We start from the raw sequence: 72,089 nt of genomic DNA, 5'->3' as shown, positions 1-72,089 counted from the left end.
GTCTTCTATAACCCTTGGAGCGGGTATTAAAAAAACCTTGTTGTAGGGATTGTGAAGAACACATCTAGTTGTCAGGGTCATAAACAATATCTGACACGGCTTTGTTAGATATTGATTGTCCAGGCCGAGTCTGTGTGGAAGCCCTGTGTGATATGATGGATGGCCCAGGGACCTTAGGATCAAATCAGTGCAATCTGGCAATTTTGCCAAACGAGCATATCTTCCTGTGTATGACCAGTTTGTTCAAGCAACAGAGGTTATCAAGAGAAAGAGCCAAACTGCCGCAGTTTTGATGAAGACAGAATATAAAGCTCTCAGACCAGAAGTAATGAAAATTCAGAGAATAAATGTTTGGGTACCCAATTTTATTTCAGAGCTACTGTCAGGGTCCTGTTGCTGCCTCCCTGGCCTTTTGGACTTCTGGCACCCTGGCCTTCAGGAGATCCACCATGAAGGAAATGTAAAATATTGGTATATTTAGGGGATTATTTCAGATTTTTTTCAATTGAAAAAGTCTGACCAAACTAGAATCCACGATTTACCCTTGTTTATCAATAAAAAAAACGTGAAAATAAGAAGATCAGGAAAAACTGCAAATTTTTCGTATTATCACACAGAAAACTTGAGAAATTCAAGTTTTCTCGGAAAAACCAGCGTCAAAGCCTGAAAACTCTGAACATTTTGTGAGGGTTAAACATCTTCAAATGGTTAAAGGGACATCTGCCATTGACTTTTATATAAATTCAGCAGGTTTTAAATGGAGTATTTTCAGATTTGGACTTGGAACAGATTTGGGTCAAAATAAATAGCGAAAAAAATCGTGTCCTTTTTTTACTGCGACTTTTTTTTAGTTTTTCAGCGTCAAAACGGACGCCACAATACAAACTCATGCCTTAATAAATAACCCCCTGAATGTTTAAATATTTTAGTAGACTTAAGGTATGGTTATGCAAATTACACAAAGCCTCCTTCTCTGGAAAAACACATTTTGGATATACATTTGTTAATGTCAGCATAATAAATAGGAATTGTGTTAAAAAACAAATCTAATTTAAATAAAGTCATGTTTTCCTAATTTTTTTCAAAGGTGTTTAGTCAATCCTTTTGTTTTTTCTTTTGTTTGTATTCTAAAATAACATGCTTGTCCTGTATAAGCTGACCAAGTACACCTGGACAAGTTTTAAAACAATGACCACAATATACCCTGATATGTTAAGGCACTGGTTGTCAACTATTTTAGTTCAAGCCTCCTTGAAGGTCCAATCAGAGTTCAGCATAGCATGTCACAGGGGTGCAGATATGTAAAAACATTGATGCATCAGTCATTCAGCCATAGCTACAAGTCTATTAAGGGCAGCAAATCTTCACTCCATGGACCATCTTCTTCTCACGGACCATCAAGCTAGGTTTTCAAGGGTATATAAGAGGCCAAATAGCCATTCTTTTCAATTCTTATCCTTATTGGCGTCTAAGCCCCTTGCCATTGTTCCATGCCTTCCTCAGTGGAGCTAGACTTCACTACTGCCTTGAGGTAACATCAGCTAGTATGGGCATGTTAGCTATCCAATAATTCAAACTACTGAATATGCCATATGTTATCAGTAAAAAAAAACCCACTATTGAATAGTTTATGACAAACATTGTTTTTCACTGTTCTAACTGACCTGGCCGTTATAAGATTTATATGCTTGCTTAGCTCATGTAGCATTATCAGTATAGTATAACCTACTGCTTTCTTATAATTTCCCGTTTTTGGCTGATGCACAAGACAACATGGTTCCTAAAGCCACATGACAGAATGACATAATTATAGGCTTCTATAGAAAGAAAGAAAAAGCCAAATAATATTAATTTTACTTTTAATATAAATAGCAAATGGAGAAAAAAACATAAAACAAGGTTATGGGGCAAATGTATTGAAGGCCAAATAGTTTTTGTTTTTTTGACGACAAAATGGGAAACTTTAACCCGACGTCTGAAAATGTTCAAAACTTTTCTCCCACTTACCCAGTTTTTTTCTCTGAAAATGTTCTCCAGTTCTGAGCAGATGAAATCCATCTTATCATATAGGGAAGAAACTTTCAAGCCTGCTTCACATAAGTTGTCCTTCCAAAAGAAACTACATTACATAAAAATGTGCTTTACAACAAACAAGTTATTAAAGAAATGCAGCCAAGCTAAAATATCAAAGGCAGATATGAAATATAGCCGAGATGCCTGAATAAATCTTCTATACTGGATAAGAGGAAAAGGAATCTGGCATTTTTTTTAAACCTTTCAGTTCTATATTTTATAAATCTAAATCATTTAGTTATGCCAGATTTCCTTTTCATTATCAGAGAACCCAAGCAATCTCTAAGTTGTAAATATTAGGACTAGGCCTGAGTCAACACGTACACAAGTACGCCACTCCCTTGTTACGCTTGTTCACCAAGTTTGCACCTGAGCTGTCATCATTCTCTTTTATGTCTAATCCATTCAGAAAACCACAGTTTCCCTTTAGCTGATCTTGGGTTGAAATACGGGTCATATTTATTAAAGGCGTTAGTGGGTGTGTATTACATAACAATGTCTGTAAGACAAGAGAAAAATCATTTCACTCTAGTTGACACTATACTTTCATGTGTGATATCCCAATAACATTTGCACTTACACAACACATTTTCAAGAATAGCAGCTGACATTTATATAATTATTCCACAATATTTCAAGGCAAAACTTGCATTTTGAGAAATTTGTGAGATTTAATAAGGGTAATTTAGAAAAAAAAAGCTTTGTCGAATTTGAATGGTTTTGGGGAGTTTTAAGACAAGGTATATTTCAAGGGAGCCTTTAAAGACAAACTGGAGAAAAACTGAAAGGAAAGAAATTTGCTGGTAAAAATAGATTGAAATGGACAACTCCTCTTTACTTCCTCAATTGCTAATGTATCCACAGTTGTAATGCACCCAATGGCATTTCTGCCATAAGGCACGATGAAAATGCTGGTGACATGTTGGCACTTTACCAGAGGTGGTAATAACCACCTCTTGTAATTTTAAAGTAGAAGGAAAGTGTAAATAACTGAGGGGTGCCAAATGTTAGCCCCCCAGTGATTGGCAATTTACCTGATACCACAATGCTCCTTTCTTTGTGGGGGAGAGCATGTACAATAGAGTAAAAAGCCAAACTTTAACAAACAATGACATTTTCACTCTACTGCACATGTGTCTACCCTGGGCAGTGAAGAAAAATGAAGGATAAGAGGAGGATTGCTCTATAGTGCTCACTAAGAAAAACCCTGGACTGGTGCAGTTTTCTACCAATGGGAGAACTGGCCTGGGGTATCACGTAAGTGAAATCTGAAATGTGACTAAGGTGGTTATTTATTAAGTCTGATTTTAGCTCAACATTTTCTGCTACAAACTCCGCTCGGGTTTTTTACACTTATTTATATTATATTATTATTCTTTTTATCAAAAATCTGCTTTGCTTTCCGGATTTTTCACCCAAAAACTCAGATTTCCTGGCCACTTCATGTCAGCAATACTACGGGTATTTGCCCTGCCCCCATACCCCGGTTAACTCTGTCCCTCCACCAAAGTAACCGATAAAGGACCCAGCCCCTCCTCACTTACTTGTCTTTTTTGCTTAGGCATTTATTCTGGTTAGCAAAGGACATCTTGGCGGCTGATTTCGTTCAAATCCATCTCTTCAGAAAGGTTGGCAATTTCTGAGGGCTATTCATTCAGTGAAACTGTTGCATCAAATGCCTGTCTTACAGAAATGTGGGGTTTGTTAAAACTCGATACTTATTGTTCTCCTGTATTGCTTATAGCACACCAGGAGGTACTGAAGTGTACTGGTGATCTGACAGCCTCAGTTAAAGCTGCCCTTGTTGCTTGGTATGTCCCTCTTTAGTTCTCTGTCTTTGCTGTATTTTACACCTTTGGTTTTTTGTTCATAATTATTTGATTCATCTTCTTATTGTCTCTGTTTAGCTTGCCATATGGAGTCCATACAGAGGAAAAGGAAGAAGTTTGGCTCTTCTTCTCAAGTTTGTGCAGGGTGCTTTGATGCTCCGCTGCCGGGGAAAAAGTTTTGTAAATCATGCTTTGGCCTTCTACTACAAAGTACACCTGATAGTGAAGTCCCTTCAGGCCAAGGAGCTTCAGTGTCCAGGGAGGATTCTGAGTCCTCCGATTTCTCAGGAGATGAAAGTCTGGAGCCAATGTCGGAGTTGTTTTTTGAGGAGGAAGAAGAAGAAACAGAATCTTCATCCTTTGATTTGGCCTTAATTCCTCCTTTGATTAAAGCAATTAAATTAATCCTGGGAGTAGAGGAGAAAATGGATTCCCAGAAGTCTAAGGTGCTCCCTTCTCCTTCTAAACCGAAACAATTTCTTCCTCTTTTTCCGGAAGTGGCGGAGTTTATTCCTGCAGAATGGGGAACAGCAGCTAAAAAAGTCTCTTTTTCTTCTTTGACTAGGAGATTTTCAGAATTATATCCGTTTAAAGAACAGCATACCAAGAATTCGGATTCAGCTCCAGCGGTAGATTCCCCTGTAATTCATTTGGCGAAGAAGGCAACTTTGCCGATTGCCGATTCATTCATTCAGTAGCTCTAGTTTCAGTGGCAAAAGCAGTCTCCTTGTGGATCGACAGCTTAGACAAAGCTATTGCTGAGGTACAGATACAGCTGACATTAGTGCAGGATTATCGGAATTAAAAATGGCAGTAGCATTTATGTCAGAAGCAGTAGTGGATTTAATACGGTTGGCTTCCAGGTCAATGGCAGTATCGGTGTCAGCAGATGCAGATGCGGGATCTAAGATAAGTCTGTGTAACCTGCCTTATGTTGGAGAAAATCTGTTTGACCCAAAATTAGAAGAGGTCATGGCAAAGGTGACAGGGAGGAAAAGTACTTTCCTGCTGCAAGAAAAGAAGAAATCGAAGACCCAACCCTTTAAAGGTTTTTTTTTTTCGAGGCTCAGGTAGAGCTAGAGGTTATGCCAGTAACTACAGATACTTTGGCAGAGACAGTCCAAGAAAAATCGTCTTGGAGAGGAGGTCACTCCACAGTTATCAGGCGGAGCAAGATTAAACTGTCCCCAACTTCTAAAAAACCCTCCTGACAATCATGGAGTAAAGGAATCTCGAGTCGGGGCAAGACTTTCAAGATTTTACGAGGTCTGGGAGCGGTCAATTTCAGACGAGTGGGTACTGGCAATATTAAAAAGAGGTTACCGCATAGAAGTTTTGTCGGTTCCAACTATAAATATATTTTTGGTTTCCTCTATGCCTCGAGGTCAACAAAAGAAAAAAGCCCTCAAAGAGTATGTCCAAATAATGTTGGACCAGGAGGTAGTGGTTCCAGTGCCTCAGGAGGAAAGGGAAAAAGCCATTTATTCACTACTTTTTCTAGTGAAGAAGGTTTCGGGAGGATGGAGGCCAGTACTAGATTCAAAGAAACTGAACTCCTTTGTGCATCTATAAAAATTCAAATTGGAGTCAATAAACACCATTATTGCGGCAATACAGGCAGGAGACTGGCTCTTGTCAATCGATTTGAAAGATGCATACCTTCACCTTCCGATAGCAGATCAGCATCAGCATTTTCTTTGCTTTGCAGTTGGACACAAGCATTTTCAGTTTCGGGCCCACCCCTTTGGCCTCTCAACATCTCCAAGAACGTTTACCAAGGTCCTCATCACCTTGGTGGCAGAACTGAGGAAACAGGACCTGACAGTCTGGCATTACTTGGACGATATCCTCCTGCTGCAAGGTCTACAGAAGTCCTTTTGTTACACAGAGAGATTGCAATTTCTTTTCTTCAATCACATGGGTGGCTAATCAACTGGGAAAAAAGTAATTTGCAGCCATCTCAATCCCTGATTTACCTGGGGGCTCTATTCAACACGGCAGACAATGTAGTCCAATTGCCACAACAGAAGGTGGAGCGCATGGTGAGCGCATGGTGAAAGAAATTAAAGATTTCTTTTGCCACGGGGAAGTTTCAGCAAGACGATTTATGTCTCTCCTAGGTTTGATGGCGGCCTCTATTCCAATGACCAAATGGGCCCGATTCCATATGAGGGAGGCACAACATTATTTCCTAACTCATTGGAATCAATGGAAAATCAATTGGAATCAATTAATTCCTCTTTCTCCCCTCTTTCAGGTCAACCTTCAGTGGTGGAGCCCTTCAAATATGTCCAGGGGATTTTCCCTTACTCCAGTAAATTGGAAGATAATAACAATGGATGCCTCCTCCCAAATTTGGGGAGCTCTCCTGGGGAGCAGTGTGGCTCAATGAGTCTGGAAGTCTCCATTGAAAGTGCATGCAAATGTGTTAGAGCTAAGAGCAGTGTCTCAAGCACTGAAAACCTTTGATCCAGATTGGATCATATAAGGAAGCAAGGGGGAACAAGGTGTTGGCCACTATGGAAAGCAGTATTCCCAATCCTGAGCTGGGCAGAGCAGAATCTGGAGAATCTGACGGCAGTTCATGTTCCAGGGATTCGCAATCAGAAAGCGGACTTTCTCAGCCGTATGACTTTGTTAAAACACGAGTGGAAACTGCATCCAGACATTTTCTACTGACTAGTGGAGAAGTGAGGTCTTCCTGAAGTGGACCTCATGGCCTCGCCAGACAATGCTCAACTGCCAATATTCTTTGCAAGATTTTTCAGCCCTCTAGCTCAGGGGACAGATGCACTCCTTCAACCCTGGTCGTTCCGTCTAGTCTATGTGTTTCCGCCAATTTCTCTCCTCCTTCAAGTCCTACTGAAGGTTATTCAAGAGGAAGCAGAGTTAATTCTCGTAGCCCCTTATTTGCCTCATCGTCCATGGTTTCCTCTGCTCAGAAGACTGGCAGTAGCAGACCCATGGCCTATTCCTATGAAGGAAAATCTACTGACCCAGGGGCCAGTGTCACATCCAGACCCGTACTCTCTCTCATTGATGGCATGGAGGCTGAACGCAAAAAGGCTTGTAGCCTTGGGGCTCTCTAAAGCAGTGGTGGCTACATTGCTTAAGGCAAGAAAACGCACTACGTCTACCACATATTATAAGATTTGGGAAAGATTTCTCCTATGGCAATTGGAGAGGGCAAATTCCATTTTTCCACCACCTTTACCTAAGGTTTTAGAATTCCTGCAGGAAGGATTGAGCAAAGGATTGCAATATAGAACTCTAAAAGTTCATGTCGCAGCACTTTCAGCTATGACGGAGATAAAATGGGCAGAAGATCCGTTAGTAAAGCGTTTCTTCTCAGCCACATTAAAATTTGTCCTCCAAAAAGGACTTTATCTCCTGCTTGGGATCTAACAATGGTGCTTAAAGCCCTTTGTGAGCCTCCATTTGAGCCTTTGCAAGAGGCAGCATTATGGTTGGTGACCCTAAAAACGTTATTTTTGGTGGCAATAGTTTCAGCAGCGAGAGTCAGTCTCCTGCATGCTCTGTCTGTAGAACAGCAAGACATTTCTTTTTGGCCGGATAAAGTGATTTTAAAGCTTCCAGACTCATTTCTACCCAAGGTGGTTTCCACATTTCACCTTGCACGGGACATAGTAACCCCTATCATACCAGACGATCCCAACCTTTCCTCGAAGCTCCAGAAGCTAGATCCGGTGAGGATGTTGAAACATTATTTGACTATGCCTCAGTCTTTTGTTTATTATACCGGCAGGTCCTCGAAAAGGGGAACAGCCAGTGAAGTTGACAATTGCTAGATGGATTGTGATTTTGAAAAACTTACAATCTTCAAGGCAAGTAGGCACCAGCAGGGCTAAAAGCTCATTCAACAAGGGCTGTAGCTACCTCCTCGGCAGCAGAAGCGGAGGTTTCAGAATCAGCAATTTGTGAGACGGCAGTATTGTCGTCTGCTTGAACTTTCTTTAAGTTCTATCGTTTGAATGTTAAGAAACCTTCTCAACATAATTTTGCTTCCGCAGTTCTGCTGTCTTTTTCTGTTGATTAAAAACAGTTTTATGCCCTCCCTCTTGATTGGTTGTCATTGCTTGGGTATAACCCATAGTATTGCTGACATGAAGTGGCCAGGAAAAATATTTCCTATCATACTTACTGTAAATTTATTTTCCTGGCCACTTATCATGTCAGCAAACCCACCCTCTATTGACTAAATTATGAGACAAGTAAGTGAGGAGGGGCTGGGTCCTTTATCGTTTTCTTTGGGGGAGGGACAGAGCTAACCGGGGTATGGGGGCAGGACAAATACCCATAGTATTGCTGACATGATAAGTGGCCAGGAGAAGAAATTTACAGTAAATATGATAGGAAATTTTAATTTTTCTTATGCTTTTTGCCCGAAAACTTTGAGGTATTGCACGAAACCCAGCGCATATCAAAAAATCATTGGGACATCTCCCATTGACTTGTAGGCAACCTCGACAGGTCTAAGATGCTGGATTTTCTAATTCTGAGTTTTCCATCCTCGGGGGTTTAATAAATTCCGAAAAATTTCTTGATTCCGATTTTATAAAACAAAATAACAAATTTTTCTGGATTTTTGCATTCAAAGTTTAGTAAATAACCCCCTTAGTGTAGAAAGTTCATTACATTCTTGAGATAGTGGTAGTAGGATACAAATAATATCTATGCATATCACTGTCACTTCCCCAAGTGCATGCACCAGATGGAGGTGGCCCCAGTGGCCATGGTTGGTGCTTTATAAATATGTAATAGAATAAAAATATAGTGATTTCAAAGAGCTGTCTTTTAGCCAAAAGACTTTGGTGCAACCCCGCTCCCAGTGCACCTTCTATACTTCATTTAAACACGATCAAAGCTCACAAAATGGTCACTTCTCTGCCAGCTTATACTCTAGCATAGATCATATCCTGACACAACTCTCTTGCCTCATCAGCCTGTCCATCATCCTGCATAGCAGATTCTAAAACCACTTGAAGCCTCATCTCTCCAGGGAAGCCCCCCCAGCTACCCCCAACTGTTTTTGCTCTGCTGGCTGCTATATGATTCTGCCACACTGCCCCTTATCTAACCTTTCCTGCTTTTATTCCCAGCACACCCCACTGCACTTTTGAATACTTTAAATTAAACCAGTTAGGCAGCTGGACATTAATGCACCTAAAAAGCACTTTTCACCTTTCACATAGAATATTCAGTTTGGGCTTCAGCAAGACTTTGGGGGGGATTTCAGTAGATGGTTAAATAAAAATAATTACCTAACTTAATTAATTAACTTTCCTAAAAATGATGCCCTTATGGACATACATAAGATGATTTTTACATGATCCAAGTACTGTTAGTTTCTGTATTTTAAGTCTGAGCTGCTTTTACAACCATTTTCATCTCTAAATTATATTAACTTAAATGATATTAACTTAAAAAAGTTAGTTTCCATTTAATTTCCGTTATTAAAAAGATGATTGTTTTCTTAAACTGTGCTTTATTGGTAATAACTGGCATATATATCTCTTGCCTCAGCTGAGATTTTCGGAATATTCTGCAATGGCAAGAACACGTCATGAAGATTTTATTTTTACTGCTGTTCTGACTCACTCTGGATTTGGTTGTTCAGGATTTTAACTTTGAGAGTCACAGTCACAGATGCAACTTGCCACATACAACAATGCTGTGTTGAAACCGTGTAATCATATACTGTAAATTATATGAATCGTCAGACTGGCGCACCTTATAAAAGTTCCCAACAACTTTATTCCAAACACATTGTACAAAATCCGACGTATTGGTCCTTATAAGCATACCTCCCAACACTCCCGTTCGTCGCGGGACAGTCCCGATTTTGACAGATCAATCCACAGCCCCAGGTTTGTTACTGAAATGTCTCGACTTTCTCTTTGATCTCCTGCACTGAACAGCCAGAAAAAGATACAAAGTTTCTAACTTAATTGGCTTTTGGCAGAGAGCCAAGAATAGATACTTAGATACTTTTGTAACAATTTAAGATAAGCTTAAGTTTTCTCTTGGGGAAACTGATTTGCAACTTAAAGGTCAATTCACCTTCATTAGCAAAACTGTAATAACACACCACAGACATGTCTTCAGACTTTCATAACTGCCAAATTTTGTAAAATGTACATAGTAATTAGGGGTGAGGTTACCAAGTCACTGCTACGTATTGCAGACTGCTTGAGTAGGGTATAAGTAATTGTACGATTAATCAACTCCCCCTCCCTTCTTTTTCCAAGTTCTCCTGTAGCCAATTCTGTCTATCTACATTGGGAACGGATGGGAGCTACTTCCCCCACCGTCCACCTATGCTGATGTTTCTGGGGTCCTTTTACGAACATTACAGTGTGGCAAGGGGAGAGGCCACATTGCTAGTACAGAGATTGAAATTGTGGTCTTTAAATCAGATCTGGAATCAGATCTGGAACATTCTTTTGCCACCCCTGGTAACTTGCAGTCTGCTGCCACCTGAGGTGGGTTTCTCAACTTGCCTCATGGCAGCATCGACCCTGGGAGTGCTGCGGCCTTTGGAGAACTACAGCCTCCTGCTTTAGAGTATGTTTAAGGGAAAATGTTACTTGCACATTTGATATACTTTTGTTAAACATTGTTGTTTTATTAAAGGGTGTCTAAAGCCCCAAAACATACTTTAAAGTATACTTCACTCAGAGTAGCTATGTGAGCACTTTTTGACTTTACATTGCAGTTTTAGACACTGTTATACTGATAATAGGCTTTCAACTCAGCAGCCTTTTTTTCAAGATCATGACCCTAACTGTTCTATGCACATACTGTATTCATTTAACCCTCACGTTGCTGACCATTGGTTGAGCTAATAGCATATAGCAGTCTAGATCCGCAAATATCTCAAAGAAATTTAAATAAATGAGCATAAATTGTAAAGAAGCTCAGAGAAGCACCCTGAGCAAGTTTATGACAATTCATTTTTGGGGTTTTGATTCCCTTTTAATAATATAAAGTACATGCTTATACATGTATATTTGTTTCATGCTAGAAAAAACCTCTTTAAGATCTAGCATCATATTTCTAGCTACCTGTCATCTATGAAAGATATGCAAACACTTAAAAATACATACATTTCCTTATCTTATTTGAGTCTTGTTACATAAACCTCCATATTTAAATATCCTGTAAACCCCCCTCTACTCCCCTACGCCCCTGATTCCAGAGAAATAGCACTTGGCTCAGGTGCTTCTGTTCTGGGAAACTATATATTCCTTCTCTCCCTGAAGAACCTTTAGCTTTCTCAAAAATCTAACGAAATAGGTCACCTGTTGTGAGGAATTAATGAGGTGTGAGGGACAGTAATGGGAAAAGGCCAATCAAAACATAACTGAAGAGGATCAGAAGGGGAGGGTAAAAGACATGGACCAGAAAACAGTATCCACATAATTAGAAGATGGTTCCAAATGTGTGGAAACAGTCCAAGGTCCGAATTATCCACTTGTGACAGAAGAACATCAATATAGATGTCAGGCCATGAAAGCAGAGCAAAGGGCGAGTCAAAGCTCAGGCAGTTTTCCTTTGATGAAATCTTGCTTGTATCCTTTCTTGATATGCTACAGCGGGTTCTTTCTACAAGAGCAGCATCTCAGAAAATAAATGTTCTCCATGACAGACACTGTGATGGGAATATTGGAGAGGCTTCCACTTCATGATAAGAATGAACGATGTGCTGCTGCTATCTGCATTTTGCTAAGTGCAATGGACGGGGGAAACCGAGGGTACTCAATTATTTAACATGTACTTGCACACTAGTTGAAAACACTAACTAATTACTTCATGAAGGTGAGCTGATGAATGAATGTGATTAATTTCCTTTTTAAATAATCCTATTTAACTTTTGACACTAAAATAAGCTTGTGTGTTAGTTAAAGTTGCTTGTGCACCCACACAACCTGTACAGTGTTTAACACAATACTTGTATACAAATAACAGAACAGAAATGTAATAAGAAGTAGATATACAGTGAATTTTATTGTCTGTATTATCATCATTGTTTATTTAATACAGGTATGGGACCTGTTATCCAGAATCAGGGCCACCATCAGGAGGGCACAGGGGGTACAGTTGTACTGGGCCCGGCCTAAACGGGGGGCCCGGCCTAAACGGGGGGCCCGGCTGTGCTGCACGTTTTGAATTAGCTGGGCCCCCCTTAACAGTGCCAAAGTGACCCGAAGCCACAAAAGGAGCTGAAGTTGAAGTCCTGAAGCCGCAAAAAGACCCAAAGCCACGAAAGGAGTCAAAAAAGCCCTGACCAAAAAATTAAGTGGGACCCTGGCCGCCAATTGTTTTGGTGTGGGTAGGTTGATCGTTTTTAGCGCTGATGTCTGTGTGGACTTTTACTGTGGTGTGTGTGTGTGTGGGGGGGAATCTGGGGTGGGCCTTGGGGGCCAGGCTGGGGTGGGTGGGTACCACAGGGCCCAGTATTTTTTTTTTAGGTAACTAATCTTCATACTTTGGGACAGATTCACTAATCGGCGAAAAGTCGCAAGCGACCGCTTCGCACCCATCGCTACACTTTGCTATACGAAAATTAGCTCAGACAACACTAATTCACTCTGCATAAAAATGCCGAGTTTCACCGTGGGCGCCGAACGCACTTCACCTGGTCTGAGCTGGCAAAGGCAAGTCTGGCAAAAGAGGTAACGTTCAATAAAATCCGCATTTTAGTAAATTCGCCAGAACAAATTGTCGCCTGGTGATAGAGTGCAAATGAGCGCCGCCTATCTCATTTCCTAGCGAATTGGCGCCTGCAGGTTGTAGTAGATTGCAGGTGTCCCTGCGGGCAGTAATGCTGGCCAATTGTTGACAGCGTTTGCCACTTCGTCCTTTAGTAAATCTGCCCCCATAAGTTTACTAGGCCCGGGCCAAGGGCGGCAGGATTTTAGGGGGTGGCATGTTGCTCAACCACACCAACATTGGTTCAGAAACACTGGAGATGTGCAATAATTTTTTTAAAAATTTTAAATCCCCATTGCTCCAGTCCTGATCATGATAATTTCTGGGAATAAAAGGGAGGGGGCGGGAGGCAATGAACGTCAGTGGGCCTAGGGGTGCCTGCTATGTAAATCCGACCCTGCATTTAAACATTAAATATACCCAACAGGCTGTTTTAAATAAAGTTTATTATATCTTAGTTTGGATCAAGTACAATGTTTTATTATTACAGAGAAAAAGGAAATAATTTATAAAAAATTTGATTATTTGGATAAATTAGAGTCTATAATTTGGAGTTTTCTGGGCAATATGTTTCTGGATAACGGATCCTTTACCTGTATACATGGATAACTGGATATGTTTGCTTTAATTTTCATTCACATCAGTCCTTTCCCAGCAGAACTTACTATCTTAAGACCATTCCTACAATGTCACTTCTGATTCCTCTTATAATTTGCCATTAATTGAAAAGAAACAGAGCTGAAAAAATCTGTTGCAGACAATAGTTTACAACTTTAAACAGTACATTTTTGCATTAAAAAATACAATCACACAATCACCCCTCCCATTTTTATTTTTAAAACATTTGTATATCTTTTATTTGTTGACTTCTAATTAGCACTGGACAATGCTATTTTTCTGTTACTAAAAGTTTGGTAACATGCTGTAGTTTAAGACTGCCTTGAGGTTCTTTTCCTTTGCCTTGCTTAGCTTCCTTCACCCAGCCATTAATGATTTAGTCAAAATCCTTCAACATTGTTAAGAGTAGGATTTCAAAAAGAACCTGTATCGACTATAGTTAATATTCACTGTTCTAAATTTAGCTAGAAGTACCACCATTGCCATAAGCCATGGCAGAACGGTTGTTTGTGAGTGAAAGGAGCATATTTGTTTACTATGCATAAAAGTTATTGGGTGGAGCAGGTCTGGACTGATAATTAAAATAGGCCTTTTAACATGAATTTATAATATGCAATAGACAGTGTTATTCTAAAAATGTTTGTACATGGCATTTTTTTTCAATTTATATTTGTGTGCATTATTTGTCATTTTGAAGTTTCAAATTCAGAATTGAAACTTTTATCTAGTTTATAGCTGCTCACCAGACAGTGCTTTCCGTGGCAGACTGTGAAGATGTATAGAGATCAGTCTGATCTCTATCAGACTGATTGTGTTAGAATGAATCAGTAAATGAAAATCACATCTAAAGACACTGCAATATAATTCAATGGGGATACAATGTTGTCCTTCCAGACTCCACATTTGTAATAAAGTTTCTATGTACAGCAGCCAGTGCAACCACATCTAGTACTATCTCATTGCCAGTATCCCAGCATCTGCAGCTTAGGTGTGCTACAACTTTGGTCTAACTAAATGCAGAGCAATATTTTCTATATAGCATGTGTCTATGGAGTACTCTCTGCCTGAGCCTGTTTTTACTGTAACTTTTCTTTGCTAAATTACTGTTTGTTATAAATTGTGCATCTGATGCACAACGGGTAAAAAGCTATCTCATAGACTACACAGTACAATTGTAATGCTTAAAGGGGTTTTTTGCCTTCCAAACAAGTTTTCAGTTCATTTGTTTTCAGATTGTTTACCAGAAATATATTAGAATAATATATTCTATCTGGTTTCCTGCAAAACATACAATGGGGATTCTACTGCACCTATAAGCATATTTTTGCAACCTCTATGTGGTCCTTTATTATTTTGTACGTTTTTCTTATAACATTATAGTATTTTTTGCTCCTCTGTAAAGAGGAGCTCCCCCAGGCTGATTTGCAACATGCCTACCCTGTGGCAGAGACCATAAACATTTGTTTCTACTCCTGTGTGAAGTTTCTTTTATGGATCGTATCTTGCTAGATGCACTAATCTTCTGCCCCCCTGCTTCCTCTATAGTTACGCCACTGGTTGATCTTCATTATTTCTTATTTACTGAAACTGGATCAGGCAAAAAAAAATCACTGCAGTTCTTCTACATAGTAAGTTAGGTTGAGAAAAGACACATGTCCATCAAGTTCAACCTTTTAAGTCTATATATAGCTTGCCTAACTCCTAGTAGATCCAGAGGAAAGCAAAAAAAAAAAAAAACCTCTCCAATTTGCCGCAGAGGGGGAAAAATCCTTCCTGACTCCAAGATGACCAGTCCCTGGATAAACTTGTACTATGAGCTATCTTCCATAACCCTGTTTTCCCTCACTTGGGATCTGATCCCCTTATATATATTTATAAATAGTTATTATATCACCCCATAAGCATTTCTTCTCCAGTGTGAAAACCCCCAACTTGGCCAGTGTTTCCTCATAGCTGAGATTTCCCATACCTTTCACCAGCTAAGTTGCCTTTCTCTGTACCCTCTCTAATTAATAATGTCCTGTTTATATTGCATATTCTAGATGGGGCCTTACCAGTGTGCTATACAGTGGAAGGAATTACCCCCTCCTCAATTTCCCTTTTAATACAGCCCCAGACCTTGTTTGGCCCTGAAGCTGCTGACTGGCATTGCTTGCTACAGCCAAGTTTATGATCTATAAAAACTCCAAGGTCCTTTTCCATTATGTATTTGCCTAGTGTAGTCCCATTAAAGGAGAAGGAAAGGTTAAAACTAAGTAAGCCTTATCAGAAAGGTCCATCTAAATATACCAGTAAACCCCCAAAGTAATGTTGCTCTGAGTCCCCTGTCAAAAGAAATACTGCATTTTTTTCCTTCTATTGTGTACACATGGGCTTCTGTATCAGACTTCCTGCCTTCAGCTCAAACCTCATTGCCCTGGGCAAGAGCATGCTCAGTTTGTTCCTCTCCCCCCACCCCTCCCTTCTCTACTGTAATCTGAGCCCAGAGCAAGGAGAGACTCAGGCAGGAAGTGATGTCACACCACATTAATACTGCAGCTCCTATTCTAAACAAACAGAGAGTTTCTAGAGCTTTTTACTCAGGTATGGTAAAACATTCTACAGAATAAATATAGTGTTATAGTTTGCACTATTGCAGCTAATCTATTGGCAATAAAATGCCTCTGTAGCTTTCCTTCTCCTTTAAGGGTATAAGTGGCTTGCAAAGTTTTACATCCCAGGTGCATGCCTTTACATTTATCATTTATATTGCTGTTATAAATATTTATATTGCTTACCTTTCATTTCTAGTTCCTTTCAATTCATCTGTGTTGTGACTTCTACAGCAGTGTTACTGGGGTAAATAAGCCCTAGCTTATTAAGATAAATAAACACGATGAAAGAAAGTTCACCTCACTTCGGAGTATTTTCATCAAAAAACTTATTTTCATAACCATACTGAAACTAGTGATATGTGGGTCAGGAAAAAACTCAACCCCCACCCTAACCCACAAAACATTAATCAGCACCTGGCCCTAACCCGCAAAATGTTGCCCTGGTAGGACCCGCAACCAACCCGTACCTGTGTGTTCTTGCTCTGTTTGCTACTTCTGTGTACACCTCTGGTTCCAAGACAGGGACTCTTCGGGAGCAGAGGAGGAGTGTACTTCCCTGATCTGTCCTGCACTCAACCCTAACCCGCAATGGTTGGCCAAATTTCATCCCAAACCCAGCGGGTCACCTCTGTTTAAGGTCACCCTGCCCATCAGTAATTGTAACATTGCAAAGAAGTCTCCCAAATAAACACACATTTATTATATGTGGTGCATTTTCTCTGTATATTTGAAAATTCACCAGTGTATTTCCTTATAGAACTGTAGTGGTAAAAAAATACTCTAGAGGATTTACTCCATAAAGAAATGACAGATAAGGAGAAGCAAAAGTGGCTGTTCTACCTTTATAATGGCAGTTTGCCAGCCTGAACTGGCTAAATCTCTTGCTCCTGGTAAATAGGAGAATCTTCACTAAAGAAATTTTACCTGATGAAAAAATGTAAAAATGTTTGCCAATGCAAAGAAGATAATTTGCCAGAAGATCTAGTACTCTGCTTTTAGTAATTTGCTATGGTGAATTTTTATTTTTGTCCACATACTCCAAATTTTACCTTTTGCCCTTTAATGAGTATGCCACTATGTGTCAAGCTACTTGTAACAATGCTTTATGGATCTGATGGGCCGGATTAACAAAACTGGCGCCCCTAGGCCTGCTGCCATTTGTCACCCCTGCCCCCTCCCCTTAATTTGTGCACATGCTCAAATTTTCAGGTTGGGAGCACTGGGGATTGGCAACGGGAAATTAAAAAAACCTACTGTATTTCATGATCAGCCCCGGATTTTCTGAACCAATGCGGGTGTGGTTGGGCTTCACGCCCCCCTAAAATCCTGCCGCCCTAGGCCTGGGACTTGGTGGCCTTTCTACAAATCCGGGCCTGTGGATATGTTTATATTTTGCTTATAAATAAAGTTGATTTCAATTCCTACAAGCACTTGTGCAGTTTGTCATGTCATTGGATTGCCACATGTAATACACAAGATTTACAGTAAAGTATGCAGAATATTATGCTAAATATTAGCCTGTAAGTATGCACCAAAGGAAATATTTCCTTTATATAAATATTGTATACATTTTTACCCATTATAAAATTTCAAATAGAACACAATTTACCACAGGCCTCCACATGTTTATTTGTAGGTTTGCTACCACAAGAAACTGTACATGACATATGTAGAGTAAAGGGAATTGCACAGGTTCACATCAAATTAAGCTTTTTGCCCATATCATTTATGATAATAATGTGTACATTTGTACTGCAGCTTACATGCAAAAGCCATTTCAAAAACTGAGCAAATAGTACTCCCAAGGACAAGGTTATTATTATTATTAGCATGTCAACATATTCTGCTGCATTGTACAATAAATGTTTATACATTAATTGGTTTTCAAAGGTTTATACATTAAGCATACAGAGTTACATACAAAGAAGACAATAACCAATAAATGAGGTGAAGGTGGCCCTGCCTAAAAACGCTTACAAACTAAAAGGACACACACAAGACAAGAATTTTAAGAAATTCAATTTAACTTTAAAACATAAATATACAACTCGTCTACTTTCAGGGCCAGAACTAGTGAACTAGGGGTAGGCAGAGTAGGCACGTGCCTAGGGCACAAAGCGGGGGGCAGGTACGTATCTTCTTTGCCTGCTACCCCTAGTCCGGTCCCCTCGCTCCACTCTCATGCAGGCTATTGGCTGAGAAGGACTGTGCACGCACCTAACCACTCATATGGGTGCACGCGAGTGTCAGCGCATGACAGGCGGCACGACCTGGCCGGGGCTGTTTACCTCTTTTGAATATTACTAAAGGAAGTGCAACATTATTATGAAGCCTGTTCCATAAGTCCAGGTCTGGACTGGGATTCACAATAGGCCCTGGCATTTCAAGTGCACAGAGGCCCAAACACCCTCCACCAGCCAAATAAATAGATACTGTCTATGGGATCTTACAGCAGCCCCTCTAGTATTTGGTGTGACGGCTACTGTTAGAAGTGGTTGTTTCTCGGCTTTTGTATAAACACAGGTTGGGAAACAGCCAAACTAGTCAAAAGCCCACCAGCAGGGGCACTGCTGCCACTGCCATTAAGAAGTTGAGAAACATGCCTCAGATGGAGGCAGCCTACAGGTTTCCTGGGGAGGCAAAAGCTGCTCCTGGTAACTTCAAGAGTGGAAATTCAGATTGTTATATTGAAATGTTGGCTCCTTAGAGCGCTATTGCTTAGGGCTGCACTAAGTGCTGAATCGGCCCTGCCCACTAGGAGCATGGATGAATTTCAGTGCTTAATAGTTGCAGACACACTGAAGTCTGACCCCTCATTTCTGCTACCTGATTAGTGTATGTACATTTTAGAAACTGTAACATGCATTCATACTTGTGGTGCAAGGTTTGCACCCCCATCCCAGCCCTGCTTGCCTATCTTGCTCTAGGTTTCTGACTGTAGATGAGAGTGGCCATTTTAGAGATGGAGTGATTGAATTGGCTGGGATTAGGGTTGCCATCTGGCCGGTAAAAATGATGCTTTATGCCAATGTTATTAATAGGAAAAAACGGCAAGAATATAGGAAGGCCGGTATTTTTTTCCCAGAAAAGGTGGCAACCCTAGCTGGGATGCTTCAGTCATAAAACACAGTGAAACCCTCAGGGCTGGATTTACATAGTGGGCGCCCCTTGTCCCCTCCCCTTTATTCTTGCAAATTTTCATCATCTGGACAGGAGCAATGGGGATTGGCGCATGGGAAATTTAAAAAATCATTGTATCTCCAACGCATCTCCAGTGTTTTTCAACCAATGTGGGTGTGGTTGGGCAGCATGCTGCCCCCCTAAAATCCTGCCGTCCTAGACCTGGGCCTTTCCACAAATCTGGGCCTGGAAACTCTTGCCTCCTATGTCACTTTACCAAGAACAGCAAGAAGCCACCCCTGCCACATTTTTAGAGTTTAATTTCAATTTCTTAACAGATATTCTTCCATTTTAGTGTAGGAGAGTTTTATTGTGCCCTCTACACAGCTCTCTGGCCCTGGTTGAGCACAAGAGTGGTTGGCATGTGAAGAGGCATTGTTCATCATAATAATAAGACACGTGTCTGGGTATGGGATTAAATCTAAGCCTCCTGTGTCCTAACCTAATTCCCTAGCATTCCCTGGAGTGCTAGTGTTGCAAATATAAATGGTACTGAACAGTGTCGGACTGGCCCACTGGGATACCAGGAAAAGTCCCGGTGGGCCCAGGTGTCAGAAGACCCTCATGCTGCTAAACACTTTACCTATTTCATAGGCATTCCCCATTTCTATGAGAACAAAGAGGTTAAATAGATAGAATAAAAGATTATAGTATATAAAGAAAAGAGACTAAGAGAATAGAGGTTGAGTGAGGAGAGGAAGAAAATTGTACTGAGGATGATGCCCTGGTCTAAAGTTTTTTGGTGGGCCCTTGGGGTCCTAGTCCGACACTGGTACTGGACACGGAAGGGGGGCGCCAACAGTCCATCATGTATAAAACCATATGAGTAAGCTAAGCGAGTGGAACAGGTTGTGGCCTCTGCAGTTTCGCCTCTAACCCAGTAGGGGCAGCGTTACCCACCCATCATTGGCCGAGGCCATTTTTCCAGGTTGGATTGCTTGAGCGCGTCACAATGACTGGCAGCGACCAGCGATATACTGGACAACACACACAGCTATACCTTTCCAGTTTAAATGTAACAACCCCAGTAGTGTGTTCGTTTATTAAAATGCCCAGGTGTTGGGAGAAGACTTACCCGCCCACAAGCCATAAACCCCCAACACTTAAGAGAAACAATAAGTATCAATGATACAAGTGGAGTCACCAAGTGTAAACTTCTCCTCCCTCACTCACCCGGTCCCGGTAGCAGAATCTGCTCTCCCTGTGTTTGGAGAGCCTCGGGAACGTACCATTCTCAGGTGGCCCAGGGGAGGACTCGGAGACTGCTGGTGGTGCCCGGCTGCAAGTCTGCAACTGATCGCACCGGAGGAACAGGCACCTCTGTGACAGTCGCACCGTAGGTTTCTCACGGGGCAGAAGAAACAGCTTGGGCTTCTTATTAATTAGGAGATGTTTTAGCGAAAACATTGGCACGGAAATGGTTAAGGATAGGAACACAGTTTTCACCCAATCTTGTCATGTAATGCAAATACTGATAAATTCTCTGGTCTGATCTGATAGCGTCTGGGAAGCCTTGAGTTCACTTGGGATCGCTAACTCTTTGTAATCTCTCTGCTCCCCTTTGGAATAAGTCCAACAAATCCTCCTACATCTAAACCTACTTCCACAGATGTTGTAAATAATAACAAACGCTTAGGAACAGCGGCTCAGATATTTCCATATTTATTGGCTGCAATACATTCTGCTGTCAGTAGATCAGTCGCTGTTTTATCACATTACAGCGTGTTCAAGCGGTTTCCAACAAAACCAATAAAAGTACTGAAATGCCGAAATTCTGCACCAAAATGGTCACTTTATACACAGAAATACCCAATAAATGACATACAATTTATCTGCATGATTAAATAAAGTATTAAACATGCAAATATGTATTCGCCTGATAAGAAACTGGATATGAATTCCATAAATATGAATTCCACAACTCATGGCTCAACCCAACCAATAATTTTGTTGTCTAGTTGTTGTTGTTTTTCATTCGTGTCCATATTATACTTTGGAAAAGCAAATGATCAAAATGTATCTTTGTATCCCATTACCACTTGTATCCTTTGAGCAGATTAATATTTCTAATTCAATTGCAGCCAGGCGATTGTTTTAGCAGTCGGTTCCATCTTGGGTCTGGATAACTTCATCCTCAGTAATAAACTGATCAAACGAGGCACCCCCCCATGTCACCTGTTGAACATTCTGCACCTTTTACTGATATCTTGGGGTTTATACATATTTATTTGATTATTTCATTGATTCTTTTGTAAGACATCAATTATTAAAACACAATATAATTATATATAGTATACTGTACTGTTACTGTATCCCCGTAACTAACTTCATCCCATAAGTACTAAAAGGTTGTACATTTTACAGTAATCCCTTGTCAATCACAACTTGTAAAAACATCTACTGCTTACAGGTTTGGATACATTAATACACAATCAGTGGTTTTACCTAAATTTAAAGGAGTACCTTCAAGGCAAACCTTCCCTTTTTACAATATTTTAGTTTAATCCACACACTTGTATGTAGAGCTGGACCCTAATAACACTATATACATCCAGTTTTAAGGAAAACACTTATTAAAAGTGTGAGATTGTTTCCTTTCCACCAAAAAATTAGAATTTTTATATCTGGCATTATTCTTATCTCTAGCATTATTATGCATATATATATATATATATATATATATATATATATATATATATATATATATATATATATATATATATATATATATATATATATATATATATATATATATATATATATATATATATATCAAAGAAATCTTTTGACCAGCACTCCCTTTAAAAGCTTCACGATTTTATTGTCATTTTGTAATCTCCGACGTTTCGGTCCACATTTGAAAAAGGTCCAAATGTGGACCGAAACGTCGGAGATTACAAAATGACAATAAAATTGTGAAGCTTTTAAAGGGAGTGCTGGTCAAAAGATTTCTTTGATACATAAATAATTACCGTTCACCCCGCCATTGACAACAGCTTTGGAGTGCGGATACTCATTGGGAAACATATATATATATATATAAATATATATATATATATATATATAGAGATATAAATATATATATATATATATATTTATATCTCCATATATATATATATATAAATATTTCTATATATATATATATATATATATATATATATATATATATATATATATATATATATATATAATATATATATATATATATATATATATATATATATATATATATGGAGATTATCTGCACTCACCATTGCTATCCAAAATTAATTATAGCAGTCCATGAAAGCACTCACAGCGATCAGCATCCAGTGTGTATCAACAAATCATTTATTAGTACATGGTGTGTATATAAATGTGACTATACACCATGTACTAATAAATGATTTGTTGATACACACTGGATGGTGAATCGCTGTGAGTGCTTTCATGGACTGCTATATAAATATATATATATATATATAGAGAGAGAGAGAAAAGAGAGATATATATATATAGAGAGAGAGAGAGAGAGAGAGAGATGTGTGTGACAACCTCCATACAGAGGTGCCTGTCTATTATTAGCTCTCTTTCAATGCTAATAATGCATGTGTGCACCAATGAAAGCTGTCCATTTTCTTGGTAATCTAGTCAGTATTTAAACATTTGCAAGAAACATTAAAATGTCATCCTAAAAATGAGGAAATATCGACCTTTAGTGAATCTGTCCATTATCTCAATCACTCCTTGCTCAATACTATTAAAGGATCAAATTACTAGAGTGGTAAACAATGAGTTGCAAATGCTGTGTTATAAGGAGGGCTAGAATCTATGCATTATACAGCTGCCAAGGCAAGATCTGAGGGTCCTTTCACACCATATCCCACTTTGCAACAGCCAAGGACAATTCCCATCAGCCCTATCATTTGCACCATACCCCTATATAAAAGTTATAACTTTAGCATTAATTACATGTAATTCTCCTGCAAGTGGGCCCTGGATATAAAGTCCTCTGGTTGGCCCTAGGCGATCCAGGTAAATAATAAATAACACAATAGTGGAAAATAAAGAGATCACACTGAATTGTCACCACTTTTAAATATGAGATAACCCTCATTTTCTTTAAAAACTACAGATGTAAAAGGGAGCCCACAGAATATAAATACTCACTGTTTCTAATTCAAATAAAAATGTACAAATGCTAGAAAGATTCCAACTCAATTATTGCAATTGTAAAGAGCAAGATGTGCCCAGTCGTAATGTCTCTCTTTTTTTGAACAGTTGTCTGTTTTTAAACTATTTTGTTGTTTCTTTTGCTAAATCATGCATGTATGAATGAGTGTGTATATTTGTGGTACTTGAGTTGTTATATGTGTATAACAGTGCTTGTATGTATTTGTGTTTCTGTGTATGTGTAATTATATCATATGAGTGTATGTCTGTGTTAAAGTGTCTATGAGCGTGTGTGTGATTGTATTGCTTGCCTAGGTGTGTGTGTATAAATGTGAATATATGTAATTGTATGTAAATCTGTGTGTGTGTGTGTGTGTGTGTGTGTAGAAAAGTGAATATATGCAACTATGTAAATCTCAGTGTGTGAATCTATGTAACTGTATGAAAATCTCTATGAGTGAGTGTGTATAAATGTGACTATATGTAAATCTGTGTGTGTATAAATGTGACTATATGTAACTGTATGTAAATATCTGTGAGTGTGTGTGTATAAATGTGACTATGTGTGTGCGACTGTGTATGCTCGTTTAAATGTTCCAGTGCGTGTATATGTGTGAGAGTTTGTATGATTTTCGTTCTCCCTCTGTGTCTCTCTCTATTTTAATTGCACTTCATGGCTTCTTGCTTAACAGGTCCAAAGTTCACTAAAGTTTGGCCGATAAACAAAACCAATAAAAGACTTTGTAGTGGCAGCATAAGCAGGGAGAATGGAGCCCAGCCTCCTCCTTTCATTGCATCCTGTATGTTGTGTTAGCCTTCCCACTGATTTGCATGAGTTATATTGCCCACTGAAGGAGATCATGGCCAGTTAGACCTAGCAGACTCTCTGCGGGGACGTTGTCTGTGAGCACAAGAGGAACAGGTGCTCTGGGACAAGGGGATTCCAGATCCCTCTTTTTTTTATTACTCCCCTGTCCCCTTTCCTTCTTTTTTTCCCTTGAAAATGGTGTCCAAGCTATCGCCTTTGCAGCAGGAACTCCTCAATGCTCTCCTCAACTCTGGAGTAACCAAAGAGGATCTGATCCAGGCCTTGGACGATATGATTCCCAGCCCAAGCTTTGGGGTGAAGCTGGAAAACTTGCACATGTCCCCGGAACATGAATCTGACAATAAACCCGTATTCCACACTCTCACCAATGGCCACCACCATAAGGGCAAACTCTCCGGGGATGAGGGCTCTGAGGATGGAGATGACTTTGATACCCCTCCAATACTTAAAGAACTGCAGTCCCTCAATACGGAGGAGGCAGCTGAGCAAAGGGCAGAAGTGGACAGAATGTTGAGGTAAGAGCCCAACACCAGCCGCCTTATTTACTAATCATATTTACCATTTCTAAACCACGATTCGTTTCGTTTCGCACGACAACATTATACATCAAACAACCCCAGCATAAATGTGTCATGTTTGTTTCTTTAAAAAATTTCGATTATTAAAAAATATTCTCATGATCACACACCAGTACCCCATTGCTGTGTTATGTAGTTAAATTATAATTTTAATCGATTTTAGGATACTGACCAGAATCCCCAATTGCAACTCTAAACATAATTTATTGTATCTAAAAAAGGAATAACGTCTGATAAATACAATTTTCCTATGGGCAAGGAGATTTTGAAAGTTAGAAGTGATTTTAAACAATAACATCAATTTCATAATTCTTGGAACGAGTGTTTTAGGTGTTGGTACCACATCACTGGCACAAGTTAAAAGCAGCCGCCTAATCTGACAGCCTAGTTACTAATTATCCAAATAGTTTATTATTCCTTCTCTTCAGCAAAATATCAACGAAATACAACCACGTTATTTATTATTAACCACTGGAAGTAACTGAAATGGCTAATACTATATCGGCAGCCCTGGTGAAAGTTGTGCACTTTCGCAGAATTAAGATAGCTTCGCTTCCATAGGGGTTTTACAACGAAATATGTGTGTTATTTTAATATAGTGTATTCATAATCATAAATATACCTTTCGTACCGCTGCGAACTTATCATTCTTTTATGAATAAAACAAGGAATAAAACAAGTTAAATTTTTGTTATAAAATGTAAAAAACAAATTGCGATAATAGGATTTAAAAAAGATAAAACAAAAATAAACACTATTGTGTGGTGCGAAGGCCTAGGCAATTTCTAAAAAATTTTGACTGTATATTTCGTTGGGCTGTAATTTATTCTAGAAATAGAAATTCTAAACATAATATATTATTTAAATGTAATATTAATATTTTAATTATTTGTATGAAATTCCGTTTTATTTATTAAACGATGCAATACATCGGTTGTTTATCACTGGGTGTAATGTAAAGCAATATGCGCAGGTTATTTTGCTGGGGAGACGAGAATACACTATAAACTGAAGCACGTGGCGTCCGGTTATTAATTTATTTCTATAAATCATCAACAGAAAGATACACAAAGGATTGGGGTTTGGTTGAATAGAAGCGCTGGTTATTCATTGGCAAGAAGTAGAAGGGAAAGCTCTTGGGGCAGACTGCGCTGGGTGACAGCAGCAACATTATTCACGATTTATTGGTCTCTGCTCGTTTTTATTCCGATATCTGGTTGCAGGTCGAGCCTAGTCTTTTCCACTCCTATAAACAAGGTATCTTTTAAAGTGGGTCTTTTTTTGTGCTTTTACATGTTACCTTCATGTCTGTGGAATGTTAGTTAATGGTGCAGGTATTTAATAGAGTGGGGATTTTCATTAAGTTGGTTCATGTATGGAGGGATTGTTAAAAGCCCTTACTAAGACTGCTATAAAGTAACTACTAAGGCGCTGGCAATTTGCTGATCTGCTTATTCACCAACATTGGTTGAGACATAAAGGAAACAATGAATGAAATCAGTTCTTTTCTCATTAGTTTGGCCATGAGCCCTGAATGTGCCAAAATCCAGACAACACACCTCAGGGGTCACAGCATTTGTCTTGCCTTGCGTTGCTGTGTAGAACTGTGTATAGAACATGTATAGACATTTAAAAACAATCAACTGATTTATTAGTATCAGCTAGCAGCTACAGCAGGGATCCCCAACCTTTTGAACCCTGGAGCAACATTCAGAAGTAAACGGATTTGGGGAGCAACACATGCATGAAAAATGTTCCTAAGGTGCCAAATAAGGGCTGTGATTGGCCATTTAGTAGCCCCTATGAGGATTGTCAACCTACATTGAGGCTCTGTTTGGCAGTGCACCTGGTTTTTAGGCAGCCAAAACTTGCCTCCAAGCCTGGAATTTAAAGATAAGCACCTGCTTTGATGCCACTTGAGACAACATTCATTGGAGAGCAACATGTCTACTGGTCTACAGGAATCAGCATGGGCAGTAGTCTTTAGAATGTGTTAAACTACAGCTGCAGACGTGTCATCTCACAGCGTGCGGCACCATGGTAGTTGTAGTTCAACTGCAGGGGGAACACGGTTACATTAAATCAGGGAAACCAGTGAAAAAAATCTTTATGTTTTGTTGAAACGGCTGCTCCCCCCTGCAGCCGCAGGCTGTGCTTCCTCTGTAGTTACACCCCTGCATGTAAGGCTACTGTATTATCCTGCACAGGTAAGTGCTCAGGATTCAGGCCTTCTGTTTGATTGTTACCGACTGTTTGTAGAGCCTTTTCCTGGCAGCTCAAAAAGGATTCGTATTGTATAGTTTGGAGGTGGGTGTGTATGTGTGCCAGCTGCCCGTGTGTGCTTTAGCCATATGCTCACCTTTCTACACACTCACCTTAGATCTCTAAGCTCCTGCCTGTTACAGTCTAAACAAATGTACATTGACCGCACAGAAACACCTTCCTGCACAGTCTGATTCATTTCTAGGATTATAAATCAAATAGGCATAGGGAATGATTGCATTCTTAGATATCTACTTATTGCTGAGCAGGAAAAGGAAGGGACATATTTTTTTTTAAACTGAAATCCCCATAAGGTGATTATTCTTGACTGTATCTCCAAGGCATCCTCCATATAGCGCTCTGCTGTAAAGGCACCTGCTGGGGAATTGGCTACTAAAAGTCTCTCCTGTAGGCCCTCATGATGAATTATTGCCAAATTATTTAGAAAAACACACTTGATATAAGCCATCAGAGCTAGCAATTGAACCACATACAGATTTACTTTATGTGTTTCAGTTGTTAACTCTGTTGGCTAAGTTTGATTTCAACCAGGGTGCAATCTGTTTGTAATTTGTATGTTCCAACTGTATATATATATGGATTTTCTACTAAAACTTACAGGCAGGATACACATTCACTAAGATGTCTCATAGGAACCTTACAATTAGTGATGAGCCAATCTTTCCTGTTTCGCCAAAAAAATTGGTGAAACGACAAAAAACTTGCGAAACGCATTGAAGTCAATGGGCGTCAAAATAATTTTGATGCGCGACAATTTTGCTGCAAGCGTCAATTTTTATATGCGGGACTCTTTTTTCCAAATGCATTAAAGTCAATGGTCGTTCGATTAATTTTGATGCGTAACTATTTTTTTTACGTATTGAAAAATATTTGCAGCTGGCGAAGTGTGGAAATTTTCCGCAAATCCATGCCTGGCGACTAAATTCGCCCATCACTCCTTACAATGTATGCTCCACAGGGAAAAATAGGGAAGAACTATCTCTGAAGTTCCCAGTAACATGTTGGTATTAAATAAATTACAGCATTATTCAACTGCCTGATGCTACATTTAAATTATTAGCAGCAGAAATTAGCTTTTCCCCGTTTTTGTTAAACAACTACACCAAATTCTACAAAACGGAGCCCTCTATATGTATTGCTCAGTACAAATTATCTAAGCAGGAGATATGATTCCATCATTAGTATGCTGAATAATTTTACATTTGTCAAAACAAATTAGTTTAGTACTTTAAAACATCATGACCAACATTTCTTTTTTTCTTTTTTCTTTTTATTTATTTTATACTTGACCAACATTTCTGCTCCCTTTATGCATAATTTGCAATTTATTTTCATTAGCTGGGAATTTAGGGCCATGCTGTTTATAGCTAAACTTGCTAGATCGGGTGGCGATCCTGCTGGGGACGTTCATTGCTTTAAGATCCAACCAGGGAATCTTTTAATTGAAACAATACAAACAGTTCCTGAATATGCATTAGAATTCATAGACTTTCATTAAAGTTTGCAAAATGTCAGGATCATTCACACAAAGTGAATGTTTTGGAAACTGTTTAAATAAGCAAAATTATGTCTGCAGATTGCGCCTTCTTTGTATATATATATATATATGCACACATATATCCGAAAAGTTAGCACGTACAAGGATAAGAAGACTAGAGGGATTTTTCTCCTTATTCATGATAAATAATCCTCATTCATGAACACTGGGGCTAAATTATGCAAGCAGTACTCAAGCAGATTTTGCTGTTTTTTTTTAATTTGTAGTAGTAAGTAGAATGTTCAAAACTGAATTGCTATTGGCAACTTTACTCATGCAATTTAGTACCTATGTTTGTAAATCAGCCTTTTGTCTACTGCCAACCTTATGTGCAGATGTGAAACATTCACAATCATACCCTTTGCATACTAGAAAAGTCAAATATTACTTGCATTTATTTGTATGGCTACAGTGCAGCTCAGGTCAAAACAGCTTTGCCAATGCCCTCACCAGATATATGATGTGTAATCTTTTAGGCTGTTATACAAAGTTATTCCTTATTTTTATTTTTTTTCTATTATTTCATCTGCTTGTTTGGGCGGAGCATACTGAGTGGTAATCATGCGACCTCTAGCCTTTCACAAAAATTGCAACAGTTTGCTTTGTTGCTGCCTTAAGTCCCACTTGAAGTTGTCAGCTGAAGTTTCTAGGGAAGGCGTGTGTGTTGTGGTCCTTCATAGCAGTGTCATTCAGCTGAGACTTTAGAAAGATGAAGAATAACAAGGAAAAGGAAATAGGAATCACAAATATGTAGAAACATAATCTTTTAAAACATTACATTGTAACTTTTATATAACCAAGTGTTAATATATAGCTATAAAATATAATAAAGATACAATTATTATCCAGTTCTGTCTAGAATAATCATATAGCTCACCTATGAAAAAGCTGCATTTGTGTTATTTTACTAAATGTACCTGTAGGCTTTGAAAGCTGAGGAATACAGCAACTGTTAAACTCTTGTTACTTGTTTACACCAGCTATTATTAACACTATAATGGCCATTAACAAAATAAAGGATACAAATAATAATAAAAATAATTATTCACATTTGTGAAAATGGCAACATAATCAGAGAATATTTCAGCAAAGTTTTCAGACACTTTTTCCTTTACTGCTTTTTAACTTTCTGGGTTCTAGGTCCACTGGTGTCCACCATAAACATTATTTCGGTCATATATTTTGTCACTAAAAAATGAATCTTTGGCTTCCTATGCCAGCTAAAAAGAAGACAAGGCAACATTTAGGGGCCGATTCACTAATTTCGAGTGAAGGATTCGAAGTTAAAAAATTTTGAATTTCGAAGTTTTTTTGGGCTACTTCGACCATCGAATGGGCTACTTCGACCTTCGACTACGACTACGAATCGAAGGATTCGAACTAAAATTCGTTCGACTATTCGACCATTCGATAGTCGAAGTACTGTCTCTTTAAAAAAAACTTCGACCCCCTAGTTCGCCATCTAAAAGCTACCGAAGTCAATGTTAGCCTATGGGGAAGGTCCCCATAGGCTTGGCTAACTTTTTTTGATCAAAGGATATTCCTTCGATCGTTGGATTTAAATCCTTCGAATCGTTCGATTCAAAGGATTTTATCGTTCGATCGAAGGAATAATCCTTCGATAGTTCGATCGTACTATCTGCACTAAATCCTTCGACTTCGATATTCGAAGTCGAAGGATTTCAATTCCCAGTCGAATATCGAGGGTTAATTAACCCTCGATATTCGACCCTTAGTGAATCAGCCCCTAAGGATCATAAGGAACTTGTTTCTACTTCTGTTCAGTTAGCTAATTTAAAACATCCAGAGAGTTTCCAGAGAAAAGACATAGTGAACTTTACTTCTATTCGCTTGGACAAATGCAAAAACTCAGATGGAAAAAAAAAATGCTGGGACTAAAAGCTACAAAAAAAAATTAATAATAATAAAACTTGCCATAATCTTTTAAACATATTTTTAAAATGCATTTGATTAGATAATATAATTTATGGAGAATATTCTGTATTATTCTAGTGGAGTTATGTCAAAAGTGTAAATATTAATGATTTTAGTGTATTTACCCAAACGTAAAAACACATAAAAAAAAATGCATTTTACTCTTTAATCATAAATTAACACGTTCGGTAAACATGACTTCATGAAGCGGAATGTCCCCCTATAGTGTATGGATGGTTAACTACAAAGGCAGAATGTCACAAAGTGCAGAACATTTGCTGTACTTGCATTAAATATCCAGCAGCAACCAGTCTGGACAGGATATTGTGACTATGAGCCTTGCTATTACCATTCATGCTTCAGGATCTTAATGTACCAAACACTCCATTGTTAGTGGGAAATACTGGAATGGATCTGTGTGGCCACGCACCACTGATCCATTGCTGTGTATAGTCACCTCTTATTAGGTTTGTTAGCTTTCTTTATGGCACTTATAAAGCAAAACAATGCATTCACAAAAAAAAAAAAAACAGTTTTATTATTCCAGTGGGTGTTTATCCAACATAGTTGCATGCCATCTCTGCTTTATTTGTGTTGTTCTATTGTTGTTTATAAAATCTTGGTTAGATTTTAGTTGATAACAAGTGCCATTAAAGGATAGTTCACCTTTAAAGTAACTTTATCAAAGGTCGAAGTGAATTTTTGAATTAAAAAAACGTCGAATTTCGAAGTAATTTTTGGGTGCTTCGACCATCGAATAGGCCAAATTCGACTTTGATTCGAATTGAAAATACTTCAAATATTCAACCATTCGAAAATCGAAGTACTGTTTCTTTAAAAAACTTCAACTTCGCCACTTCGCCATCTTAAACCTGCCAAATTGCTATGTTAGCCTATGGGGACCTCCTAGACCCTATAGCCAACATTTGGATAAGTTTTTAGAACTCAAAAGTTTTTTTTGAAAATCGTTCAATCGATTCGATTGATCGAAAGATTTTAATTCGATCGAAAACAGCTAAATTTAAACAAAAAAACCCCAAAAACTTTGACTAAATCTGCTCCTAATGGCTATATAGAATTCGAGGGAATAACGAATTCGAAGTTTTTTTACCGAAGTTGACGGTTTTGTGGTCGAAGTGAAATCGTTCGATCGAACGATTAAATCGTTTGAATTGAACAATTCGAAGGATTTCAGCTATCGATCGAACGATTTTTCTTCGACTTCAAAAAACTTAGAAAAATGCATTAGAAGGTCCCCATAGGCTAACATAGCACTTCGCCAGGTTTAATTTGGCGAACTATTGAAGTCAAAGTTTTTTTAAAGAGACAGTACTTCGATTATCGAATGGTCGAATATTCGAATGATTTTTACTTCGAATCGAAGTCGAAGTAAATTTGAAGTCGTAGTATCCTATTCGATGGTCAAAGTATCCAAAAAACTACTTTGAATTTCGAATTTTTTTACTTCGAAAATTCCCTCAAATTCACTTCGACCCTTGATAAATCTGCCCCTAAGTGTGTTATAGAAGGAAATGTCCTATTATTTATCTTTCTATTCAACTGTTGGTACGGTACCGTACCAACCAGGCTCTAGTTTCCAGCATTTAATGCTACATATTGGTTCACTTTCTGCAATATCATTTAAATGGTGTATAACTTTAAAATAAAGTCTTATGTTTTCCTATGTATCTTAAGAGAAAAGGTAGAAAAGTCTTTATAAAGTGACACAGAAAACAGCAGCACAAGGGAAAAAAAACATTATTTTGCCTTATTCCAATAGGCGAAATGCCTTTATACATACAAGTGTAATACACACAACACACAAAAAGGACTTAAATCGTTATAACACATAGGGGCAGATTTATCAAGGGTCGAATTTCGAAGTAATTTTTACATCGAATTAAAATACTTCGACTTCGAATATCGAAGTAGAAGGATTTTTTACCGAATTTGGCAATCGAACGATCAGAGGAAAATCGTTCGATCATACGATTAAATTGTTTGAATCGAACGATACAAACGATTTTATACGAAGGATTTTCCTTCGACCTCTAAAGACTGCTCTAGAAGGTCCCCATAGGCTAACATAGCACTTCAGCAGGTTTAATTTGGCGAAGTATTGAAGTCAAAGTTTTTTTAAAGAGACAGTACTTCGATTATCGAATGGTCGAATATTCAAACGATTTTTACTTCGAAACGAAGTCGAAGTAAATTCAAAGTCATAGTATCCTATTCGATGGTCGAAGTATCCAAAAAATTACTTTGAATTTCAATTTTTTTTACTTCGAAAATTCCCTCAAATTCACTTCGACCCTTGATAAATCTGCCCCATAATAATTATCACAGTGTCATACCAAATGATTACATCTAGAATCAGTGATCACTAACTGAGACAGCCTTTGGTATCAGTAAATTCAGCTTAGTGGTTCTTGTAGAGCTATAAATCAGATGTCAAACACATAATATAGTACTAACCCACAATAGCTAAATAAAAAAACATTAAGAATTTGAACTTCTTAAACCAGTATTGTTTTCACAAAGGGCATGGAATATGTTTGATTATTGTCAATAGTAAATATTTCCATAGTGCCACGCTACATCTTCTGTATGCTAATTCTGAATGTGTTGCATAGTTTCATTAGAAGTAGATAAAAATGTTTTTCTTATTTATTTTTGTCATGTTCACAGATGGGTCACAGAGCATTATATTTTTTCCTTTTAGCTTTTTTTTCACATTTGTGATAATGTATATTTTCTTTCAATATAACTATTTTGTGACAACATAAAAATCTATATGTTTTGTTCACAGCGAGGATCCATGGAGGGCTGCAAAAATGATAAAGGGTTATATGCAACAACACAATATTCCTCAGAGAGAAGTGGTGGATATCACTGGCTTAAACCAGTCCCATCTCTCCCAACATTTAAACAAAGGAACACCAATGAAGACCCAAAAACGTGCTGCATTGTACACTTGGTATGTGAGGAAACAAAGGGAGATAGTAATACGTAAGTATTTTTGTGTGTATGTAAGTAGTGTGCCAGTGAGTGTATTCAAAAATACTTTTGATTTTCCAAATTGAATAAAAAAAAAATCTAGGGGGCAGTCCTAATGGATTATAGGTCTATGGTGGCATGTTCACAACTAGAAAACATTTACAGAAAACGCTCTTAGACAAGGGTTAGCTCAATGACTATATCTACCATGATAACTGACATGCTTTTGTTGAGTTTCTCTTGCATTCAGTGCAAGAGTGGAAGAGATAGATGAGTGTGAATAAGAGCACAGAGGTAGATCAGAGAGAATCAGGAGGTGGGAATAGATATATTGTCATATATTGTGATCGTGAATTATGAAATTAGAAAACAAATTAAGTTCTTTGTAATTTTATCGTCTTATTATTTAAATTGGAAATATGAAAATAAATGGCATTATTGCTTCACTTTATCCCCCTTCTCTTCAGTATATTTGTTTTAAATCTATTCCTCCAAAATCAAGTCATTGAATAGACTTGTGGCTTTTGAAATAGGACCAATCAAATCTGATTTCTTTCTTTCTTTTCAGAATTCAACCAGACAGTCCAGGGTTCTGGAAATATTACAGACAAAAGCAGTCAGGATCAGCTGCTGTTTCTCTTTCCAGAGTTTAATCAGCAAAATCCAGTCCCAGGACAGCCTGACGATTCCTGCTCAGAGCCTGCCAACAAGAAGATGAGACGAAATCGTTTCAAGTGGGGGCCTGCATCACAGCATATTCTTTACCAAGCCTATGAAAGGCAAAAGAATCCCAGCAAAGAAGAAAGAGAAGCTTTAGTGGAAGAGTGTAATAGGTAAAATATAGTCTAGATTTGTCTGAATTTATGGCAGTGTGGCACTACATGCACAGTGCATAATCAGTGGCAGTGGATACATCTAAAAATGTCTCCGAAAATGTATTTCCACTCTACCAGTTCAGTTTACTATTTAACCGGAATCAATGAGAAGACCAGAACCTCTATACATAGTTCTTTATTCCAGTTCTTTATTGTATTACATTTTAAGACATAAGATCCATAGCTTGGGTGCTAAAAAGGACTGAAACATATTTTTAAGGGTACAATAGGCCAAAACAAAATAAAAAAAAAACCTTTACCAGTGGAAAGAAGTTTTTCCAGGGAAACTGTTCAGCTAAGTGTAATTGGCTTCTTATGACAGTTTGATAGGACTTCCCAGTCTCCTATATAGGATTACCACCTTTTTTGGAAAAAAATACCGGCCTTCCTGTAAATTTAGATTTTTTTCCCTACTAATAACATTGGGGTCAAGCATTATTTTTACTGGCCAGGTGGCAACCCTACTTGTATAACTCTGTAAGCCACAATATGTGAATCTCTAACAACTCTAATAACCTACTTATTTGCAGAGCGGAATGTATTCAACGTGGTGTATCTCCATCTAAAGCTCATGGCCTTGGATCAAATTTGGTAACAGAAGTCCGTGTTTATAATTGGTTTGCAAACAGAAGGAAAGAGGAAGCTTTTAGACAAAAATTGGCTATGGATGCCTATAGTACTGGCCCATCACACCCCCACAACTTGAATTCTCTACTATCACATGGATCACCACACCATACTCAACCAAGCACTTCTCCACCAAGTAAACTGCAAGGTAAGCATACACTGTTTATTGCTATACAGAATGAATAATCACAATGTACTTGTTTTTGGTAATTGGTGCTTGAACAATCACAATGTACTTGTTTTTGGTAATTGGTGCTTAAATATCCTTGGATAAAGTGAACTCACATTAAATACAAGGAAGCATGGTCAAATAAAAGATTCCTACAAAGGGAGGTAAATTCAATAAAATAGGTGCCCTTGTATAACAAGTAGGCAGGGCTGAGCATTGTGTAACCTGATCTATTTTGTGTTTAGTACTCTATAAAAAAGAGGGGATCACAGCCCCAGAATAAAGTGACAGTGGGTATGTGCAACCCAAAAATCCCAAACCGTATTAATGTGTTTGTGGTTATTTTACTAATTGTAAAGGGAAATAAAATACACCCTGTGAATTCATGTTCAGTCATATTTGTATTGACCAGTAGTGGCATTTATTGGTATCTTAATGTCCCTTAGCTCGTTGCACTAACAATCTTTAGTCATTTTTGCTTGTATTATTCCACACTTGATCCTGTAGTTATGTGGATTAAGTGGATGGTTTATAAATATGAAAAACATTGTGGCTTGGGTAGTATATATTTTTCTACTGTTAAAGCTAATAAACATTCCAACACCTCGGAGTGGTAATAAACATGCCCCAGTCCTTGTTTATTTAGGGAAAATGTGTTGTTCTTTTGTTGATATGCAACCAGTTGATAGGATTCATGTCAACGGGAAGTCAAAAAAAAAGTTGTGGGCAGAATATTGAGAAAAATAAGACAATAAGACAGTAGAAGATAAACAGTGAAAGGCCAAAGAGAGTAGCAGGGCAAGAGGCATTGTATGATAAAAAGTCCCATTGTCCATCTACCTATAATCTGCACACCAGCCAACTCAAGTGGCAAACAAAAGAAAGCAGACTCTTACAAGCACAAAGGTCACAACACGGTCAGATCTGGGTCAAAAGCTCTTATCTTTCATTCTGAATTAGCTCTTCTGATGAACTGCTCCCTTTTCGTTGAAGAGGTTTGAGTGCCTTGCCGTCAGGGGATCATAGCCTTTACTACCAGGTACAGCCCAATACAGGTTTATATAGGAAAGCCTCAGCTAAAGCCAGTACAATAGAAATGAGACCCTATAAATTCTGGAGGCACAGAAGCAAAAATAGGCTGTTGGCACTTGATGATAAAAGTAATCTTTTCAAAATGTTTGTGAGCCCTAAAGTTTTTGTTGTGGTGTCCTGTAGTTGCTAAATCTAGATCTGACCAATTATTTCAATAATCACACAAACAGCAATTAATGGCACTTGGTACCAATAATCACATTATTTGAATACATTACTGGTCAAACTGGCTGCAGATTGCTTAGTTAGAAAAAGTAAATGGTGACAGCAGTTTACAACCCGCATGGTATAAAAACAATTGACATGTGAGCCAAACAGCCAGATACTGTATGGTTTCCACTCTATTATTCCATTGGTTCTGGCCAACAATCAAAACACTAGTAAGCAAAGAGAATCTGTGGCTTCCCATCACTTCCTCATCTGACAATTCACCATACACTGGCAGATATGATATATTGGCAGATTAGATTTTTAATATACCCAAAGCCCTGACTGTCTAATATCCATAGTACATGGATCAGGTCCGGATTGAGAATTAAAATAGGCCCTGGCATTTCAGGTAGACAGAGGCCCAAACAGCCTCCACCAGCCCACGAAATACTGACTTTCTATGGCACCTTATAGCAGCCCCTCTGGTATTTGCCAGAACCCACAGATTGCCAGTCCGGGCCTGATATGGATATCAGTCAGGATTAGTGGGCTGCAATACAACTGGAGAAAATACAAAATATTATCAGTATAGCCATCTTAATTGGGATTTGCTTGCATCAGAATTAATTGAATATAGTTGCTTGAAACCTCATACATGCACCAGTTTGGCCTAAGGCTAATATTAAAAAAAAGTCCTATTTTCATTACTTTTCATTAAAGAAAAGAACCAAAACTCAGGGAACTGTCTTTTTGGTTTCCCATTGTGGACAAAGAATATCATCCAGGTTATGGCATTTATGAGTAACTGACCCATGAAAATACAAACAGATACATTTTAAGTTACAGTATTCTAATGAGCTGTAGTTCTAGCATTTCCCATTGTGGACAAAGAAATTATCCATGACAATTCTTTATGTTTTGTCAAAGCTATTTTATTCTGTAGTGTAATGACAGGGTCTTTATTTGACATAAGCCTTAAATTCCCAAGGTGGCCAACCAAATCTGCTTTTAAACGGCATTATATAATCACACAAAATTAGTCACATACTGTTTGTTACTAGTGTGAACCTGGCCTTCACATATTTGAATTTATGACAGGTAGATATAAATACTATCTACATGTAAGCTTCATTTTTCAAAGAACAAATTACTTTTATCTGCAGAGCTCTGACACCAGTGTTACAGTAAGGCAGCAATGAATAGATTATGACCCTGTGGAATATTAAAAAAAAATATGTGACCCTCAGCCATCTGGTGCAGAGCAAATAGCAATGCATTCCTGTGCATGACTCAGCCATTCCTCATGGTTTTATTGTATATTGTATAGATGATAAGTAGAGGTAATGTGTGCTCTTTTATTTTCTTTTTCTAATTCACATAGAAACTAGGATCTGCCTTACTGAGGTTCAAGTGGTTGCTATATGCCAACTGAAATATACCAAACACATAGATAACGGGCAAATTAACTGTTTCAAATCCATTGGCCATGGTGTGTGTGTAGTGTGTGCTGTAAAATGTAACTTGCCCAATAATAGAAAGTAATGGGATTGATTTATGATCATTTCTGTATGTAATAGATTGCAGAACACAACAAGCTTTCGTTAGATCCATATATATATATGGATACATATATGGATAAGCCAATAAACGCTCACACTCTAAGACAGTCTCAGCTTACTTTGTGTGCAGGGTCAAAATCAGACCTGTAGAAGTACCCGTACTCCAGTATTAGTGAATTATAAGTTTTTATTCATACTTGTGATCCGAAGACGGCCAAGGATCTGAAGATGGGCCAAAGCGTTAGATGCACAAGTATGAATAAAAACTGATATTTCACTAATACTGGAGTGCGGGTCCTTGAAAATGTTATATTTATATATATATATATATATATACAGCATATATGCATATATATATTAATATATGTCATTATAATAATTATGCACAGCAGTCTGCATATAAAGTATTACACATCTTCCTTACAGCAACTCATGGACCAATGTTAAAATCGAAGCGCATTAAGGCTCTTTTTTCACAGTTGTTAGAAATATTGGAGTAATTAATCTCCAGGTTACTATGGTACTTTTGATCTGCCTGTGCTCTGTAGTGAGAGTTACAGGAATAGCCTTTAGAATTAATTGTTATTTTATATAATTGTTGTGCAGTTTGGCCATACAAGTAGATTACCACATTGCAAATTACTGTGCAGCCATCTTAGTAATAAAAAGCAAGCGGGTTTTCAGTTAGAAAGTTTGTATCATCCAGAAACTTAATTTGTATCAGGTAACATTCATGTAACTACATACCTCCCAACTGTTATCTGCTCCATTTATCGTTATACGTTTATTTACATGCTTTCTAAACATGTCCATAATTTGGTTGGGCAGTTTTGCTGATTTCACCATGCTATCTTGGAATCAGTGTCTCACATTCCTATCAAACTGCTCCTGATCTATCAAAGCATTTCATCTGTGCACTGGCAGGTGAAATATTTCAACAGATTCAGCTGAAATCTGTACTGTAGCAGAAGAGTAAGTGAAAGGAGCTGCAGTTCGTTTTCATTGTTTGTCAAATCCAACAGAACAATGGTTTTTGACACATTGCTCAATATTCATCCGTTGGGCTCCAGCACTTGGGAAAATGGGGGATTTCTCTTAACAGATAATGTAAGCATTGTTGGGGTACTTTCCTTCTATGAGTAAATTTCTTTGTTTTTTTAGAATAGTATCGGTGCCTTTATACCAGTGCTATGCAATATATATATATATATATATATATATATATATATATATATATATATATATATATATATATATATATATATATATATATATATATATATATTAGGCCAATTATTTTGTTTTGTATTCTGCATGTTTGAGGCCCTCATTATATTGAATAATCATACTATGGAAACCTTGGGGCCATACATAATCCTTGGATGGCCACATTTGACTCACAGCCAAATACTGGCCTTCCTATATATTTATCTTTTTTAATAACATTGGGATCAACCATAATTTTTACTGGCCAGGCCGGTAAAATAACAGCTAGGTGGCAACCCTAGCTCTGTTCTATATTGCAGGTTATGCTGTTTAGAGTGAATTTTATACAGGATAATATATTTGTAAATACATAATGAACACAAATTGTATAGCATAAATATCTAGCTGTGACGTGACAAATTGTATGAATGGTGAATTTCATTCAATGAAGTGCTCGAGTCAGGAAATTGTTATAGAAAAGGAGTGATCGTGTATATTTCTAAGGTTTTCAAGAGAAATGTTTAAACAACATACAGATATTCTGTATTGCAAAAGTTCCTTATCCATGACTGGGGGGAAAGGGAAACTATTGTGGAAATGAAAATTTAATATAAGCTTCAGCATACTGAAATAAGAAACTTTCTAAATACAGTCAATTAAAAATTCAGAAATAATCACGTTTATATTCACTATTCCTCTCTTAGCATCGGTTTCTCTTCATTCTGTATTCATGCAGGAGTTGGGTGTCATTGACAGATAGATCCAATATATCTTATAGGGGGGTTCCTTTTGCCTAGAAGATGTATTAGAGCTCACTTGATTATTTCAGAAACCATGCAGACTTTTAAATTGTTTCTTATTTCAATATGATGAAGCTTTTATGAAATGCTAATTTCCACAATAGTTCCCCTTTAAAGAATGCTTATTTTATCATTTACATTCAGGATTGTATGTCACTGGGCAGTCAGATGCTGGACTTTGCTGTGATCTGTATTGCAAAGGTATAGAGTGACCAAAATGTGACCCTTATCCAAGAATGTGGCACATAATAGGATGGCAGAGGAGAACTTTGTCTCTCTATCACAGACAGATTGCTTACAAGGTACCCCAGAAGCTCGCTGTTAGCAAAGTCAGCTGTTTTCAGTGTTTCTCTCTGGCTTTGCAATAATACATCAGCATGCAGCCTAGTGTTGTCATGACATTGTCTCCCTTATGCATGCCTAATTGACAATTAAACTGAGACTTTGGACAAGCCTTGTAGCCTTTGATGTGCTCTCATCCTTCCAGTGTGTACTCAGTCACACCATGACACCTTTTGTTTTTTTTCGACTAGGGGACTGCAATTACTGTATCAGTGTTCATTTATCTTTACTAAGAAGGCCTTGAAGCCTTGGCCTTTATTTTACTAGCACTAGACTGGGACAGCAGGAGCTGTCTCGAGATATAGGCCTATTCTGTGACTCCCTTTCAGCAGAGAGGAGTGATGGTTACCTCTAAAATCCACTTTCTGAATTGGAGAAAGGACTCTCAAAAGGTCAGGAAGGGTCAGTGTAAAAATCGATTGAATTTAGTGGAGACTGGTGTTCATATTGATTAGATTCCAGAGAAGAAGGAAATTGGCACAGTATATCTGTATATCTAACCTTGGAGCTTAAAGGGACAATAATGCTAAAATGACAAATTGCTGTTTTTTGAAAGGGACCATTGTAACATTCACAAGTAAATGTGTAAACATTCCCATGTCAAGCTAGGTCTTTAGTGCATTCCTGACATTTGAGTTGACTGGTAGAAGAAATTAGCCTTTACATTCTTCATTCCTTAGTTGGGAGCCAGGATGGGCAACCTGCAGTTCTCTAGTTGTTGTTGTTCAACTACAGCTTCCAGTATCCTCGTACAACCTTTGATTAAACCCTTGCTTCTTGACCATGAATCATACTTTTAAGTATTCTAGAAGTTTTGTCCACTAACATCTGGGGATCCGAAGTAACAAAACAAAGGAATGAGCATATGGTTTCAGCTGGTATTATTAATTTTCCTTCCGTTCCTCATACACTACCAAAGAAATAGTTTCCATTTTAATTGCTGTAACTAGTGCTGGGCACATACTGATTTTGATTGTGTGATTTGATTTGATGGGTTATGAAATCAATTCTCATAGAAACAGAGGAGAGTGGTGCTTCCCTCCTCACTTCAAAATGTCTTATGCACCAATAGGATCAAGTGAGATCCATTGGGATCCCACTAAAGTTTGTTAAACTCTCCCCTGTGACATACACAAAATAAAGGCAAGTTCAATTTGTTGAATTTTGAAGCCTTACTTTTCTGTTTACAGCAGACTAAATGCATTTCCTTGGTTTTTTCACAGTAAGGGGCAGATTTATCAAGGGTCGAATTGAAAATTTGAAGTAAAAAGATTTGAATTTCGAGCTATTTTTGTGTACTTTGACTAGGGCAGTGGTCCCCGACCAGTAGCTCGTGAGCAACATGTTGCTCACCAACCCCTTGGAGGTTGCTCCCAGTGGCCTCAAAGCAGGTGCTTATTTTTGAATTCCAGGCTTGGAGGCAAGTTTTGGTTGCATAAAAACTAGGTGTTCTGCCAAACAGAACCTCCTGTAGGCTGCCAGTCCACATAGGGGCTACTAAACAGCCAGCAACAGCCCTTATTTGACATCCCCATGGACTTTTTCATGCTTGTGTTGCTCACCAACTCTTTTTTACATTTAAATGTGGCTCACAAGTCAAAAAGGTTGGGGACCCCTGGACTAGGGCATAGTCCAAATTCTGTCTCTTTAAAAATTCGCCTTCGACCATTCGCCATCTAAACCCTGCCAAATTGCTGTTTTAGCCTAGAACCTATTTGGAGTCAATTGTTGGACTTAGAAAAATGTACGTTTTTTTTGAAAATACTTTGAATCGAATTCGTTCTTACTTCAATTCGAACGATCGAATACAGTCTATTCACCCGCAAAAAAAACCTTCAATTTTTAAAATAAATTTAATTTGGTCTTTTTTTATTCGAATTTCGAAGTTATGGGAGTTAAAAAAAAACTCCCATTACTTTGAAATTCGACCCTTGAAAAATCTGCCCCTTACCAGAAATAATTTATTGAAGGTTTGTGCATTGACATAAAAACTATCCTCCCATGTACTTTTAATTATTGTACTTGCTTTATTATACAGGTCACTAGTAAAAAAGCAAGCTGCATTGAAATTCTTTTTTTCTTTGAGAAGTAAATCTTTGTATAGTCTTTTCTCTTTTTTCAGGTTTCTCCCACACTATTAAGAATCTTTTAATTACAGAAAAAAATTCCAGAAATGAAATATTAAGGCATTATGCAAGTTAGAAGACTGGGAAACTGTGACCAAGTTCATGTTTTAAAGATACATAAACATTATTCTGTTTATAAAAACAAACGATTATATGTAACCTTCAAATTGACATTAAAAAGAGATCAGGTGGTTCAAAATATGTGGAAAAATTGCAATGCAAGAAACACCAGCTCTACCATTACATTATTGATAACATTCTGTCAATATTAACACATAGTTATCCACAAAAGTAATTTGGGATCATGATACATACTAAGTAGATACATAAATAGCTTCTCTACAAGCATTAAAAAAAATGAGATTTGTAATAGGGACTTTTAAATAGTCAATATAGAGGGGATATATATCAGGCCCGGACTGGCAATCTTTGGGTTCTGGCAAATGCCAGATGGGCTACTATAAGGTGCCATAGAAAGTCAGTATTTAGTGGGCTGGTGGGGGCTGTTTGGGTCTCTGTGTGGGCTGATTGGGCCTCTGTGTATCTGAATATGCCAGGCCCAATTTTAATTCTCAGTCCGGACCTGATATATATATATATATATATATATATATATATATATATATATATATATATATATATATATATATAGCCGTAGCACTGTAAAATATACAGTGTGCTGAGTTATACAGAATGTCTCATGTGCCTTATGCGAAATTGCTTTCCAGCCCTGACAAAATGCTGACATAATAAACAACAATTGCATATTTGGGTGCAAGTTTCTGATTTACTAAATGAAAAGGCACAGAGGCTGTAATTTATAATGCTATTTTAATCAGCTATATATGCTTTATGGTATTATTATACCATGCACAGTGTGAGGTTAATATACTTCTTTATTTTCCATTTGAATCCTTCCTTTCAAATATGACATATCCAGATTCTGTGTTTACTATCTAAATTGGACCTTTCTTTATCACTGTCTGGTTTTTACCTAGAGATTTACTTGGGGAAATGATATTAAATATATATATATATATATATTAAATAATACAATTTGACAAGCAATATCCTTGAAATACCTTGAAATGCATTATATTCATTCCCAGCTACAAAATGGCTACCATTGCCCCAGTAACCATATTTTGTGTTCAATCCACATCATTGATGTGTCAGTATTTTCTGGTCTTGAAAAGATTTTGTACTTTCATTGGGGGCAATAAGAGCTTTGTAACCATTGCAGAATGGGATGGGCTGGTTGCAATAAACAAGTTTATTATGGGCATAAAAGCTACACCTTATAACTTTACTGACATCAACTGCTTTCAGTTGCATACTGGGATCTGACCATGAAGACAGAAAGTAATGACCAAAATAACAAGCACATTAGAAAGTTATTCTATTTAGCTACTAGGAGCTGTAATTTTAAAAGGATAACATTATTACTTTCCATTTTAATTTTAGTTTTCACATCAACCACTGGTTTACATTTTGCTTGCTAGTTTTCCTGTAGTCATTTTGTTCTCAGTGAGGTATTAATAAGAATGGACCAAATGTAAATTTCTAGAATTCAGAGGTCTGTTGACAAAAGAGATCCTATAAATTCTTTCAAATTAAAATACTATTTATTTTCATACTAGTTTTGCAATAGTAATTAAAGGATGTTATATCATTAATCCTTCTGAATCAGATGATGGGTTGTAGACTGACAACATTTTCTGTAATTTGTAAATAAAAAAAAATTAACAAAATATTGGTATGCCATATTGCTACAGCATGGTTCAAAGGCAGTGCCACTGAATGTATTCCTTGTTGCTTTGACTATCTCAAATACCACATTAAGGTAGGGTAGATTATATGACAAAGATGATATAAAAAGTCTATGGATCTCTTTGGTAGGATAGATAGAAGTCAAATAGACCTTTGTGCCATTAGCATTGAACAGAAAATTACAATAAACACTAGAATGGTTGGACCTTCCATATAGACAAGAGTTGATTTTCCTCTAGAGAAACTAGTGTGTAACATCAAACACAAAAAAAGCTATAAATTGCGGGCAGCCATTGGCTCTAATGGCAACTGCCCATGTTCTAAGTGACAGGCAGTCACCAGTGTCGGACTGGGATGCCAGGGGCCCGCCAGAAAGCCTTAGACCTTGGGCCCACCAGAAAACCTTAGACAGTGGACCTTTCCAAACTATTATTCTTCCTCTACTCACCCAACCTCTTTATTCTCCTAGTCTTTTATATATATATATATATATATATATATATATATATATATATATATATATATATATATATATATATATATATATACAATATTCTCCCATTATTAAGCATTTTCCCCATAAAGAAATAGGGAATGACCACAAAATAGGCAAGAAACAAGAGGGCCCACTAACATCTGGGCCCACCGGGAGTTTTGAAGGTATCCCGGTAGGCCAGTCCGACACTGGCAGTCACCACTAAAGTCAATGGCTACCTGCACCAGCAACATGGTTTGTTTAATGCTAGTGACAATAACGCTACACATAACATTAGCCTTATAAAATAACTTAATGACTGCAATAATGACTAGCTCAATACCAACAGTACTTATGTGCCACTAGTGTTCAGAGCCAGATGTCTCTATGTAGGGCAGGGTCTTTAAATAACCTGGCTGAGATTATAGATAGTTGGATGAATGCTGTGTGGAAAAGAGCCTGCTGGGAAGCACAGGGAGCCAATGCTTCAGGCTTTGTATATAAAAAGTGTTACATGGGGATTAACCTTGTGTGAACAAACCAAAATCTGCATTTCACTAGGCCTGTATTTAGTGATGAAAAAGGGATCCAGGGTAAAACATCCTGAATAGAGAGGGATGCCTGTGGAATGCTAATATGTGACATTTCCCAATTTAGCTAAACTCACTTCTATGTTAATTAGGTCTGTTATATTGCAAGGATCCTTTGCTATTATCTTGACCATCACACATATCAGATTGAGAGATGGGTCCACATTTTACAAACAAATAATTTCTTATAAATTTGAGGACAAGATACAATAATTTAAAGTGGCAATGGCTGGATTTATTTTGGTCTTTGATATGTAAATGCAAAATCGTTTAGCAGAATGATATTAAAGGAAATGTGTAAATGTATATGATGTAACAATACTAAACTGATAGACCACTTCACACCTCTATTATGTAGAGTAAATGCAGTGTTACTAATTATAGGAATTGTTCTGATACAATTTCATTTACAATGCAGAGCAAGCAGCTGCCAAATTGCATCACAAACTGAGAAGAGATAAGGCCTATGGATAAGAAAGTGTTCTATTGTTGCTAATGTTCCCCACAAACATAGCAATAAATAATAACATTATGGAAGCAATCACTGCCCTTTACTCTCTATGACTACAAAAGGAAGTGTGTTTAAGAGAATGGGTTGTAGATGGAGACTTATTTATCAAAGTCCGAATTTATATCATTGGCCTTTTAAAGGGAAAAACACAATTTTTTTGTGGAAGGTGTTAAAAGTCTGAATAAAAAAGTACTCCAACTCAGACCTGCTGAGTTCATGTAAAAGTCAATAGGAGAAGTTCCGAATGGGTTTTACAATTTTTTTCATGATTTTATTGAGTTTTTTCCCATACAGGAAATTTTCAGGAAAATTGATATTGATAAATATGGGGATAAATGTTTTCAGAAAATTATCAGAAATTTTCGGATTTTGATAAATAACCCACTCAATGTCAGAGCCTGCATCACAAAGTTGTAGTGATGCACTTATTGCTAGTATAGCTGTTAATCATTGCTGGCCTGACAGCTTAGCAGTTCCCAATAAACAGTCCTTTGGATACTCATTGGGAATAAACTTCCTTCTGCCTAAACGATAATGGCCTTCCTATCATTTTCTCATGGTGGTAAAATAATGCACTAAACGGTCCCAACATTAGGGCTTTTTCTATTATCCCATCTGTAATTTCTTGCAATTTGCATTTGACTACCTTTGTTGATTACCTCTGTTAATTGCCCTTTTGGTATGGCTTGAACTGTCTTCTCTTATTCTTTAAATTCTAGTTTTTGAAAAGTAACATTGTTATATGGCATCCAAGATATTTATTCCATAGACATATTTGTATAAAATATTTATATTGATACAATTTTACCTTAGATATGCTGGGAACTTTTTAGAATGTTACATGAAAAAATATAGGATACTACCGATCTAAAGTATTTTGCACTTTAAACTGATCTTGCAGTTGGATGCAAAAAATAAACATTGTCATTTAATTATATGGCTCCCAAGCATTATACAGCCAAAGAAAATATAAATACAGCAAGTGGACAGAATGATTTTTGTTACTTTAATTACACTGCTATATAAAATATTCCTAATGTTGGGTCTTATTTTACTTATTTTCCTGATCCGGTTCAAAATGACTAATGTTTGGAATGCTTTTCTGCAAGAGCTTCCCATGAGATAAAATAGCCAACTGCCCATAATTTATGTGACAAAATACTATGCCCTTTATCTCTCTATCTCTTGTTTAAATAATGCTGTAAGCTTTTCTAACCAACCAGAAATTCATCACACTATGCATGAGGTTAGAAATACAGCTAGAAGAATGTGTGTGCACCAGTGCTTGGGTTAATTAATGTTTACACTGTTCATAGCTGGGACACTTCCACTGGTGAAAGTCCACTTACCTGTCTGAAGAGCATTCTTTGATAAGCAACCATGAACAGCTCAGGCACTAGTCTAGGTCTTTCCAGCAATTTAAAGGTTAAAGAGGGTCAGATATTTTAAGTGAGATTAAAGGAATCAGTCATGTAGAACTTGAATTATAACATCAAATTTTACTCATTCCAAATCAGAGTGGGTTAATTTGCAACATTTTCTCTGCACTATTTGGTATAAATCAAGTATCACATACGTGCAAATACACTAGAAAGATATCCTACCTATAATGTGAATCAGGTAAAATAAATATATATTACATAAGAAGTATTTACCTTACTAGTAGCAATAGCTTACCCCTCAGCACAGAGGTAGAGGGACCACACCTGACCTAGATTCCTGGGTAATCCAGGTAATGTTTTAGCCTAGTTTACATCATTTTGTTGTTAAGTTACATTTGGGAGAGGATTTTACTAGATCCAAATCAATGAAGGCAGCCATGTTTTAGAAACATACATAGCCAGATACAGTAGAAAAGACTGGACAGTTCTTACTATACTGCCAGACATTCTCTGCACCTGGAAGACAAGGGAAGGTTGATGTTTTGACAGTTAGCCAGATTGCATTTGGCCGCTTACAAATGAAAATGTCATCTTTCAATGCCCATTCTCAGCAGGTGGATGGGACATTGGCAGATGAAGAAATGAGAGGGTTAAAGTAACTAAATCAGTTTAACCATCTTATCTTTTGCCATTAACATAGATGGCATTATTGCATTTCGGTCTGTGTATAGCTGGGGCCCCAGGAGATAAATTGTGATGCCAGAATTTACCATCTTAATCATAACACTTTTAAAGTGAAATACATCTGGTCTAAAGTGATGATTCATTAGCATTGTCAAATATTATGTATAATATTTATTGTTTTAAATAAGCACTAAACCTACAAAATGTTATAAGCCTATTTCCATGTGTCTTGATTTTTACCCATATATTTTTTTTGCAGGGATGAGATATAATCAACAAGGAAACAATGAAGTCACTTCATCATCAACTATCAGTCACCATGGCAATAATGCCATGGTGACCAGCCAATCTGTTTTACAGCAAGTTTCTCCAGTCGGCTTGGATCACAGCCACAGCATGCTTTCACCTGATGGCAAACTGGTTAGTACACCTGGCCTATTGTAGCTGCAACTCTGATAAGATAAGAGCATAGCAGGGAAAACAAACAAGATTCTTTTTCCAGTTTCTCACAGGGTCAGCTGTAAACAATAAACTATTGTAGGGCAGAGGAATAAATAGTGAACTCTCTCAGTATGAGCTAAATGCAGAACTCTGACTCACTTCAGTTGGTCAGTCTGTAAGGTCTGGTTTGTTAGTTGAACAATAAATGGAACAGGGAGGGGGCCTTTTCTCTGCCTATTTATTAAATACTGTATCATGCTAGGTTGGAAAGTAGGTGGGACATTATTTTCCAAGCACACTTAGGGGGTTATTTACGAAAGTCCGAATTTATTTAAACATTTTTTGCTACAAACTCCGATCAGATCCGCTAGGGTTTTTTATTATTATCACATTTTCCCAAAAATTAGCTTTGTGGGAAAACATTAAATTTACAATTTTTTTTCGAATCTTTAATCCACTTTTCACGATTTTCAAGATTTTGTTCGGAATTTTCCCCCAAAATGCCGAAAACTTCGGGGTATTGCATGAAACCCAGCACACATCAAAAAATCATTGGGACTTCTCCCATTGACTTATTTGCAACCTTGACACGTCTAAGATGCCGGATTTTCAGATTCAGACTTTTCCATTCTCTGGGTTTAATAAATTTCCGAAAAATTTGTGATTTTTTAAAAGTCTGATTTTATAAAAGAAAAAATTTTTGCATTCGGAATTTAGTAAATAGCCCCCATAATGTACCAATACTTTATGTGATATTTTCATTGCTAAATTATAACAGGGGCTGCCAATATAGACTGTAGCTGACCATCCATCAAACTATAGTTAAGGCTGGTTCTATTAGACAAGCCCAAATGAGATCCATCCACTGTTAAAAATGTAACCATTTCCTACAGCAAACATCTATTCCTTTACAGCGCTATTTGTATAGCTAACAGATAAGGCTGCTCCAGAATCCACCCTCCACCTAACGTCCCTGCTCCACACCTCCTATGTGATACACACTGTAGCCTCTGTGGGTGCTTTGCCACTGGCTTCCCAGCCATCTCCACACTTATTTAATCACAAACCAATCAACACTCCAGACTAAAAAATGGTATTTATTAGTTTACTGTCCAGCCTGTTACAATAAAATACTGTTTTTAAGCCTGGAGTGCAGCCTGGTTTATGACTAATTGTATAGCATCTTATAATAGTGCTCTTTCATATTGTCTCTTTTCGTATTGTCTATAGCTTTGGGGCCATGTCTTGAACAGCCAATGGCCCAAAGTTTGACCAATTTTAAATGATATATTTTCCTTTATTATCGACCTTATCATACTGGTCTTAGATTGGTGTTGGCTCTTCGACCACTTACCCCATATGTAATAAAAGGCACTCATTTTGGCAGGAGCAGTAACCCATAGCAACCAATGTTTGCTTTTAAACAGGGGACCAGTAAAGTCTACCTGCTGATTGGTTGCTATGGATTACTGACTCTGGGAAAACTTAGTACCATTTATTACAAAAATCCATTATTCTTTTGAAATGAAAAAAAAAAATAACAAAACAAAACATACAAATAGGGGTGTTTAGTTACATAAATAGGCATACACAACGAATGCTTTTAGTATCAATTACAAGGAACCTCTGAAAAGCTTAATGTGTATTGGAGCTGTAAATAGCGGTGTATAATCCAAAAAGATGCACACGCATACCTGGCCCCTCTAACAAGGTTAAATATGGTGCATGGAGTATAAGGATGGCACCGCCACAATAAGCATGAAACAAAGTTAATCCAGCACATGTATAATGCAAAAAGGGATAAACCCTGTATTTAGTGGAGTCAAGACACAAAACGTTGTGGCTTGAAACCACTCAACACATGGTTTATTCCTTTTTTTGTATTATACGTGTGCTGGTGTAGCTGTGTGTAACTTCCCATTCACTGGCACATTTGCAAGGCAAGTTTACAAGAGATTGTCTCAGCTTGTGTGCTTTATTTTATTGCTGTGCTAAATTGTAAGTATTCTTTGAACTCCGCTAGTATTCACTATTGTATTCCTCAAGCCAACTTTTGTTTTTATAACTACAAAAAGCAATTCACATATTTCAATTGTAATTGTACAAGTCTTGTTTGCTAGACATTCATAAATGTAAATGTTCCCCTATACTATTTAATTCATTGCTACTACAGCTTCATATATTTCTGCCATATTTATTTTAGATATCCGTTTCTGGAGGAGGATTACCGCCAGTTAGTACGCTGACCAACATTCACAACCTGTCCCAGTCTGTTCATCACAATCACCAGCAATCTCAAAACCTTATCATGGCACCGATCTCTGGAGTGATGGCAATCACACAAAGTAAGTTGAGTTATTCTTTTCCTCATTGATTTGATTTCAGTTAGCAATACATTTCAAAGTACACACTTGCATCATTGTGAGCTGTATAAACAAGAAATGTTTGCAAAAAGGGACACTTTATTTGGTGATTTTATTTGTTACACTTGTTCCTTTAGCATTAGTGGAAAGAAAACATTAAAGCCATGTCTCATGGGATATCAAATTCCTGATAGATAATAAATCTGACAAGAAAAGTTCCACAGTGTAAACTTTAAATGAATCACAAGTGGTACCATAGTATATACTTCAATATATTTTTGTATACATAGTAAATAATTTGCATGATTTTTGTCTTTAGATTTAAACACCTCTCAGGCACAAAGTGTACCTGTTATCAACAGTGTTGCAGGGAGCCTTGCAGCTTTACAGTCTGTACAGTTTTCACAGCAACTACACAGTCCACATCATCAGCAAATCATGCAACAGTCCTCCGGGCATATGGCACAGCAGCCATTTATGGCTACTGTGACTCAGCTACAGAATTCACACAGTAAGTATTGAACTATTTTATTTGTGTTCTTTTAAGGGGTGCTATAACATTTTCATACAAAAATTTTTGGGGGGAGGGGCAGTTGGGGTAAAAAATCACCACTGTGGATATGCTGAATTTTTCCAATTATTTTTTTCGTGAGACTGACTGGAAGCCTTGGCCTCATATACTTATACTTTCCAGTTACAATGGGATAATACAGTGGGTGAAAGGGGTATTACAGTCCCTGCCCATGTACTGTAAGTGCTACAGGGCTGTGCAACATACCTCACAGCTAGTTTTTGGGTCTACCTATAGTAATTATTTAAGATACTAAAGAATCATATTACATTGTGCCCAGACTGACTTATATATGTTGAATGATGTGCAGATACTCGTGGGTTTCTAATTTTAATTACGGTATTATGCTTTTAAATATAGCAAAAAAATGGCAAAACTTCTATACAAGTAATATAAAAAGTAATTTGTAAGCAAGGGCACTTCTCTCCCATGCAGTATTGACACAGGAATTTGAGCTAGGAACTTTTGCTTAAAGACACAGGAACACCCATGCATATTTTCAACTGTAAATGTGAATTATAAAAATGTATTTTTGCACTTATTTACATTTCCTGTTGTTGTGTTGTCTAGTGTATGCGCACAAGCATGAGCCTCCCCAGTATTCCCACACTTCTCGTTTTCCTTCAGCCATGGTTGTCACAGATACTAGCAGCATCAGCACATTATCAAATATGTCTTCCAGTAAACAGGTATGTTTAGTTTTCTTTGTCAAATAAACTTTCTTGTATGTACAGTATTTATTTGTTCTATGAGACCAAACTATCTGCAGTACTTTATAGAGAGGAACACATTTATTCATACAGAGATGTTCCCATAATTCTACACATAGAATTTTTATACAGCTTTTAGCAGTGATCCCTAACAAGTGGCTTGTGAGTAAAATGTTGTACTCTGACCCCCTTGGATGTTGCTCCAGTGGCCTCAAAGCAGGTGCTACGTTTTAAATTCCTAGTTTGAAATCAAGTTTTAGTTGAATAAAAAACAAGTGTACTGCTAAACAGACCTTCCTGTAGGTTACTAGTCCACATAGGGGCTACAAATAGCCAATAACAGCCCATATTTGGCAACCACATTAACTTTTTGCATTCTTATGCTGCTCACAGGTAAAAAAAAAGGTTGGGGACCCCTGATTTATAGTTTGAGTAATTTAAATGTTCTCAGTGCTATGATGAAAAGAAGGCCTGTATACATATGGGCTATGGTCTTGCTCCAATATATTTAAATAATATTTTGTTTTAAAAGAGGGCAAATGCTTCCTCCACCATAAAACCAGTGCTGCTCAGGCCTACATATAGAAGCAACTGATTTTACTATAGTATATATAATAGATTTGCCTCCAAATGTGAAAATATCAATACCTTTTTTTAAAATGTACTTCATTCTTCACTGCAGTGCTTAGTAATAAATCATGGGGCACATGATTGGGGTTTAATATGATCTGGAATGTTATGTCCCAACTTTAAACAAATGTAAAAAATGAAATGATTGTTAAAGTTTATGGGGGAATGCAATTAAAAGTCTCAATCGTTAATTAAAATGGTGCCTTTGTGAATGTTTAGCACTGCTCGCAATGTAAAATCAGTCAATATTACATTGTGCTTTTTCATTAAGCAATGGTTTAGCTTTAACACATGCTCTGGAGTTTCTTTAATAAAGGGAAATTTTTGTTTTTCACAAACTTTGTGATGAAGTTGTTGAGGTCTTTAATCAGTCAAAAAAGAACACAAACATGGTCACTAACATTCACAAGTGTCTTTGCGCAGGTTTTTTGTGGGGATGCACCGAATCCACTATTTTGGATTCGGCCGAACCCCCGAATCGTTCGCTAAAGATTCGGCCGAACCCCCGAATCGTTCGCTAAAGATTCGGCCGAATACCGAACCAAATCCGAATTTCCATATGCAAATTAGCAGTAGGAAGGGGAAAACATTTTTTACTTCCTTTTTTTGTGACAAAAACTCAAGCGGTTTCCCTCCCCACTCCTAATTTGCATATGCAAATTAGGATTCGGATTCGATTCGGCAGGGTAGAAGGATTCGGCCGAATCCGCATCCTGCTGAAAAAGGCCGAATCCTGAACCGAAACCTGGATTCGGTGCATCCCTAGTTTTTTGTACTACCAAAACATATTACATTCCCCCTAAGTCTTTTATTTTGCCATTTTAAACAGTGCCACTGAAAGCAGAAAAAAAATATGTAAAACATTCACAGTAAATATACATCATATTTTAGTTTTGCACCAAAGTCAATTGTCAATTACATGTTATTTTTGTGAGAAATTTCACATACACGAATGCAATACCCTGTCACGAAATAACAAGGAGCCCCATTAAACAAACCATGTGTTTAAATAAACACAATTTGCTTTATGAGCCCCCTACTTTTATAATGTACACATCAGAAATTGTTCAGCATTTTCCCGCTATCTGTGCTTGTTAGCTTTCCCACTCTTTGTAGCTGGGAGAAAAAACATTTATCTAAACCCACAAATCGTAATCAGTCAGGCAATCAAGCACATCAAGACTCACTGGCATACTATTTCCTTGAGAGGTCTTATCAATCCATCTGCAGGGCACTCAACCCTATCCAAACCTGATTAATTATTCTATCTCGCCAAAGCACACTTTGATGCTTGTTGAAACAAACCCTACAAATGCAGGACATAATTGTCTAATCAAAATGCATCAAGATGCTACCCAATAAAGTCACATTCTCGGTAATTACTGCCCCTTTCCTTGACCAAGTTGCAGTTTTACATGCAAGTTATCTGATGAAGACAATTACAGTTTTTGCTTGAATAGTAAATACCATCTTTAGTAAGTAATTACAATAACTAAGTTATTACAATACTATTTTCTAAATTTTTAGTCAAATTGAATATTGCGACAAATGAAAAAACAAATTAGGCCATATATGGTTTGCTTGGCTGTTTAGCTGTCATAGTGAATTGATCTCCGTATTCTTTTTACTTTTTTAGCTCTAAATTGTTTCTTCTACACATTTATACGTGTATGATCATGGGGAACTTTATTCCTACACCCATGTCATGTAAGCTTTTTGTATACCTGGGTAGAGTTTCAGAAACTGGCTAGCTACAAAATATACATAAAATATACATAAAATATTCATAACTTTGAGAGGCAGTTATAGCCTTCAGAGACTGTAAATTACAATATATGTGTTTGACAAATACAGTCAATAAATATAGGGCATTACTCTTATTGATGCTACTGGCCCTTTAATGACTTTGAGATCAGTCTGTAGGATCTTCCTGGCGTCATCTTATCTTGGTCTAACAATATTTGCTCTCTGGTAAAATGTCTCCAAGGCCACGGCTTGCTTTCTATGTATATTTGTGTAGTTGCTGCAGAGTTAGAACTGCTGACCGATCTATACCATACTCTTATTTTAAACTAATAAAAGTAGAAAAAAAAAACTTTCCAGGTATTTAAAACTATGTATGTCAAACATTCATACAGATTTCTATTGTAGCTAGATGTCATATAGGACATGTGAAGCATTTATGACCAGGTAGTACTGCCAATAAAATGTATCTAGCTGTACCATAAACTAATGTTCTCAAATTATGCTGACCTGCCATAACCGAATATATATCCTCTCCTCCCCCTTACAGTGTCCTTTGCAAGCATGGTGATGAACAACAATATTCAAGGGTTTTTATATTTTTGCATCCTGACGTCTTCTGCTACTTGTTGCTGCTGACAGGAATAATAAGAAAGGGCCTTTAGTGATGGACCTGTAATGTTGGATGTACCACGTGTACTTCAGTACACTTGCATTGCAGTCCCTTTTGCAGTATTTCCAGGAAGAGCATTCAAGGCCAAATGATTTAAACAAACAACTGGGAAACAGAACAAATTTTAGTGGGAAAACCAAGGATGACTGAAGATAAACGGACAACTAAACAACTGAATGTAGAAATCTATGCAGACATTGAACTGAGCCAATGTAAATATCTTTTTATGAAGACATGGACACAAAATATTTCTTTATAAGAAGGTAATTTGTTGAATAATTGTAAAAATGTAAAAAAGTGCAATTTTTTGTACATATTATAAAAAAAAATAATGCTTGGGCCTGTTTGTTTGCTTTTTTTTTTGTTTAAACAAAAAAGGTCAATGATCCAAAAGAGGACAAAGCATTTCACCCACTGGATGTACAAAATATGGGCTGTTTTAAACATATTATTTTTTTGCATTTGTTTGTATGAGAGGTAGCTGGTACATGCATTATTAAAATAGTAAAATTTATCCAGACAATTATGGAAGTAACACGACAGTTCATAAGTCTGATCAATTTGCCAATATCTGCTAGTCATGAAACACACAACTACCAATTTGCTTAATAACAAATACATAGAGATTCCTTAATGGGAATGATTTTACCCAGGTAAACCTATTTCACGAAACAAAGCATGCCACAGCTCATGAGATTAATTCTCATTTAATTCATATAGATGCTGATGAGTTTGCCAAGCTGTATCAGTATGCTTTGTTTTAGGCTTAACGAAATACTCTTGGACCATGATACAGCAGATTGGATGGAAGACCTACCGTGAAGACCAAAAGTTAGGACCCCACTCTGTTGTTATGGGGCTCCCATAAAATAGCTTATCTTATCATGACAGGGCACTGCTATGAACAGGCTGCCATTTTACCACATCCGAGATAGAACATTTCTGCAACTGTTGACAGTAAGAAAAAAAAACAAATCTAGGACTTTTCATGGAAAGAAAAAAATGTTTACATAATTATTCCAATTTATTAATTATACTCTTATCTGACAATCATAATTTTTTTTGCCATTTTAACACTGCCTGTATAAGACTGACAGGACATAATATTTCTAACTCAATTTTTCAATTACCTTAAAACCAATGACATAATTGCAAATATAAACTTCCAGGAAAAGTGATGGTTAATTCGTTTACAGCTGTATTGTGAGCAGGCATAATTTAAACAGTGTTATTTTATCTTTGTTAATGATTTTTGATCATGCCTGCGTAATTGTATATACGAACAACTTACATTTTCAATAGAGCATTAAGTAGTGTCTGCCATGCAACAGTATTAATACACATATGGACATACTGTATGTACTTTTCCCGGCTTAAACAAAATACATGTACACATGTAAAAATACATGTAATACATGATATATGCCCGCACAACTGCTTCCAATGACAAGTTTTCAGCCAAAGCCATTTCACAAATTCTCTCTTCAAATTCCCCACTGCCAAAGGTTGTAACCTCTTTTTGGAAAGGAATATTTCTCTCCAAATCAATTGTATTATTGTATTATTTTTGTACAAAATTGAAATCAGTCTATAAAAAAATCATATTTATATTTGTTGTAAAGCTAATGTTTCAAGTAAAGTGCAAATATTAAATAAACACCTGTCTGCTTTTATTTATTAGCCTTAGTTGCTATGGAGAACAGATCTGTGGGGCAAAAAATGGCATTCTACCAATTTGAAAAATAGTTTGGGAATTTGAAAAAACAGCTACCATTGACTACAGGAACTTGCTTGCTTTTATATGTCAATGCTTTATTTAAAGGGGAGCTATCGCAAAAATGATAATTTTATATCAGCTTCATCATACTGAAATAAAAAACTTTCCTAATGTAATCAGATAAAAATATAAAATTCTGTACTGTTTCTGTTACTGTTACTCTTCACTATCCCCTTTTAGCATCTGTTTCTCTTTACACAGGAGTTGGGTGTCAGACTTTGATTGGCTGTTAAATCTAACATAACTTGTAGGGTAAGGGCACATGCTAAGATTCGGGGAGATTCTCCCCAAAAAAGCCTTCCCGTCGGCTAGAATCTAAATCGCCGGAAGTATGGCACTCAGATCGCTTCATTTTCCAAAGTCGCCTGAAGTTGCCTCACGAGAAAACTTCGGGTGACTTCAGAAAACTAAGCGCTCCGAGTGCCATCCCACGGGCGATTTAGATTCTAACTAGCGGGCGATGACTTTTTGGAAAGATAAGTTGCCCGAAGAAGAGACGATTTGTCACGACTAAATCTCCCCAAATCTCAGTATGTGCCCTTACCTTTAGCAAGGGCTCCCCTTCCCAGCAGATGCATTAGAGCTCACAAATAACTGGTTCCAGCACAAACAAAATCACTTTGACACAAATCCTTCATATAGAGAGACAGGATTTCTGGCTTTAATATGTTGAAGCAAAAGGAGCATCTTTGAATTGAACTTGAATTTCGATAAACCTGCCCTAAAATTCCCGTCAAGTTATACTTGCACAATGATCTAGAGAAGTTATTCCCAACCAGTGGCTCATGAGCAACGTATTGCTCACCAACCCCTTGGATGGTGCTGCAACTGGCCTCAAAGCAGATGCTTATTTTTCAATTCCTGGTTTTCTTTTTTACATATGTACAAACTTTACACTTATATGAAATTACTAATATCAGTATCTCACACCTCAATCCTGCTCTGTTTTGGGCATAATAGAAGCATCAAACTTTTACATTTAAATTGAGATTTTAGTCAAAAATAAAACATGAATAGAAATTGTAGGAAAAAGGCACGTGGCAACATAAACAAGGTAGAAGAATATGTAATCATCTTTCTAAAAGCAATGCAAGACTATAGAGTTTAAGAGGGAGTATTTAAAGGGGGTTAAATAATCTGCTGAGAATTTTTACATAGTCTGCTGAGCAAACCACAAGTTCAGAGGTTGTGTTGGATTTTTTCCTAAGCAATGAACCAAAAATGATTGATGTGCCAACATAGAATGAAGAACAAGAAATGTGATTTCTTATCATACAATCTGTTTCAAATGTTTATTTTACTTCTTGAAGTAGCCACTAAAAATGGTAGCTCATAATAATGTACATTTTTCTTGTGCTACAGACAAATATATTAATATCTGTCACCAGTTCCGGTGTGGCCGGTATATTAGCTCACATAATGAAACATAAAAGGCTAAAATTAGAGAGGCCCCAGCAGTGTAGGACATTTTTGTCTTACATATGAATTGAGGGAGAATTAGAAAAATCAGAACATATACAAACTACAAATTCCAGCACCCCTAGGCCACAACCAGGGCTCAAGTGAAATATTGTACATAAAAGCAACCCTAACCTTACAATATTAATTTCATTATAAACTAAAATACATATATATATGAGTATATATTAAGAAAGTTATCAACGAGAAATATTTCTGGGTCATATTGTGGTTTAGACCATATTTACCTATTCACTTACTGTCTACACATGAGTTCCCTATTGCTTCATGTTGTGGCCAACAAAGATTAACATCTGAGAAAAAACACTGGAGATATTTGCCCAAAATAGCACTGGACAGTGCCATTATATAAATCACATCCTTACATTAGATCACCTTACATTAACCTGTTTAAATTCTCTGTATGAGAACTAACCCCATACATTGGGGCTTTGCGATTTGCTTGTATTGAGCACTTAATGTTGGTGCTACATGATGGAAAACAGACATAATACAATCTTGACCAACAATGTTACAGAGTTTATGGTTTATAAATGTCCAAGAGAGTCTTCTACCAATTTTTAAGCTGAACCATAACCTCCTTAATAGATGCAAGATCCTGTTAGGGATAGTATATGTTTAATTATGTATTTATAAAAACAATTGCTCTTGTATATAGATATATATACTTTATATGCATGTGAACCTTGTGTATATGTATGTGAACATGTGAAGTGCATCCCTTATACCAATCTCCAGGATCTTTTTGCTGTGGATTATGTGCTTTTACTTCCACTTTTCATTAAGAAACAAAACATGGCATTTTTGTGTAGGCTTTACACTTTATTATAAAACAGCCCCTACAGAAAATATTGTTTATCGTTTATCATATATTTGATATTATATTTATTTTCTTAAATCTCTTTAACATATTTTCTTTATGGGTAGGGAAGGGGGAAACTGTCAGTAAGGGAAGAATAAGAACAGAATAAAATAAATCTTAAACCTAGTTGTCAAAGTTCAAATTTGTAGAATTACACAACATAAAGTAAAGCATCATTTTATTACAAACATTTTCTGGAAATAGTCCCATATAGGACAGGTTAGTACTACTCAGAGTGCAGGGAAGGGTCAGTTTAAATGCAATCAACCTCCTTGATGTCTCCATTATTAAAGCAAGGGCAAAATGATGGGTCTCTGATAACAATATGACTGGATGATATATTAATACAGGCTCAGATTGTTATATTTTTTGGATACTGACAAAATCCTAATACTGATTGGTGGCATGATCTTTTATGATTTAGAAAGAAAACAAACAAACAGACAAACAAATAAACAATGGATAAACATTCAAGTTGCTAATTTGTTTAATACGCTTTTTGCTCATTTATGGTAGGGTAAAGGGCATGTGCATTCTTTAGTTTATGAATTCATAAAAACTTCACCCATGCCACACCTTTGGTGTCAATATTTATACCTGGGCCCCTCGTGCAGTTTACAATTTAGATTGTTTTCATGTTTAGAAATGAAAAATGGTTTCCTAGTCCTAGGCCTCATGCATAACTTGTTTTTCTACTCCCTACCTGCCATGGACATATTAAGAGGACAATAACTGATGTACTTTGCAAAGTTCAATTATAGCCAATCCAGTTTTACAATGCAAACAAATTATTTTATAGTGTGAGACTATTTCAAGCTCACACTTTTATGGGGCTGAAGTCTCATAGATGCTGCATATTTTAAAAGTCATAATCCTAACTAAAATATTTGTATGCATTAAGAATGGCTTGTTAATGGAAATGGCATTGTACAAACGATATGAAGATTTAAATTATAACTAAATATAAGAAAACATACAAAGTAACTAGCTAAAGAAGAAGAGAAGAAAACAGAAATCTTAGATGTTAAGATGGCCATACATGTCTATATTTGGTCAGACAGTTTAGTCCAATTTTGACCATACTGCCTGATTGTATGGACATGTATGTTAGGTCAGTTTTGATTCCATTGATGTGCAGATGACTTGTAGTCTGAAAAACTTCCTCTTTTGATTCGCCATGCTGATTAGTGTATGATGCATCGACAGTTGGGGAGGAGATAAAGAGCTGTTGCTCGTCTTACTGCAGTTATAAACAGGCTGTTGCCATCAACATATATGACCAGAAGTAGAGAATCTGTTTGTATCACATTTGCACACTTATCTCTCCAGCACTAGTGGCATTTGGCAGTTTGTAGGACCAGTCTACAAGACTAAAAGTAGTCATACACAGGTGTATGGGGCTAGAACAGGGGTGCCCAAAAGGTAGATCGGGATCTGCCAGTAGACCTTTAGCTGGTGATCAGTAGATCTCAAGACACTGTCAACAAACAGGGAGCATAGGGCAGGCAGAGTATGGCACACACAGGGAGAATAGGGCAGGCAGAGAATGGCACACAGGGAGCATAGCACGAATAATTCCACCGGCACACAGGTCTTTAGTTGCAAGCAGGGATAACCCTTGCTAAATTTTTATTTGCGTGATGCATAGTATAGGGCAGCAGAGAATGGCACACAGGTAGCATAGGGCAGGCAGAGTATGGCACACACAGGGAGAATATGGCAGGCAGAGTATGGCACACACAGGGAACATAGGGCAGGCAGAGTATGGCACACACAGTACAGGCAGAGAATGTTGCACACAAGCAGCATAGGGCAGGCAGAGGATGGCACACACAAGAAGCATAGGGCAGGCAGAGTATTGCACATACAAAGAGCATAGGGCAGGCAGAGTATGGTACACACAGGTAGCATAGGACGGGCAGAGTGTGGCACACACATGGAGCATAGGACAGGCAGAGTATGGCACCCACAAGGAGCATAGGGCAGGCAACTTTTAGTATGTTATTGAATGGCCAATTATAAGCAACTTTTTAATTAGTCTTCATTATTTATTTTTTACAGTTTTTGAATTATTTGCCTTCTTCTTCTTCTGACTCTTTTCAGCTTTCAAATGGGGATCACTGACCCCATCTAAAAACAAATGCTCTCTAAGGCCACAAATATATCTTTCTATTCAGGCCTCTCCTATTCACATTCCTGTCTCTTATTCAAATCAATGCATGGTTGCTAGGGTAATTTGGACCCTAGCAACCAGATGGCTGAAATTACAAACTGGAGAGATGCTGAATAAAAAGCTAAATAACTCAAAAAACACAAATAATAAAAAATTAAAACTAATTACAAATTGTGTCAGAATATCACTTTCTATATCATACTAAAAGTTAATTTAAATGTGAACAACCCCTTTAAGGACGTTGAGACATTTTGTGCATTAAGCTACTAAAAAATGTTTTCCACTTTTAAACAAAAAAGGGATTTGTCTCAATATCCTTATACAGTATATTTGACGGGGAGTAAGGAGGGGCCACATTGCTAGTGTGCAGTTGCCTAAATTCCGATATAAACATTTTAATTTTGGTTCTTAAAGTTATCAGGAGAGGATTTGTTACCCCTGGTAACCCAATGGGCGCTGCCACCCAAAGCAGGAATCTCAGATTGCTTCGTGGCAGCAGCACCGCTGTTTAAATCCCCCTTTAAATGTATTATATGCAAATCTGTATGCAAGAAATACTCTTCTAAATAAGGGACAATAAAGAAAATACATACAATTTGTCTTTAACAAAAATGTGCCTTGACATGTAAACCATTGAAAAAATATTAAAAAGATACAATACTGTGAGTAAGTTGACATTCTGTTGCTAAAAAGTGTGACTGAAATTATGTCAAATTGCATTAATCTACCAACAACACAAATATGTCTCTGTAAGGAAACACTAAGGATTGAGCTGAACAGCTAATCATCATGTAGATCTTTCATGGTTCATTTGTAAGAAGGCAAGCGAGAAATCTTTAGTGCTTTTGTTGAGCAAGCCCAGAGCACAATTAGAAAAAAAAGTCATACAGTTTACACAACAGGGTTTGCTGCAGTTACCAGTTGAACAACAATACAATGGGAGCCTTTTGTTACCCTTAAAAAAAAAGTACAAACAAGTTCAAATACAGCCATAGTGGAAAATCAGGTTGTCACTGCAACCAAGTTAAAATTCATGATGAATCCAACTATAAAATGATTTTAATTTTGAACTTCTGTTATTTCTCAAATAAATGTGGAATTGTGAACAGAAGATCTATCTTCCTCTAGAAATGGCAAGTCCTGGGCCTGATTTGCTATTGGAGCAAAATAAATAAATTAGCTCAATTGTTTTATCCAACCATAAAGCATAATTTCTTCCAAAATTTTAGTGCAATTGTACTAGAGGTAGCCACAGAATTCAACACGTGTTACTAGATGAAAACTAAGGTGTACAACCTGACATTTTTGCCAGCACTTGGTTGACCCTGCCTTAGGCATGGCCCTCTGCCTGCTCCCTCTCCTACCTGATTGGTGCAGAACAGGCCTTTGCACTTAAAAAATAGCAAAGCACAGGGGTACCATCTTTCAATTAATCTCTGCTGCCAAATATAGCCACAAATGTACAGTAGCATGATGGGGGACATTTTAAAAAATGATGATGTAGTCGTGATGATGTAGAGTGTTTCATACTATCTGTAGCTTTTTTAGACGTTTTTCACATCAAATCAAGTGTTACACTGACGGATATTTGAAAAACTGTAAGAGATCAAAGGCAAAAGTCAACCAAGCAAAGGTGACCACAACCATGTAAATTTAGATATGAAGCCATAGATGTGTATAGGCAAAATATAGGCAAAATCAATGAATCATGTCTTATTTTGCCTATGGTGAAAAAAAACATATACAGCTAAATTTAATATATAGCTTTCACTTCAAGGAATCTTTTTTTTTTTTAAATTCTTTATTTTGTTTTATATTTAAATACATGCATGGCGAAATATAGATACATACATCTCTCTGACAGTATTACAATTCTCATGATTTTAACATTTATATATCCTGTAAAAACATAAAAATAAATACAAAAATAGAAAGTATCTGTAATTGTTCAATGATACCATATAAGCTTAGCAATTTGCTAAGCATTCATCTGGGCTACGGTATCTCCATTATGATTTATTCAAGATTTATTTCTACCTTTTTCAGGCTAAAGCTTAACACATAACAACTAGCTATATATACTAAGTTTCAACCAATGGGTGAATAATAAATTACATTTTAAGTATCCATATCCATGTTTCTGAAAAAGCTGCATATTTATTATTAAACGCTGTAAGTTCCTCCATTTGACTTATCTCTATAACTACAGATACCCAGTTTTCCACCGTAGGTGGGTTTTTATCTCTCCAATGTAAAGGTATAAGGGACTTATAAAAATATAACAAAATATCTCTTTTAGTTCCTTCTTTTAGTTCTTTCTAAACCATGGAATAATAGGATACATGCTGGGTTCAATAATAATAATAATAATTATAATAATAAAACTCCTGTAACTTCCAAATGGCTAAAACAGTGTTCCAGAAATGTATCAATAATGGGCACGAGTATTACAGAAATGTAATAATGTACCTTGGGCCTTCTCACACCTCCAGCACCTATCATTAGTACTTAAACCTATTTGTTTCAATACCACCTGTGTCGATCCAATTAGATATTAATTAATGTCAAGGAATCTTGATACTGATGGGTCTTCTTCAGTGGAAGCTTTACATTACATTTTGTGCAATAATATTGATATAACCAGGACACTGTCATAATAACAAAGCACTGGGGAAATCTGAATACATGAAAAATAAATGCAACCAATAATAAAATAATATTGTTACACACAGGGCCGGATTTATGTAGTGGGCGCCCCTAGGCCCACTGTTGTTCGTCACCCCTGTCCCCTCCCCTTTATTCGTGCAAATTTTCATCATCTGGACTGGAGCAATGGGGATTGGCGCATGGGAATTTAAAAATGATTGTATCTTCAGAACATCCCCAGTGTTTTTGAACCAATGTGGGTGTGATTGGGCAGCTTGTCGTCCCCCAAAAATCCTGCCGCCCTAAGCCCGGACCTAGGTGGCCTTTCCACAAATCTGGGCCTGGTTACACAGTGAAGCATGGGTATCAGTATTGGGGTCTTGTGTTAAAATCTGACTTGGATATATCTGCCAAAAGTTAGTATATTCTCTTCCTGCTTGTGTGAATTTCATCTAAGTACTCTGGTTTCCTTGCACACTACAAAAACAAACAGGCAGGTTAATTGGCTCTTAATGTATTTGACCTTAGTGTGCGTGTGTAGCGTGTGTGAATGTGAAAAGGAAGGTTAATGTACTAAAAGTTTGCCGAATCAGATATTTGTTTTCAAACAGCTGACCCGTAAATGCTACCTGTTGGTTCTGCAACTAGCCAAGAAGCAAATTTTGGTACTTTTATTACCGTTGCTGTTCAAGTGATAGACAATTACAGTCAAAGCAATGAGGATCATATAAAATAAAAGTTAATGGGCAGTGCAGAAAATTCGAATTCAGTGTAAAAACACCAAGGCGGTTATTTATCAAATTCCGATTTTATCTCAACATTTTTTGCTACAAACTCCGATCAAATCCGCTTGGGTTTTTTACTCTTATTTATCATTACATTTTCCCAAAAATTTGCTTTGCAGGAAAAAAAACCAGATTTTCACGATTTTTCACCCGAAAACTTGGATTTCTTATATTTTTTACCTGAAAACTCAGAAAATTTTGGGGTATTGCACGAAACCCAGCGCACATCAAAAAATAATTTTGACTTCTCACAATTGACTTATATGCAACCTCAACAGGTCTGAGATGCTGGATTTTCATATTCTAACTTTTCCATCCATGTTTAATAAATTCTGAAAAAATTTTGATTTTTAAAAAGTCTGATTTTATATAAAAAAAATCACAAATTTTTCAGGATTTTTGCATTTGGAGTTTAGTAAATAACCTCCCAAAACTAACAAACTGAAACAATGAAAGGTTATTGGTAAGCCAATATGAATCATGGTGATATTCAACAATATTAGGATGCCCCAAAGATATCAACAAACTCATAAACTTTCGATAGCGAAAATTCATCAGAAACCATTTTTAGTGAATTTTCTGTAGCTTTACTTTTTTCCTAGGGAAACTTTGCTAACATACTTACACTTACTTTCATTTCAATATGGCAGCTACACAAAAGTAATATGTTTATCTTTATTAGTGATGTTGGTGAAATTGGTGGAAGTGGCCACGTATTATTTAAAATGTCCAAAGAAGCAAAACAAAGACTAAAGAGATCCTCTATTGTCCTACAAAAGAGCCTACCCTGAAACAAAAGTGACATGAGCTTCAAACAGTTAAAAAATTTAAACAACACATATTTAACATTAACAATTTATAAACATAATCCCACACTCATATATGAAAAAAAGGGCAGCTCTTGTCTTAGTACAGGATATTATGTGACTGAAATGTTGAGGATGTATCTTCATCTTATCAATTTGCCTAACATATAGAAATATAGAAAAAATATAGAAATATAGAAAAGTCCATGCTTTGATAATTGTGTTCACATTGGCAAATATTTGCCTGGAAAAACTGTGCAAAACTTCTCTTGTGCTGAGCTGTTTTGCTAGTGGATTGTCTTACTCGCCTTTTAGTAAATAGGTGTTGAAGCGAATTGTCATTTTGGTGAATTTTCACAAAAATAACTCAATTTGCCCTTTAGTAAATGTGCCCCAAAGAATCCTTATTAAAGCAAAACCAACCTATTGAGTTTATTTAATGTTTTCATGGTTTTCTGGTAGAGTAAAAGTTTAAAGATTCGAAAGATGGAACAATCTGTTATTTGGAAAATCCCAGGTTCCAAGCATTTTGGATAACAAAACAAAATAGAATAAAGATTCTTTCGACTCGTTCGATACTCCTTCGATCGTTTGAACGATAAATTTGGTGAAAAATCTTTTGACTTCGATATTCGAAGGATTTCAATTCGAGGGTCTAATTTAGAAGTTTTTTTAAGGTCGAAATTCGACCCTTAGTAAATCTGCCCTATAGCGTAGTTATGCAAGTGGAGAAATGTTAATCTGCTTTCACCTGTCCCCTATTACACCAGCACTGATAGACCCATGTAAGTGCAAAAATAGGCTTGATTTTAAGTAAACAAACAAGTTTTCAAGCCAAAATGTACCCAGTGTGAGCACTGACAGGTTAATAGCAGAGAATTTGTATTTTTAGATGATAAAGCAATTAATTATCTCATCATTTTTACTCATTTAGAACTGTTGCATTAACACAAAATAGTTGAGCTATTTTACTGCTTTGTTTCTTTTTTTTATTTTCAACTCTTGTAAACTGTTGCGTAAACAAGAGACACTTGAGATTTTTCAGAGTACTCATCAGACCTCAGCCCTTGAGAAAATAATTGAACCAATAGGACTGGCAGACATCTTGTACTGGTTGCATGGTCAAGGGGGCATACATGTGTCTCAGAGAATATATGAATTTGGATTTGTTGGAAACCTTTAGTAACAATATGGGTTGCTAATCTTGGTATTTAATTGCCACTGGGAAGTGTTCCACATTGACATTACTCTAATGACAAAAAAAACTCTGGGGCCACTACCATCAAGGCTAAAAGCTTGTTCAAATCAAACACACAAAGTACTATATTGCATCTTGTATTGCTCTTTGAAAAGGACAAAGACTTCTTTGGTTTATTTCCTTTTTGGAGTATATGACAATAAAACTTGCATTATACGGCTAAGTGTAATTTAGATTTACAATTGCAATTGTACTATTTAAAGATTGTTAGCAGTAAGGATTCTACCTGGTTGTAAACTGTAGACAAGACACTTTGAATAAATTGGGCAGTAAATGGAATTGTGCTACTGAGGAAATATGCTGACTAAATGCATTCAGTTTTTCACTGTTCTTCAGTCTCACAAAAATAGAATAGCAATGTCTTAAAAGGGTTGTTCACCTTTAAATTGGATTTTAGCATGATGTAGAAGTTGATATTCTGAGACAATTGGTTTTCAGTTTTTAGTTGTGGTTTTTGAGTTATTTAGCTTTTTAATCAGACACGCTCCAACTTGCAATTTTAGCAATCTGTTTGCTAGGTCCAAATTACTCTGGCAACCATGCATTTATTTTAATTGCGTTTGCAGTGATTTGAATAAGAGACTGGAATACGAATAGGAGCGGGCCATGTGTAGCCTTACAGAGCATTTTAGATGGGGTCAGTGACCACAATTTGAAAGCAAGAAAGAGTCAGAAGAAGGCAAATAAGTCAACTATAAAAAATAAAAAAATAAAGGCCAACTGAAAAGTTGCTTAGAGTTAGCCATTCAATAACATACTTAGTTAAAAGACCAGTAGCATTAAAAAATTGTTAGTATACATAGAAAAAAAACACCTAGACAAATTAAACTTTAAAATCACAAAGCCTTTATTAAGAAATAACTTTCTGAAACTCTGCCCCAGTCATGTGACTTGTGCCTGCACTTTAGGATGGAACAACTTTGTAGCAGGCTGTTATTTCTCCTACTTAATGTAACTGAATCAGTCTCAATGGGACTTGGATTTTACTATTGATCGTTGTTTTTAGATCTACCATGCAGCTGTTATCTTGTGCTAGGGAGCTGCTATCTCATTACCTTCCCATTGTTCTGTTGTTAGGCTGCTGGGGGGGAGGGAGGGGGTGAGATCACTTCGACTTGTAGTACAGCAGTAAAGAGTGACTAAAGTTTATCAGAGCACAAGTCACATGATTGGGGCTGCTGGAAAACTGAAAATATGTCTAGCCCCATGTCAGATTTCAAAACTGAATATATATGTTTGCTCTTTTGAAAAATGGATTTCAGTCTAAAATTCTTTTGGAACAGCACTATTACATGGGAAAACATGTTTTCCCATGACAGTATCCCTTTACGCTGGCCATAGATGCAAAGATCCGATCGTTCCTCCCATCTCCCAACCTGCCACTAACCATTCAGATCAAATACAGTAGTTAAAGAACAGATAAGCCGGAGTTCTGCCCTTGACAGGAATCATACGAAAGTTATGTCCGAAAAAAGCTGGTAACAGTCTCCCACTGAAAATCGTACGATCGGCAATACATGCAGAGAAATTATCAGTAGCCGACAGAAATCTTTTAACCTGTCCAAGCGACCAAACAACCGATCTCTGTGGCCCGAGAAATGATGGGACTCTCCACACATGGTCCGAAAATTGTACGAATCCTCGATTTGTACGATCGGATCTTTGCGTCTATGGTCAGCTTAAGGGTCAGGGCACACAACCAGATTCGGGAAGATTAGTCACCCGGTGACAAATCTCCTCTTCTTCGGGGTGACTAATCTCCCGGAACTGCACTGTGAGCGATTCCTTTTCCAAAGTCGCCCAAAGTTGCCTGACCAGGAAACTTCAGGCGACTTCAGAAAACGAATCGCTCCATGTGCCATCCCGCTGGTAATTTACATTTTAGCCGGCAGGAAGGCAGGGGAGGCAGTTCGGGGAAATTAGTCGCCCCGAAGAAGAGGAGATTTGTCGCCGGGCAACTAATCTCCGTGAGTCTGCCTGTGTGCCCTGAACCTAACAGCTAAAATACATAAGAGATTTTGTAGGATGGTGTCAAATCAACAGGTCACATCCTACAAGTCGGATGCAGTTTTGTGGGTCTGATAGAAAATTTGATGTGTAAACTAAATGGAAGATTTGCCTTATGATAAGAAAAACACACCATTTGGCTTATATAATAGCAGGAGGGATCAGTTTTTGTAGCATCCCACAAAATCTTGTGATCTAGCGTGTTGTAGCATGACAAGATTTTGGAGGTCAGATAAAGTCTGACCAACAAAATCTGATCAAAATCTCCCATGTAATTTAGCCCTAAATTGCAGCATTTGAGCAGTTCCTTTTTCAAAGGGCATCTCAGTGGACTGGTAATTCCAATATATATTGGAAATAACAAAAACCATATATGTTTCTTAATTAAAACAATAGGAATAAAGTATATTCAGCACAACCCCTATTCACTGAACTCATGTTGGAAAGGGTTATATATTGTTCCCTCAAAACTAAAATTTCATTGTTCAAAGCCACTGATTTACATAGATTAACTATTTCCCAGCCAATATTCCAACTAACCTGTTAAAAAAAAGACACTCCAGCAAAGTTATAAACATGTTATTTAAAACATTCTTACTTTGTTTTACTTTTAGATAGTCATGATTCTGTAAATAGCTCTTAAGGAAGATAAATTAGCGCACAATGGAAAGTGTAGAGTTCAGGTCGCAAATATGGCATCATAACTATTAAAAGAAATGCCAAGGGGGATTACACCACTCTACTATCAAAAATAGAAAAATATATGAACAGAATAAAAATAAATAGCAATGCATAACTAACTTTTGCTGCCGCCCCCCAAAAAAAACTTTGGAGGAGCCCGACGCACACAGCAACCCTGATCCCCCCATTTCCCTTCTGCTCTTGCACTAGCACGTAACAATGTGTTGCAGTAGACCATGCAGGCTGCCCTGTGAAAATAGGGTCTGCTTCCTGTATAGTTATGAACCTGAGACATAGTAAAATAAAATGGCAAAGTTTTGGGATATGCCACTCCCTTTATCAAGCCCAGCAGTAAATTTGTTTAACACAGCTTTGAAAAGGCAACGCAGAAGCATATGATGCCTCCTTAGCCCATTATATAATTCAAATAAACAAGTAACTAACACGTTTTAATACATACAGATTTAGCAAAATGTCTACTCATTGAACCCTATCTACATGATAATGAAAAGGTATGCAACATTATTTATCTACAGCTAAAGATATTATATAATCATTATTAAACCAATGTTGCCACAGTGTGTATAACTTATAATAAAACCAAAACACACCTTTCTATAGAATATGGGTTCTGACTAGGTGAGTTATTTATTTATTTCTCCACATTTTGCTAAAAAAAGAAAACGCACATAGACTTATAAAATGGGTCAGATTCACCCATGACTAAATTTGACTTACAGTTAAAGGAGAACAAAGCAAGAAAGCTATTATTTCCCGGTGGCCCTACTGTCACCTGAACCACACCAGTTTTCTCCATAAATCTGATTCATCTTCTTATCTGTTGAGAAAAAGAAGAATGGTGCAGTGGGGAGATGCCATCTTTTGCCACTGAATATTCTCTGGTAAGATAAAACTGAGCTTGTGTAGCTGAAGCAGGTCCCTACTTGCATGCTGTGTCTGCAATAACTTGAGAGAAAAGATTCAGTGATGCAAAATTAGGTATTTCATTGGCCTTTCAAAGGTCCCAATCAGAAAGACTTCTGATTCATTGATCTGAAAAAATAATGAGGCTTAACCAAAATTGGTAACGTTTGGGTGGGTCAGTGACTGGGCATAACTGGGAGTGACCAGGTCAGATCAGGTGCATGCCTTAAATCATTTTACAGTCAGAAATATTTAGTTATGTGTGTGTGTAATCACTGTAAAAATGTTTGCACATCCTTTTGCTCTTGTAAAGCAAGCTGTTTATCAAGCAGGGTTAGGACGGCTACAAAATCAAAGGACACATATTAAAGCATACACAGAAAGTACTTGTAAGAAACAGTGCAATTCGAAATTAGAAAGTTTGCAATGAGGGCAGCTTTGCCCAATGAATATTTATTGTCCCCAATTCCCATCACCGCATAATATGAAAGCTCCATAGCATTTCTCTGGCAGCTGTTGCTGAAACTAGAATTACCAGCAAGCAATAGTTTGGCAATGATGAAATGACTGGGAATGTGTTTACACAAAGCACTTACAGGTCATGCTAAGACATGATCTGATGACAGGACACACAGTGCTGAGGAAGAACTTTGGCCAATAAAAATGCTATATCCCACTGGCAGTCACTACTCCTTCATATCAATGGGCAAGATGCTGCAGTGTCTGATGTAGTCAGGCAAGATTGTCAACTTTCATGTTCCAGAAAGATCCCACCTGACAGCTAGTGAACTAATTTGTCACGGGCCTGGGCATACACTCTTACCTCCAGGTGCGGAGACTCCCTGACCAGTTGGCTGCAGCATGCTCCGGCTCGTGGCATGCATATAGGCACATGCATGCGCAATGACATTGGTGCTGTGTCATGACATGACACTCTGATGTCACTTTTGGAGCAAAAAAAAAAAATTAATAGCCATTTCATACTATTTCTCCCTATCTGTACTGTGTTTTTGGAACAGCTTCTGCTGTGTGTAGGATCACTGTCAGTCCAGCAGCAGAAAATTATGGGGCCCCAAAAAGGCTTAATTGAAAAGTGGGGTTGGCAGGGCTCTCCTCCTTCACTTAAGAGGTTGCTATTAGCAATCTACTAGCTTCCTCTCTATAGAGTCTGGGACATCATGGAATCACTGTGACCAAAACACTCCAATCCTCATTAACCAAAAAATAAGGCAAAGTGCAAAGAACATAAAATGACTGTGTATCCTGAACCCACGGAACTTGCAATTTGCATGGAACAAAGGTGCATACACGATAAGATCTCTCTAGTTTGGATCTTAACCAGATATACCCACCAAAGTTCTGCCCTAGGGCCAAACGATTGGATTACAATGAAGGAAATGGCGCAGATGGGTCATAGGACTATTGGATGCGGTCCTTGATCACAGGAAAAATCAAACCTGCCCGATTATTATCAGGACAATTATTCGCCTGTTATCGATTGGGGAGACTTGTTGGAAGCCCCCACACATGGTCAGAGAAGATGCCGATATCAGCAGCTTTAAGCTGCCTGTGTATGGCCACCTTAAAGGGATACTGTCATGGGAAATTTTTTTTTTTCAAAATGAATCAATTAATAGTGCTGCTCCAACAGAATTCTGCACTGAAATCCATTCTCAAAAGAGCAAACAGATTTTTTTATATTCAATTTTGAAATCTGACATGGGGCTAGACATTTTGTCAATTTCCCAGCTTCCCCTGGTCATGTGACTTGTGCCTGCACTTAAGGAGAGAAATGCTTTCTGGCAGGCTGCTGTTTTTCCTTCTCAATGTAACTGAATGTGTCTCAGTGGGACATGGGTTTTTA

The 72,089-nt window shown here is 37.2% G+C and overlaps 1 protein-coding gene across 1 annotated transcript; it reads left to right on the top strand.

The window, feature by feature from the left end:
• The first annotated feature begins 24,058 nt into the window (after positions 1–24,058).
• hnf1b.S (HNF1 homeobox B S homeolog) lies at positions 24,059–55,156 on the top strand. Its single transcript, NM_001087216.1, has 9 exons — positions 24,059–24,523; positions 33,151–33,350; positions 33,907–34,171; positions 34,744–34,988; positions 47,956–48,116; positions 50,341–50,482; positions 50,820–51,011; positions 51,642–51,760; positions 54,705–55,156. Exons 1-9 carry the CDS (start codon positions 24,183–24,185, stop codon positions 54,723–54,725), a joined length of 1,686 nt encoding a protein of 561 aa, NP_001080685.1. The 5' UTR covers positions 24,059–24,182; the 3' UTR covers positions 54,726–55,156.
• The last annotated feature ends 16,933 nt before the right edge of the window (positions 55,157–72,089 follow it).

Source organism: Xenopus laevis, chromosome 2S (assembly GCF_017654675.1).
Source record: "Xenopus laevis strain J_2021 chromosome 2S, Xenopus_laevis_v10.1, whole genome shotgun sequence".
NCBI classification, from domain to species: domain Eukaryota; kingdom Metazoa; phylum Chordata; class Amphibia; order Anura; family Pipidae; genus Xenopus; species Xenopus laevis.
The sequence above is the reverse complement of the archived record's forward strand: the minus strand, read 5'-3'. Positions and strand labels throughout refer to the sequence as shown.

Excerpts from the sequence above, each read along its gene's own strand:
- hnf1b.S (NM_001087216.1), top strand. The coding sequence starts at position 24,183 with ATGGTGTCCAAGCTATCGCCTTTGCAGCAGGAACTCCTCAATGCTCTC. Across the intron at positions 33,351-33,906 it reads ACAAAGGGAGATAGTAATAC|AATTCAACCAGACAGTCCAG; the intron begins GTAAGTATTTTT and ends CTTTCTTTTCAG. Across the intron at positions 50,483-50,819 it reads AGTGATGGCAATCACACAAA|ATTTAAACACCTCTCAGGCA; the intron begins GTAAGTTGAGTT and ends TTTTGTCTTTAG.